General features: G+C 59.9%; 1 protein-coding gene across 1 annotated transcript; it reads right to left on the bottom strand.

Moving 5' to 3' along the window:
- Positions 1 to 12,875: 12,875 nt before the first annotated feature.
- On the bottom strand, positions 12,876 to 40,106 carry CDC42EP4 (CDC42 effector protein 4). Its single transcript, XM_075580081.1, is given in 4 exon segments — positions 12,876 to 14,150; positions 14,152 to 15,122; positions 35,124 to 36,184; positions 39,876 to 40,106. Coding segments are annotated over 2 exon segments (924 nt in total). The 5' UTR covers positions 14,899 to 15,122; positions 35,124 to 36,184; positions 39,876 to 40,106; the 3' UTR covers positions 12,876 to 13,973.
- Between the last annotated feature and the right edge of the window lie 17,834 nt (positions 40,107 to 57,940).

Genomic DNA, 57,940 nt, shown 5'->3' with positions numbered 1-57,940 from the left:
CGGTGAGAGTGCCGCGGGGTGCGGTGAGAGTGCCGCGGAGTGAGGGGTGCGGTGAGAGTGCGGGCCACATGGCGAGTGCGGGGTGTGCTGCGGGCTGTGATGCTGGAGTGGGGTGCGGTGCGAGTGCTGTGCATGTCTAAAAAATCTGATTAAAAAAAAAAACCAAACATTTTGCTGCAGAACCGGCTCGTAATTAATTGCAAAGCCGCTTGTATCATTGAACGGGTCACACACGCACACGCGCACACACGCACACGCGCGCACACGCCATTAAATGGTTCAAGAACAGCTCTCAAAATCATAACCGCAGCGATTTAATCATCTATAGGCGTCGCCTCGGGTGGGACAGGTAAGTCGGCCCCAATAAATCACATCAGTGCATTTTTGATCGGGCGTGTGTGCGGTGCCCGCGACGGTGACGCCGCGATCTCCCGGGCGGCAGCACGCGCTGCGTCTCGCTCTGGGTTATTCATTTCGCTTGCGGAAATAATAAAGGCGGCTTCTGCCGTGGAGATAACGCGCTGAGAGTGCGTCCGGGCTCGGCGCTTGAGCACTCATTTCCCTGGTCTGGCGTTTACATCTCCAGCTTCACGGGACATTTGGGCAACTAATCACCCTCCCCCCCCCAATTCACGCAAGGCTGGGTCCGTGGTCAGGCGCGCGTGACATCACCCACGGTTTAGCTGTAGCGATTTATGGCCTGGGTAGACGCATCGGGGGCGTGGCTGTGACGTCACGAAGCTGGTTAGCCCTCATTGGGCGAACCGCTCAGGAGACCTGGCCGCCGCCGAACCAAACGGATCTGATTCTGCGCGCCCCACCGCACGTCTACGGCCTCAATCATTGCCGTAAGGCATTGTGATCGCGCCATGCGCGCACTCAATCTCGACGACCACGGACGCGGTCCAGGCTGGGAGCGGGCGCACTCTCGCTCGAGCGCCCTGCCGCGAGAGCAGGGGCCATTTGTGTGCAGCCTAGTTGCGCGGGCAGAGGCGGGGGGAACGTGCCTGTGACATCACGTGAACGGTTCGCCCTCATCGGCTGAACCGCACGTGACCAGGGAAAGCGACAAATTCAAAATAATGTGTCTCGCCGAGCGTGGAGCGCTCACGGGGCGCACGCATGCGCGCTCGCTTTCAGCCTGGACGAGGCCTAAGCGATGGGGTGGCCAACTCCAGCCCTCAAGTGCCACCAACGGGTCTGGCGTAGGTGTGTACACACACGTACGTACACGCACGCGCACACACACACACACTTACCTTTCCTGCATATCCCTTTAATGTAGAAGTCACACACAGCTGCACTGGACTCTGCCAGGAGACACAATACACAAGGCAAAACAGTGAGTGTATTATACACAGGACAGACCCGCTCTGTTTATACAGAGAGCAAAGTGGCTCCTCTTATACACACACACACACACTCAACACACGCTGTAAACACCACACACGCAGACCCGGCAGCGCTGGGGTTTCTGGGTTGAACTAATTTTTCTACGTTTTATTAAACAAAACGGGGCGATAATTTTTCCGGGCGGGTTTGTGGGGTTTCCCTCCCCCCCCCCCCCCCACCCCACCCCTCTCCACACAATATTCAAGTTTGCAAATAACACGGCAGTGGTACTCCAACAGGCCAGGTTTTCAGGATATCCCTGCTTCAGCACAGGTGGCTCAATCGAAGACTGCACCACCTGTGCTGAAGCAGGGATATCCTGAAAACCTGACTTGTTGCCCACCCCCTGTCTAACTCGTAATGCCATCACGCCCCCCCCTTTGAGGTTGGGGGGGGGGGGGGGTTAAGCAAATTAAAATGTAAAAAGGTTTTTTTTTTTTAATCTACCTACTGCAAATACATTCATGTGCAGTTCACCCCATCACATGCCTCGTACCCCAAAGAGGGTGGGTGGGAGAATAAAGGGAGAATAAAGGGGGTAACCCCCCCCCCTCCCCCTGGAATACAGCATGCACACGGGAAGTGGCTACGTCGTCATTTAAAAAAGCAGCGAGACTGTCCGTTTTAAGTGATTCTCCCCCCGTGGAACATTATTGGGATAGTACACGTGTTACATGCGTGTACACGCGTTACACGCGCGTTTTAAGTGATTCTCCCCCCGTGGAACATTGGGATAGTACACGCGTTACATGCGTGTACACGCGCGTATTAAGTGATTCTCCCCCCGTGGAACTTTATTGGGATAGTACACGCGTTACACGCGCGTTTTAAGTGATTCTCCCCCCGTGGAACATTATTGGGATAGTACACGTGTTACATGCGTGTACACGCGTTACACGCGCGTTTTAAGTGATTCTCCCCCCGTGGAACATTATTGGGATAGTACACGCGTTACATGCGTGTACGCGTTACACGCGCGTTTTTGCGTACTTACTGTCCATCCCTTGGAAGGGGAGGAGCACGGCGCCCCTCTGAGACGCCACATCTTTCTCAAGGTCAAAGATGAACCTCTCCACGCCGGCGATTAGTTCCTGCATCCCCGCCGCTACCTTTGGGGGCTTTCGGCAGCGAGACTGGAAGGGCAGGGTCACACACCCCCCCCCCCTACTGAAATGGGAAGGGGGGCGAAAGACATTAACCCCTTCACTGCTAGAGAGGGTCGGGAACACGCGGCGAAAAGCGTTAAAACGCAAGCGGCGCGCGCTGGAAGTGTCCGCCGTGTCTCCGCCGGACCCTTTTCTGCTCCTTATTTCCCCCCCCCCCCCCCCCCCCCCCAAAAAAATTTCCAAAACACGTTAGGAATTTCCGTTATTGCGATTGCTCTCGCGCCCTAATCACTGCACGGGAAGGTAACGTCCTGCCATGTGTTGCTGGTTTCAATTCACGCACCACGTAGATCGTTAGCTCTTCGCGTCAGCGTTCCCTTTTGCTAATGTTTCTTCCCATGCTGGTTCGTATTGGCGTGTGTGAAGCGGCCGCCACCGCTACGCACATTTATACGTCCCCTTATTTATTGATCACGCTAGCCTGTTACATACCTGCGACTCCTTCCCGAAACTCCCCTCTCTGGGATGATAACCTAATTATAGGGAGGCAGGTGTGAGCAAAAAAAAGGGGGCTGGAGGAAGTGACATCATACTGAGGAAGTGACATCATCGTGGAAAGAATTATTGGCTAATAAGTAATGTTTTACAACTTAAAAATCCACAAAAGTCTGCGGGGACCACCCATTTCTTGCCGAGAGGAGGGGCTGCTGAATTAGGAGAGGTCTGGCCCAATGATATTACACAGCTGAAATTGGCTTTTTATTTCTGTACAATGGAATGTATGTGTGTATGTATATATATGTATGTGTGTATGTATATATATGTATGTGTGTATGTATATATATGTATGTGTGTATGTATATATATGTGTGTATGTATATATGTATGTGTGTATGTATATATGTATGTGTGTATGTATATATGTATGTGTGTATGTATATATATATATATGTGTATTGTATTGTATGTCTTTATCTATATAGCGCCATTAATGTACATAGCGCTTCACAGCAGTAATACTCGTGACAATCATATACATAACAAATAATACAAATAACAGATCATGGGAATAAGTGCTTCAGACATAGAAGTAACATTAAGGAATAGGAGTCCCTGCTCCGAGGAGCTTACAATCTAATTTATTTGTGTATGTATGTATGCTGTCACTTGCAGTGGATCATGGTTACAGTGGTAATATTATTTTATATAAATGAAAATATTATGGTGAGTGCATCTGTGATTTGTTGGTGATTGTGATAATTATTAACAGACCAACAAGATAATTCTTCATTGGATGTAACAGTGTGTACAGAGCTTTTCAAACCTCAACGGTCTCTTTTTCATGTGTACACAGCTTTCCCAACCTCACGGGTCTCTTCTTAAAGCTGCAGTTCAAGCTGTATTTAAAAAAAAAATCTTAATTCAATATATGCATCAATATATTGCGTTAAGCTAGGTGATTAGCTAAGTTGCTGATCGATCCGTTCTCCTGTAATTGGTCGCTGAATTTCGGATGGGGATTCACGAAATGCATCTTGGGTAATCTTCTGCTGAACTGACAGCCAAAGTTCTGTGGGGAAGATCATGTGACCAGGCAGGCACCAGTTTCAATTGGTTCACTGCTAGAGAGGGCGGGGCTCAAAAAGGTGATGATGTGTCAGAAGGGGAAGGGGATGAGACTTTGTAAGTAGTTGCTATAGGAACAAAAATGCCTGTTACATTAGAATACATTAAACATGTCTTTAAAGTAGTTTATTTTTTTAAATGCTACAAGTATTTTCTCATAGCACAGAACGGATTTATAAGATAACACGCGTGTAGGATATGGCTGGGTCTGCAGCTTCCACGTGTGCAGAGCGTTCCCCACCTCAAGAACTGGAACAGTTCAAACTCTCCCCTCCCGCCTACAACACGTGGCCTGTTTAGTGAACAAAGCAGCAGTGTGAAGCTGCGGGAGAGGGAACGGCCATCGCTGGGAGGAGCTGCATCACCCCCAAGCAGCCGTCCCCTCCCCGTCTCTCACCCCCCCCCCACCCGTCAAGGGCCACTGATTGAGCCACCTGTGCTGAAGCAGGGACTGGTTGAGCCACCCGGCCTGTTGGTGAAGTTGGTCACCCCTGCTTTAACACCATATGCCTTTGTTTTCTGCACATCGGATGTTACATGCCAGGAAACCCCCCCCACCCCCCCGGCAGTGAAAGGGTTAACAAGCCTGCTTTCTACATCCTGCTTTCTGACCACTTTAAAAATCGCTGAAATGATGAATAATAGAAGCAGAGATAATTAGCTGCAGTGTGAGGCCGGTAATTACCTGCGATCCTAATCACCTAATACACAACGGCCCTAACTCACATAGGAATAATACAGTTATACCGCCACGCCATGTAAGGGGGGGGGGGGGGGGGTGTTTGGACACCCAGGAGGCTGCGGCCCCTGCTCTCCCTGGTCTGGGGGGGGGGAGTTGGACACCCAGGAGGCTGCGGCCTCTGCTCTCCCTGGTCTGGGGGGGGGGGGGGGGGGGGGAGTTGGACACCCAGGAGGATGCGGCCTCTGCTCTCCCTGGTCTGGGGGGGGGGGGGGGAGTTGGACACCCAGGAGGCTGCGGCCTCTGCTCTCCCTGGGGGGGGGGGGGGGGGGGGAGTTGGACACCCAGGAGGATGCGGCCTCTGCTCTCCCTGGTCTGGGGGGGGGGGGGGGGGAGTTGGACACCCAGGAGGCTGCGGCCTCTGCTCTCCCTGGTCTGGGGGGGAGAGGGGGGGTTGGATACCCAGGGGGCTGCGGCCTCTGCTCTCCCTGGGGGGGGGGGGGGGGTTGGATACCCAGGAGGCTGCGGCCTCTGCTCTCCCTGGTCTGGGGGGGGGGGGGAGGAGTTGGATACCCAGGAGGCTGCTCTGGGGGGGGGGGGGGGGGTTGGATACCCAGGAGGCTGCAGCCTCTGCTCTCCCTGGTCTGGGGGGGGGGGGGGGGTTGGATACCCAGGAGGCTGCGGCATCTGCTCTCCCTGGTCTGGGGGGGGGGGGGGGAGGAGTTGGACACCCAGGAGGCTGCGGCCTCTGCTCTCCCTGGTCTGGGGGGGGGGGGGGGGGGTTTGGACACCCAGGAGGCTGCGGCCTCTGCTCTCCCTGGTCTGGGGGGGGGGGGGGGGGTTGGACACCCAGGAGGCTGCGGCCTCTGCTCTCCCTGGGGAGAAATAACCACGACTCAAACACAGCGGAAATTGTTTTATTAGGAACACTGTAGGATCTGCAGACTTCGAGGCCTTACAAGGTCCGTCACCAAACTTCGGAATGCAGCATACCCCCCCCCCCCATGAGTGTGCTACAGCATATAATGGTACCGAGCAACTTTACAGTTTCATAAGAATCTTCTGTATTTTGAAGACGCCACATAACCCCCCCAGAGACCCCCCAGAGACCCCGCCAGGACACAGAAGGGCCTCGCTTTGTTGGGCGACGGGTGAAAGATACGCAACGAAACATTCAAAAGCTTTCCTTGTTACTCAATCGCCAGCGGTGGGCAGCTGCAGTCCTCGAGGGCCACCAACAGGTCAGGTTTTCAAGATATCCCTGCTTCAGCACAGGTGGCTCAATAAGTAGCTCAAAGACTGGGCCACCTGTGCTGAAGCAGGGATATCCTGAAAACCTGACCTGTTGGCGACCCTTGCGGACTGGAGCTGCCCACCGCTGCTCTACTCTCTATATATAGGACTAGCTGAGAGACCCGGCGTTGCCCGGGATGTAAATGCGTAATAGGTCGTATTATTTATAAATCGTGGAACAATAGGTGACTGTTTGTTGTAAAGGTTGGATAATAATATTGAAAAGAAAGATGGAAGAAAATGTAATACGATGTTGTATAAAAATGGTTTATTGTAAACACACCACAGTACAATGTATATTTTGGTGCCATAAGTGATGTAAAAATCTGAGTCGTGTGTCCTGCTAGGGTGTGAGGCGGCGGGTGGCGCGTGCTGTCTGCGAGTGGGGGTCCTGCTAGGGTGTGAGGCGGCGGGTGGTGCGTGGGTTGTGAGTGCTGTCTGCGAGTGGGTGTCCTGCTAGGGTGTGAGGCGGCGGGTGGCGCGTGGGTTGTGAGTGCTGTCTGTGAGTGTGGGTCCTGCTAGGGTGTGAGGCGGCGGGTGGCGCGTGGGTTGTGAGTGCTGTCTGTGAATGGGGGTCCTGCAAGGGTGTGAGGCGGCGGCTGGCGCGTGGGTTGTGAGTGCTGTCTGTGAGTGGGTGTCCTGCTAGGGTGTGAGGCGGCGGGTGGCGCGTGCTGTCTGCGAGTGGGGGTCCTGCTAGGGTGTGAGGCGGCGGGTGGTGCGTGGGTTGTGAGTGCTGTCTGCGAGTGGGTGTCCTGCTAGGGTGTGAGGCGGCGGGTGGCGCGTGGGTTGTGAGTGCTGTCTGTGAGTGTGGGTCCTGCTAGGGTGTGAGGCGGCGGGTGGCGCGTGGGTTGTGAGTGCTGTCTGTGAATGGGGGTCCTGCAAGGGTGTGAGGCGGCGGCTGGCGCGTGGGTTGTGAGTGCTGTCTGTGAGTGGGGGTCCTGCTAGGGTGTGAGGCGGCGGGTGGCGCGTGGGTTGTGAGTGCTGTCTGTGAGTGGGGGTCCTGCTAGGGTGTGAGGCGGTGGGTCAGTGATGTCGGGGGGTAGGGGCGGGAGGCAGCAGGTGTGTGTGGCGGCAGGTATGTGTCGAGTGTGGCGGGTGTCTGTTGAGTGCGTGCAGCGGCTGTGAGGCGGTGGGTGAAAGGCAGAGGCGGCCGGAGTAAGGGCGGGTGAAAGGCAGAGGCGGGGGTGGGGAGGCGGTAAGGCGGGCATGAAGGCGAAGGGCGGCGGGAAGGGGAGGAGGGGGTGGAGGAGGGGGGCAAGGGGTGGAGGAGGGGGGAAGGGTTAGAGGAGGGAGGGGGGAAGGGTTAGAGGAGGGGGGGGGGAAGGGTTAGAGGAGGGGGGGAAGGGTTAGAGGAGGGGGGGGAAGGGTTTGAGGAGGGGGTTGAAGTGTGGGAGGGGGTGGGAGGGGAAAGGGTAAAAAGAGGTGGAGGGGGGTGGTGGAAAGGGGAGCGGAGGGGGGGTGAAGGGGAGCGGAGGGGGGGTGAAGGGGAGCGGAGGGGGGGTGAAGGGGAGCGGGGGGGGGTGAAGGGGAGCGGGGGGGGAAGGGGAGCGGGGGGGGAAGGGGAGCGGGGGGGGGAAGGGGAGCGGGGGGGGGAAGGGGAGCGGGGGGGGGGAGGGGAGAAGTGGTGGGAAGGGGGAGGAGGGGGGAGGTGGTGGAAAGGGGGAGGAGGGGGGAGGTGGTGGAAGGGGGAGAAGGGGGGAGGTGGTGGGAAGGGGGAGAAGGGGGGAGGTGGTGGGAAGGAGGAGGAGGGGGAAGGTGGTGGAAAGGGAGAGAAGGGGGGATGTGGTGGGAAGGGGGAGGAGGGGGAAGGTGGTGGGAAGGGGGAGGAGGGGGGAGGTGGTGGGAAGGGGGAGGAGGGGGGAGGTGGTGGGAAGGGGGGGAAGGTGGTGGGAAGGGGGAGGTGGTGGGAAGGGGGGGGAAGGTGGTGGGAAGGGGGAGGTGGTGGGAAGGGGGGGGAGGTGGTGGGAAGGGGGGGGAGGTGGTGGAAAGGGGGGGGGGAGGGGTGAGGTGGTGGGAAGGGGGAGGAGGTGGGAAGGGGGAGGCGGTGGGAAGGCGGGGGGTGGGAGGCGGTGGGAAGGCGGGGGGTGGGAGGCGGTGGGAAGGGGGGGTGGGAGGCGGTGGGAGGGGGGGTGGGAGGCGGTGGGAGGGGGGGTGGGAGGCGGTGGGAAGGGGGTGGGAGGCGGTGGGAAGGGGGGGGTGGGAGGCGGTGGGAAGGGGGGGGTGGGAGGCGGTGGGAAGGGGGGGGTGGGAGGCGGTGGGAAGGGGGGGGTGGGAGGCGGTGGGAAGGGGGGGGTGGGAGGCGGTGTGAAGGGGGGGGTGGGAGGCGGTGTGAAGGGGGGGGTGGGAGGCGGTGGGAAGGGGGGGGTGGGAGGCGGTGGGAAGGGGGGGAGGGAGGCGGTGGGAAGGGGGGGGGGAGGCGGTGGGAAGGGGGGGAGGGAGGCGGTGGGAAGGGGGGGAGGGAGGCGGTGGGAAGGGGGGGAGGGAGGCGGTGGGAAGGGGGGGAGGGAGGCGGTGGGAAGGGGGGGAGGGAGGCGGTGGGAAGGGGGGGAGGGAGGCGGTGGGAAGGGGGGGTGGGAGGCGGTGGGAAGGGGGGGTGGGAGGCGGGGGGGAGGCGGTGGGAAGGGGGGGTGGGAGGCGGTGGGAAGGGGGGGTGGGAGGCGGTGGGAAGGGGGGGTGGGAGGCGGTGGGAAGGGGGGGTGGGAGGCGGTGGGAAGGGGGGGTGGGAGGCGGTGGGAAGGGGGGGTGGGAGGCGGTGGGAAGGGGGGGAGGCGGTGGGAAGGGGGGGAGGCGGTGGGAAGGGGGGGGGCGGTGGGAAGGGGGGGAGGCGGTGGGGAAGGGGGGGGGGCGGTGGGAAGGGGGGGAGGCGGTGGGAAGGGGGAGGGGAGGCGGTGGGAAGGGGGAGGGGAGGCGGTGGGAAGGGGGGGGAGGCGGTGGGAAGGGGGAGGCGGTGGGAAGGGGGGGCGGTGGGAAGGGGGGGGCGGTGGGAAGGGGGGGGGCGGTGGGAAGGGGGGGGGCGGTGGGAAGGGGGGGTGGAGGGGAGGTGAAGGGGTGAAGGGGGGGGGTGGAGGGGAGGTGAAAGGGGGGGAGTGGAAGGGAGGGGGGTGGAAGGGAGGTGATGGGGGGGTGGAAGGGAGGGGGGGTGGAGGGGAGGTGAAGGGGGGGGTGGAGGGGAGGTGAAGGGGGGGTGGAGGGGAGGTGAAGGGGGGGGGAGGTAAATGGGGAGGTGAGGGGGGAGGTAAATGGGGAGGTGAAGGGGGGTGGAAGGGAGAAGTGGAGTGAGGGGAGGTGAAAGGGGGTGAGGGAGGTGATGGGGGGTGAGGGGAGGTGATGGGGGGTGAGGGGAGGTGATGGGGGGTGAGGGGTGGTGAAGGCCGCTCACTCACCCGTCCGGCAGGTCCCACGTGGATCTGAGGCGGGAGGCAGCGTGTTGTGGCCGCTCTCCCGCTGTGTCCCGGGCGCTCGCTCGCTCCCCCGCTGACTGTAGCGGCGCCGGGGGGGGGGGGGGTATCGGGGAGACACTGACACTGGAGGGGAGGGGGGGTGAAGGGGGGTGGAGGGGAGGTGAAGGCCGCTCACTCACCCATCCGGCAGGTCCCACGTGGATCTGAGGCGGGAGGCAGCGTGTTGTGGCCGCTCCCCCGCTGTGTCCCGGGCGCCGCCATCTTGGGCACTCGGCGCCGCGAGGCAGCCTGCCTGGCCACTGGCTGTTCCCCCGCCGGGGAGGGGGTGAGTTGTAGCGCCGGTGAGGGGGGGGCATGTATATGTGTGGGGGGGGAGAGGTGGGAGATATAGAGGGGGGGTCTCGCACGGCCGCTGACACTGGGTGGGGGGGGGGGGCGCTGAAGGGGTAATAATAGTGTGTGTGTCCCGCTGACTGTAGCGGCGCCGGGGGAGGGGGGGGTCGGGGTGAAAGCGCGGGAGACACGGGGAGAGGAGGAGGTGCGCGCGGGTGCTGCTAACTGTGAGCCCCGCTAATGTAGGTAACAGTGTGTGTGTGTGTGTGTGTGTGTGTCACTGTGTGTGTGTCTGTCATTGTGTGTGTGTGTGTGTGTGTGTGTCCCTGTGTGTGTGTGTCCCTGTGTGTGTGTGTCCCTGTGTGTCCTTTGGCCCGTCACTCCGCCTCAGGCCAATTGAGAGGTGTGCGGGGGCGGGCCAAGGGACCAATCAGATTTCCCCTAGGGACACCGGACATCCAGCAGGCAGGCATGCATACAGTGCTTTCACTAATATAGTATAAAGATAAAACTGTGTGGTTATACTCTTCAGAGATCTATGTCGCGTATTCATGTCTGAAATGAGTTAGGGGGGGGTGGGCTTGGGGTTACATAGCCCAACGTTTCAGACCACTCCAGCAATGAAGGCGTTAACACTTGATCACGTGTCACGCGATGCCGCCACGTGTGTCCACCAATAAGGCCTGGTGTGTGAAGCCACAGGTGGTGGTGGTGCAAGGGCAAGCGGTATCGCCCAATCAGACGCAGCGCCTAATCAGACGCCACATACCGTAGCCCTCCAGTTCAAACAGATAAACCCTCCCCCCCCCCCCCTGTCTGCCGGGACCGTTCCTGTGTGGGGAACGCTCCCTTTCCGAAGCTGCCGTCACTCACTACAAAGGCTCAAACTGACCGGAGAAAGGGGAGGGGGATGGAGGCAATTTTGTCATCAAACTAACGGTACAAGAAGCGTCTCTCTCCTGCGTCTGCGTGCGCGGCCCCTCCCTTTCCCTGCGTCTGCGGCCCCTCCCTTTCCCTGCGTCTACGTGCGCGGCCCCTCCCTTTCCCTGCGTCTGCGTGCGCGGCCCCTCCCTTTCCCTGCGTCTGCGTGCGCGGCACCTCCCTTTCCCTGCGTCTACGTGCGCGGCCCCTCCCTTTCCCTGCGTCTGCGTGCGCGGCCCCTCCCTTTCCCTGCGTCTACGTGCGCGGCCCCTCCCTTTCCCTGCGTCTGCGTGCGCGGCCCCTCCCTTTCCCTGCGTCTACGTGCGCGGCCCCTCCCTTTCCCTGCGTCTGCGTGCGCGGCACCTCCCTTTCCCTGCGTCTACGTGCGCGGCCCCTCCCTTTCCCTGCGTCTGCGTGCGCGGCACCCTCCCTTTCCCTGCGTCTACGTGCGCGGCCCCTCCCTTTCCCTGCGTCTACGTGCGCGGCCCCTCCCTTTCCCTGCGTCTGCGTGCGCGGCCCCTCCCTTTCCCTGCGTCTGCGTGCGCGGCCCCTCCCTTTCCCTGCGTCTGCGTGCGCGGCACCTCCCTTTCCCTGCGTCTGCGTGCGCGGCCCCTCCCTTTCCCTGCGTCTGCGTGCGCGGCCCCTCCTTTCCCTGCGTCTGCGTGCGCGGCCCCTCCCTTTCCCTGCGTCTGCGTGCGCGGCACCTCCCTTTCCCTGCGTCTGCGTGCGCGGCCCCTCCCTTTCCCTGCGTCTGCGTGCGCGGCCCCCTCCCTTTCCCTGCGTCTGCGTGCGCGACCCCTCCCTTTCCCTGCGTCTGCGTGCGCGGCCCCTCTCCTTTCCCTGCGTCTGCGTGCGCGGCCCCTCCCTTTCCCTGCGTCTGCGTGCGCGGCCCCTCCCTTTCCCTGCGTCTACGTGCGCGGCCCCTCCCTTTCCCTGCGTCTGCGTGCGCGGCCCCTCCCTTTCCCTGCGTCTGCGTGCGCGGCCCCTCCCTTTCCCTGCGTCTGCGTGCGCGGCCCCTCCCTTTCCCTGCGTCTGCGTGCGCGGTCCCTCCCTTTCCCAGCGTCGTTTGGGGAGTCGATGGGAGGCGAAAGAGAGGAAGAGACGCGGTTATTACAGCAGATCGGCGACGGCTAAAAAAGGTTTCACGGATTACCACGAGCCCGCGCGTCTCCGGGATCCGCTCGGCGCCTGGGATGCGAGCGATATTGATAACGCCGTACTCGCGCGGTCACGGGTGTTATTAAAAAAAAAGAATTCAAAGTCTCGCACTTGGCACAGCAGCAAACAGAAAATAAATTATATCTGCATCCCGCGCGCGGCATTTCCCGAGCGCACGGCATTTCCCCGCGCACTGCATTTCCCGCGCGCGGCATTTCCCGAGCGCACGGCATTTCCCGCGCGCGCGGCATTTCCCGCGCACACGGCATTTCCCGCACGGTCCTAGCTCGGGGGTCTCCGGTTGTAAAAGGGGGTCTCCACATTTTTTATTTAAATAGAACGGGTCCCCCACACTGTCTCCGCATCCGCTTCTTCTCTCTCCTCTACCAACACTTTGATGGGTGTTCATTTAGGGGGGGGGGGGGGGAAAGCAACCAGCAACCATACAAGTGGCACTGACTGCATTGGAGAGAAAAGGCGCAGAGGCGGCCATCTTTAGTGTGTCCCACAGAAATTGCGTAGTGTGATATGTTTATTTGATTCAGAACCTGAAATAATAATCACTTTCTCTTGTACAAAAGTCTGGGGTTTAAAAGCTTTGCGTAAAGAGGAGTATTTTAGCAGGTGATGCATTGTTCCGACATGTACCGGCAGTCTAGGGGTTAATTGCAGACGAGGACAAACTGCCTTTTATTCAGAGACTCGCAGTCCCATGTAACGCTAATCTTGTAGTCCTAGAGGTGTAGTGATGCTAGTGTGCCATTTTGGGTCAACGGTCACCCTCTCCGAGCGCCTGTCACCAGGGGGTGTGGGGGGGGGGAGGGGTAATATCGCAGGGTCGGAAAGCAGAAAGCGAAACGCATCAGACCTGGTCAGCGATCACCCTCTCGCTGTCCTTGCTCTGCCGGTGACAACGTCCCATAGTCACCATTATTTTCTGTGATTTATTAAATATTCCCCCCTCCCCCCCCCCCACCCCCCCCAAATAAATGTATTAAAAAAATAAAATAAAACCATCGTCCTCAGACTCTTCCAATTAAAAAGCAGATGCATTCTGGGAGAAGTCTGGGATGTGCGTGTCTGCTGGAAGCGAACGCAGCCAAATGGGAGTTGGAGGGTTACCATTTTGGGTTAGGCCAGGAGTGGCCAACTCCAGTCTTCAAGGGCCACCAACAGGTCAGGTTTTGAGGATATCCCTGCTTCAGCACAGGTGGCTCAATCAGTGGCTCAGTCGAACATTGAGCCATCTGTACTGAAGCAGACTCACTGAGCCACCTGTGCTGAAGCAGGGACATCCTGAACAAAAAAACTTGACCTGTTGGTGGCCCTGGAGGGCTGGCGTTGGCCACCGCTGGGTTAGGGCTTTAAAATAAGGGCAGGGAGCGGCGCAACGAGACAGAAAACGCCGAAAGGAACACGGACAGGTAGAGAAGACCGCTACATTTCTATGGAACAGAATGCAGGGGTCGGGGGTCAAGGGAGGTGGCATTAGTCACAGAAGGTTGTAGTGATCGGTGCAGGGGGTGCCCGCCTTCTACGTTAGCCTTGTCACGGGGGAGGGAGGGGGCACCGTGCCCTGCGGGGTTAAACCGTTGGCCAGTTTTGCAGCCCAGAGCTGCACATGAACCAAAACTTCCTCCGTTCGCTCCAAAAAAAATGAAATACAAAATAAACCCTCTATAGGATTGCACCCCCTGTTTGTAGTGTTCCGTCAGAGTCTCCCCCAGGAAAGGTCTCCTGTCATGGTCAATGTCGTTTCCAGCTAATGGTATACCATTACGCCAAGATAAAGTGACCCGGTCTGGATGGTGACTATCCATGGCAGGACGTTGGCCGTGAGCGACTCGTCTGCCTGTTCTTGGAGCCTTGCTGCCCTTGAAGTCTTGTACAGAATACAAACCATGACGGGCAAATACGGGGGCTGGTAGGTGAGAGGGTTGTTGCCGGACTGACCCCAACAGCATATCCTGAGCCCCGATCGACAGATGAGCCAGTCCTCTCTATACGTCTCCCAGCAAATGAGGGCAGGATAAAAAGGAAACTCTTGCAGACATCTGGCCCTTCCTATACCCTGATCTCATCCTCCTCCTCATCCACGAAAGAGAAGTCTCTCCTCCTCTTCTGCTTCTCCTCCGGGGCCCCCGACATGGATACAGAATGGTGGTCTTTGGTCGCTTGACTTCTACCGGAGCTGGGGCCGTGAGTGCTCACCCTGCTGCCCTCATCGCCAGCTGGCACTGGCCGCCCCGGTGGATGGAGGCGCCATGTGCCGAGAGGACATGAAGCTTGTGCCATGTTGGGCCCCGTTGTTGTCGGGCTCGTCGAGGCTGCAGTCCAGGCCCTGCTCCCATGGACACTGGTCCATCACGCTCAGGATATCTCCCAGCATGGACGGCCCTAGGTCTATGTGGAATGACATGATGGACTCGGCGTGCTTCATGCCGTAGCTGCTTCTGGGGGCCGTCTCCGGCAGCTCCGTTAACTCCCCAAACTCCCTCTCTGCCAAAATGAGATCGGGATAGGGTGCCGGGCTGCGGGCGGACGCCCCGTTGACGTGTTGCTCTTCGGGCACCTTCTTGACCGGGCTGGACGACAGACTTTTGGGCATCTTCCTGCCGGACATACTCTTGTCCGTCTCCTTCTCGGTCAGCTGGGGTAAGGAGACGGCGTTCTTCACAAAGAGAGCAGAGTCCCGCAGCGACCCCAGCATGTCCCTGCGGTCACTGCGGGTCACCGACTGGGACCGCTTGCTGCTGCGGAAGTGTCTGGACAGCAGCCCTGGTTTGGGGACGGATTCCTCCGGCTCGGGTTGGTCTTCACCTTTGCTTTTGAGGAAGGATGTGTCTCCGAAGGCATCACCGGCTCTCCCGATGTGCATGGTGTGACGGAAGTCCCCCAGGGGAGCGCTGATCATCTCCGCCGTGAGGTCCGCTCGGGACCGACGCTTGGACGCATTGCTTTGGGCGGCCAGCTGCTTCAGTATGGGCATCTTGGCGACCTCAGTGAACCAGGCACCGTTCTCTGGTCTTGTGGAAGGACCTTGGTACAAGAAGCTTTGGACTCCTACAACCCAGGGAAGTCTCGGTGCGCACAAGGACAGAAAACGAATCGGGAGTGGAGTATCCTCAGGGTAAGTCCCTCCCGAGAGCTCATTCACTAGATGTGGCGGAGAAGATCACATCCAACTTCAAATGTGTTCCCATCCACTCGGTCCTGGGAAGACAGAATGAGGAGGAAAGAAACGTTATTCGGGGCTTGTGAAACCGATGGAATAACAATGTGTCGATACGGACAAGCTGCTCCTTAGCTGGGCAATAACCACACTGCTGGGCAATAAGCACACACTGCTGGGCAATAAGCACACACTGCTGGGCAATAAGCACACACTGCTGGGCAATAAGCACACACTGCTGGGCAATAAGCACACACTGCTGGGCACTAAGCACACACTGCTGGGCAATAAGCACACACTGCTGGGCAATAAGCACACACTGCTGGGCACTAAGCACACACTGCTGGGCACTAAGCACACACTGCTGGGCACTAAGCACACACTGCTGGGCACTAAGCACACACTGCTGGGCAATAAGCACACACTGCTGGGCACTAAGCACACACTGCTGGGCAATAAGCACACACTGCTGGGCACTAAGCACACACTGCTGGGCACTAAGCACACACTGCTGGGCACTAAGCACACACTGCTGGGCACTAAGCACACACTGCTGGGCACTAAGCACACACTGCTGGGCACTAAGCACACACTGCTGGGCACTAAGCACACACTGCTGGGCAATAAGCACACACTGCTGGGCAATAAGCACACACTGCTGGGCACTAAGCACACACTGCTGGGCAATAAGCACACACTGCTGGGCAATAAGCACACACTGCTGGGCAATAAGCACACACTGCTGGGCAATAAGCGCACACCACGAAATGAAACATGCTGCACAGATTCTGATTATCGCCGTTCACTTGCAATCTTGACATATTTTTTGCCACAAACACAGCCTCCATTCTCTCGTTACACAAATGTTTGCCTTATATTGCTCTATGTGCCGCTTCAGCGCGGCGTCATTCCCAAGAAATCCTGCTACAGGGGAGAGCAGTGCCAGGCTCCCATTCACAGGCAGGGAACTCGTTCTCAACAGGCAGGTGTGGGCATGGAGGGTGACAGCCGCCACCACGCGTATCCCCTTAATATGATCCCAAAGTGACAGCGCTAACCAGGCGGAAAACAAAGACGCCGCTCTGTGAAACAGCCCGGCAGTTCTGCGCCTCGCTGCGACACCGAGGGCTGTCAGACATCACCAGGGACCCCGTACAGGACTATGGCAGAGCTGGGGTTCATTGGGGAGAGGGGGCATTAACCATGGGGGAGAGGGGGCATTTACCATGCAGCTCGCTCCACTTTCTCTCTACGTTGATTTACAGAGCCTACTGCAGAGGTAACCATTCAATGCCAGAGGACCCTGCCCAATTGCCCCTACTGGGTATTGTTACCCCGCTGTGCTGAACTTTCATGTGTTGTGTTTACCTCCACCTGTGCTGGAAGGCTGTTCCATGCATTGACTACTTTGTCACCGAAGCAGCATTCCCCCCCCACTCATTAAACATATTTCCTTCCGTGTCCCCCCATTACTCCCCAGCCCGTGATAAATATCTGCATGGTATACTCCTAGTTACAAATAGCGCCAGCGATCAATACCAATATCCCAGGTGGATTCAGTGCCGGATACAGATTATTCTGCGTGTCCAGCGGTTCTCGGGCTGAGCGGGGAACGTCCCAGAAATGTTATTCTCTCTGCTGGGGACGGAGCGTTTGGGTTTAGAAAAGAAAGGACTGCATTAGTGTCAAATGTTTAGCAACACAAACACACTCAGTCCTAGTGTCAAATGTTTAGCAGCACAAACACACTCAGTCCTAGTGTCAAATGTTTAGCAACACAAACACACTCAGTCCTAGTGTCAAATGTTTAGCAGCACAAACACACTCAATCCTAGTGTCAAATGTTTAGCAACACAAACACACTCAGTCCTAGTGTCAAATGTTTAGCAGCACAAACACACTCAGTCCTAGTGTCAAATGTTTAGCAGCACAAACACACTCAGTCCTAGTGTCAAATGTTTAGCAACACAAACACACTCAGTCCTAGTGTCAAATGTTTAGCAGCACAAACACACTCAGTCCTAGTGTCAAATGTTTAGCAGCACAAACACACTCAGTCCTAGTGTCAAATGTTTAGTGGTGAAAACATAAAGATAACAATTTGCAAAATCCCCCCCACGGGTGAAGTCTGCGACCGCGTCACTTACTGCGGATACTGTATACAGGGAGCATGACGCTATATACAGGGAGAAGGATGCTATATACACACAGTGAGCAGGATACTATATATACATATATATTGCAGACGCACTTACTAGAACGCCCTCCTACTGTCTCTGTACGTTCTTCCTACCTGACAATTAGATTGTAAGCTCTTCGGGGCAGGGACTCCTGCATGGCTTTTCAACACCTCATATATTGCCCATGTATTGATTTTCTGTGTACACAGATCACGGACGGACACACACACACACACACACACACACACTTTATTACAGCGCCAGCCAGGGCAGGGACTCCTCTTCCTTAATGTCACTTTTAAGTCTGAAGCACTTATTCTATTATCTGTTATTTGTATTATTTGTTATTTATATGATTGTCACGTATATTACTGCTGTGAAGCGCTATATAGATAAAGACACACACACACACACACACACTTATACATATACCTACATATACATACACATAGGGAGCAGGACTCTATATATACACAGGGCGCTATATACAGGGTGCACTGTCTTTCACTGACCGCTCACTAATTTGGGGATATTATTAACCCTTTGAGGCTTCGGAACACATTTCGGAGGGAATCTGATTTGATAGTTTTGCACAAATTTGCTCACGTGAGGGGGAGCAGGGTGCAAAACTGCAGGGTATCAGCCACGTGAGAGGGGAGCAGGGTGCAAAACTGCAGGGTATCAGCCACGTGAGAGGGGAGCAGGGTGTGAGACTGCAGGGTATCAGCCACGTGAGAGGGGAGCAGGGTGCAAAACTGCAGGGTATCAGCCACGTGAGGGGGAGCAGGGTGCGAGACTGCAAGGTAGCAGCCACGTGAGAGGGGAGCAGGGTGCGAGACTGCAGGGTAGCAGCCACGTGAGGGGGAGCAGGGTGCGAGACTGCAGGGTATCAGCCACGTGAGAGGGGAGCAGGGTGCGAGACTGCAGGGTAGCAGCCACGTGAGGGGGAGCAGGGTGCAAAACTGCAGGGTATCAGCCACGTGAGGGGGAGCAGGGTGCGAGACTGCAGGGTAGCAGCCACGTGAGGGGGAGCAGGGTGCGAGACTGCAGGGTAGCAGCCACGTGAGAGGGGAGCAGGGTGCGAGACTGCAGGGTAGCAGCCACGTGAGGGGGAGCAGGGTGCGAGACTGCAGGGTAGCAGCCACGTGAGAGGGGAGCAGGGTGCGAGACTGCAGGGTAGCAGCCACGTGAGAGGGGAGCAGGGTGCGAGACTGCAGGGTAGCAGCCACGTGAGAGGGGAGCAGGGTGCGAGACTGCAGGGTAGCAGCCACGTGAGAGGGGAGCAGGGTGCGAGTCTGCAGGGTAGCAGCCACGTGAGAGGGGAGCAGGGTGCGAGACTGCAGGGTAGCAGCCACGTGAGGGGGAGCAGGGTGCGAGACTGCAGGGTATCAGCCACGTGAGAGGGGAGCAGGGTGCGAGACTGCAGGGTAGCAGCCACGTGAGGGGGAGCAGGGTGCGAGACTGCAGGATAGCAGCCACGTGAGAGGGGAGCAGAGTGCGAGACTGCAGGGTATCAGCCACGTGAGAGGGGAGCAGGGTGCGAGACTGCAGGGTAGCAGCCACGTGAGAGGGGAGCAGGGTGCGAGACTGTAGGATAGCAGCCACGTGAGGGGGAGCAGGGTGCGAGACTGCAGGGTAGCAGCCACGTGAGAGGGGAGCAGGGTGCGAGACTGCAAGGTATCAGCCACGTGAGAGGGGAGCAGGGTGCGAGACTGCAGGGTAGCAGCCACATGAGGGGGAGCAGGGTCAGAGACTGCAGGTTAGCAGCCACGTGAGGGGGAGCAGGGTGCAAGTCTGCAGGGTAGCAGCCACGTGAGAGGGGAGCAGGGTGCGAGACTGCAGGGTAGCAGCCACGTGAGGGGGGAGCAGGGTGCGAGACTGCAGGTTAGCAGCCACGTGAGGGGGAGCAGGGTGCGAGACTGCAGGGTAGCAGCCACGTGAGGGGGAGCAGGGTGCGAGACTGCAGGGTATCAGCCACGTGAGAGGGGAGCAGGGTGCGAGACTGCAGGGTAGCAGCCACGTGAGAGGGGAGCAGGGTGCGAGACTGCAGGGTATCAGCCACGTGAGGGGGAGCAGGGTGCGAGACTGCAGGATAGCAGCCACGTGAGAGGGGAGCAGAGTGCGAGACTGCAGGGTATCAGCCACGTGAGAGGGGAGCAGGGTGCGAGACTGCAGGGTAGCAGCCACGTGAGAGGGGAGCAGGGTGCGAGACTGCAGGGTAGCAGCCACGTGAGGGGGAGCAGGGTGCGAGACTGCAGGGTAGCAGCCACGTGAGGGGGAGCAGGGTGCGAGACTGCAGGGTAGCAGCCACGTGAGGGGGAGCAGGGTGCGAGACTGCAGGGTATCAGCCACGTGAGAGGGGAGCAGGGTGCGAGACTGCAGGGTAGCAGCCACGTGAGGGGGAGCAGGGTGCGAGACTGCAGGGTAGCAGCCACATGAGAGGGGAGCAGGGTGCGAGACTGCAGGGTATCAGCCACGTGAGGGGGAGCAGGGTGCGAGACTGCAGGGTAGCAGCCACATGAGAGGGGAGCAGGGTGCGAGACTGCAGGGTAGCAGCCACGTGAGGTGGAGCAGGGTGCGAGACTGCAGGGTAGCAGCCACGTGAGGGGGAGCAGGGTGCGAGACTGCAGGGTATCAGCCACGTGAGAGGGGAGCAGGGTGCGAGACTGCAGGGTAGCAGCCACGTGAGGTGGAGCAGGGTGCGAGACTGCAGGGTAGCAGCCACGTGAGGTGGAGCAGGGTAGCAGCCACGTGAAAGAAGCTAACCTAACATGACGTTACGCCCGAACATGTACCAATAACGTCACGCCACGTTCTCTCAGCATTGTGTTAAGGACCCAATGATATGCCACAGAGCGTTCCCCCAAACTGCGCACACAGAAATCCGGGTACGTTTAAGTTGGGGACTTCTGGGTGTAAAGTTAGGTACAGTCTGACCTAACTAACGTGACCTTATGTACCAGTTATACATGATTATTTCATTACCCCTAAACCTGGCGTTACTCCCACCCCGACACAGAGGGGGCGTTACAGGGCCTGAGAGGCCGATACCCCGCAGTTACAGGGCCTGAGAGGCCGATACCCCGCAGTTACAGGGCCTGAGAGGCCGATACCCCGCAGTTACAGGGCCTGAGAGGCCGATACCCCGCAGTTACAGGGCCTGAGAGGCCGATACCCCGCAGTTACAGGGCCTGAGAGGCCGATACCCCGCAGTTACAGGGCCTGAGAGGCCGATACCCCGCAGTTACAGGGCCCGAGAGGCCGATACCCCGCAGTTACAGGGTCTGAGAGGCCGATACCCAGCAGTTACAGGGACTGAGAGGCCGATACCCCGCAGTTACAGGGCCTGAGAGGCCGATACCCCGCAGTTACAGGGCCTGAGAGGCCGATACCCCGCAGTTACAGGGCCTGAGAGGCCGATACCCCGCAGTTACAGGGCCCGAGAGGCCGATACCCCGCAGTTACAGGGCCCGAGAGGCCGATACCCCGCAGTTACAGGGCCCGAGAGGCCGATATCCCGCAGTTACAGGGCCCGAGAGGCCGATACCCCGCAGTTACAGGGCCCGAGAGGCCGATACCCCGCAGTTACAGGGTCTGAGAGGCCGATACCCCGCAGTTACAGGGCCTGAGAGGCCGATACCCCGCAGTTACAGGGTCTGAGAGGCCGATACCCGGCAGTTACAGCGTCTGAGAGGCCGATACCCCGCAGTTACAGGGCCTGAGAGGCCGATACCCCGCAGTTACAGGGCCTGAGAGGCCGATACCCCGCAGTTACAGGGCCCGAGAGGCCGATACCCCGCAGTTACAGGGCCCGAGAGGCCGATACCCCGCAGTTACAGGGCCTGAGAGGCCGATACCCCGCAGTTACAGGGCCTGAGAGGCCGATACCCCGCAGTTACAGGGCCCGAGAGGCCGATACCCCGCAGTTACAGGGCCTACGAGGCCGATACCCCGCAGTTACAGGGTCTGAGAGGCCGATACCCCGCAGTTACAGGGCCTGAGAGGCCGATACCCCGCAGTTATAGGGCCTACGAGGCCGATACCCCGCAGTTACAGGACCTGAGAGGCCGATACCCCGCAGTTACAGGGCCCGAGAGGCCGATACCCCGCAGTTACAGGGCCCGAGAGGCCGATACCCCGCAGTTACAGGGCCTGAGAGGCCGATACCCCGCAGTTACAGGACCTGAGAGGCCGATACCCCGCAGTTACAGGGCCTGAGAGGCCGATACCCCGCAGTTACAGGGCCTGAGAGGCCGATACCCCGCAGTTACAGGGCCTGAGAGGCCGATACCCCGCAGTTACAGGGCCTGAGAGGCCGATACCCTGCAGTTACAGGGTCTGAGAGGCCGATACCCCGCAGTTACAGGGCCTGAGAGGCCGATACCCCGCAGTTACAGGGCCCGAGAGGCCGATACCCCGCAGTTATGACTCGGTTAGTAACAGTGCGTTCCCAGCGTTATTTCCCTTCTCCTTTTAACTGGAAAAACATGTTCCAGCTTTGCCCGAAACGAACAGGAAATGAGCGTTGCTGTCACGTGCGCACTTCTGCAGCTGGGCTGGAAAATCCCCTTTACCCGTCCTGCTGCGGGGCCTTTCCAGGGATAACACCCCCCCCCCCCCCTCCAGTTCCCGCTAGCGGTGACTGCAGACTCCTGACCAGTCACAGGGCCGCGCCGTCAGCATTACCGGGCCAGGATCAGAGCTTTCCCGAGGCCCTAATTCCCCCTCCCCTGTGTGACAGCGGCCGCGGGCGCCTTCCAAATCTGCTGTCACCATCCTCCCCCCCCCCCCCCCCGCAGTGAGCAGGGGTGAGCCGGGTGAGCATGCACAATTGGGGGGGGGGGGGGGGGAATGGTGTCCAGGCGTTTCTCACCGCAGTGAATATAACCCAGGGGCGGACAACTCCAGTCCTCGAGGGCCACCATCAGGTCAGGTTTTCAGGATATCCCCGCTTCAGCACAGGTGAATCAGTGGAAGACTGAGCCACCTGTGCTGAAGCAGGGGCTGATTGAGCCACCTGTGCTGAAGCAGGGATATCTTGAAAACCTGAGCAGTTAGTGCCTCTTGAAGACTGGGAGTTGGCCCACCCCCCGATATAAGCGGTCACCAAAACGGCCACATCACCATGGCTGCCCCACTGCACTGTGGGTAAACCTGGGCCACCACTGCAGTGCGGCGGACAGAGCGTCCATCAGCGAAACCTCCGGGTGCCAATATCCCGGTGCCCGGGCAGCGCGCTTGTGAACAGGCGAGCGACGGGTTTGTTCTGCCCGGGCTGCAAAAAATACGCCGTTCTGCTGCGTTCAGTGGCTGGACACACACACACACACACACACACACACACACACACACACACACACACACACACACACACACACACACACACACACACACACAGTGCAGCCCGCGTTGTGAGCCTGACACACACACACACACACAGTGCAGCCCGTGTTGTGAGCCTGACACACACACACACACAGTGCAGCCCTTGTTGTGAGCCTGACACACACACACACACACACACACACACACACAGTGCAGCCCGTGTTGTGAGCCTGACACACACACACACACAGTGCAGCCCTTGTTGTGAGCCTGACACACACACACACACACACAGTGCAGCCCGTGTTGTGAGCCTGACACACACACACACACACAGTGCAGCCCGTGTTGTGAGCCTGACACACACACACTGCAGCCTGTGTTGTGCGCCTGACACACACACACAGTGCAGCCCGCGTTGTGAGCCTGACACACACACACACACACAGTGCAGTCCGTGTTGTGAGCCTGACACACACACACTGCAGCCTATGTTGTGAGCCTGACACACACACACACACTGCAGCCTGTGTTGTGAGCCTGACACACACACACACACAGTGCAGCCCGCGTTGTGAGCCTGACACACACACACACACACACATACACTGCAGCCTGTGTTGTGAGCCTGACACACACACACAGTGCAGCCCGCGTTGTGAGCCTGACACACACACACACACTGCAGCCTGTGTTGTGAGCCTGACACACACACACACACACACACACTGCAGCCTGTGTTGTGAGCCTGACACACACATACACAGTGCAGCCCGCGTTGTGAGCCTGACACACACACACACACACTGCAGCCTGTGTTGTGAGTCTGCGTTTGCCCTGGAATGAGGCCCGGGCTAATGGGAAATGTTATTCTTCTGACTCACGGCCCACAGAAATAAATACGTTCCTATACAGGCACAGAGGCTGGATCCGTTTAAGGATTAAGATGCTGCCGCATACAGCAGTACCGAGTATCAACGCCATCTTCACTACTAACCCACTCCTAATAGCTACATATTTTACATTATCATGCCATTTCTAACCCCTCGTACAGCGAGGGGTTAACATCCCAGGTAGGTCCGTGGCGTGAAGCGGCGTAAACAGAAGGGAGCTTGTGTTCTGACCCACGGGGCCACTTCTCCAGCCACGTGCAAAGCTGCCAGGGGAGCGGCACTGGTTTTCCATCCCATGACAAGACTTCAGACTGGGGCCGCTCCTTATCAAAGGGGCTCTTTATACCAGCAGACCCGCCGCTACCCCCGTATTAGCGCGCACTTCATATTACGCACTTATTAAACTCATTTGCACAGAGGATGTAGGGGGGGGGGGGGAATAAAAGTATTAATACTGAGGACTTGGGTGTTTAATACTGCGGTACATGTACCAGTACCTTCTATGCACACGCCAAAAGTACCAGTACCTTCTATGCACACGCCAAAAGTAGCAATACCTTCTATGCACACGCCAAAAGTACCAGTATCTTCTATGCACACGCCAAAAGTAGCAATACCTTCTATGCACACGCCAAAAGTACCAGTACCTTCTGTGCACACGCCAAAAGTACCAGTACCTTCTATGCACACGCCAAAAGTAGCAATACCTTCTATGCACACGCCAAAAGTACCAGTACCTTCTATGCACACGCCAAAAGTAGCAATACCTTCTATGCACACGCCAAAAGTACCAGTACCTTCTATGCACACGCCAAAAGTAGCAATACCTTCTGTGCACACGCCAAAAGTAGCAATACCTTCTATGCACACGCCAAAAGTACCAGTACCTTCTGTGCACACGCCAAAAGTACCAGTACCTTCTGTGCACACGCCAAAAGTACCAGTACCTTCTGTGCACACGCCAAAAGTAGCAATACCTTCTATGCACACGCCAAAAGTACCAGTACCTTCTGTGCACACGCCAAAAGTACCAGTACCTTCTATGCACACGCCAAAAGTACCAGTACCTTCTGTGCACACGCCAAAAGTACCAGTACCTTCTATGCACACGCCAAAAGTAGCAATACCTTCTGTGCACACGCCAAAAGTACCAGTACCTTCTATGCACACGCCAAAAGTACCAGTACCTTCTGTGCACACGCCAAAAGTAGCAATACCTTCTGTGCACACGCCAAAAGTACCAGTACCTTCTATGCACACGCCAAAAGTAGCAATACCTTCTATGCACACGCCAAAAGTAGCAATACCTTCTGTGCACACGCCAAAAGTACCAGTACCTTCTATGCACACGCCAAAAGAAGTAATACCTTCTATGCATACGCCAAAAGAAGTAATACCTTCTATGCACACGCCAAAAGAAGTAATACCTTCTATGCACACGCCAAAAGTAGCAATACCTTCTGTGCACACGCCAAAAGTACCAGTACCTTCTATGCACACGCCAAAAGTAGCAATACCTTCTATGCACACGCCAAAAGTACCAGTACCTTCTATGCACACGCCAAAAGTACCAGTACCTTCTATGCACACGCCAAAACTACCAGTACCTTCTATACACACGCCAAAATTACCAGTACCTTCTATGCACACGCCAAAAGTACCAGTACCTTCTATGCACACACCAAAAGAAGTAATACCTTCTATGCACACGCCAAAAGTAGCAATACCTTCTATGCACACGCCAAAAGTACCAGTACCTTCTATGCACACGCCAAAATTACCAGTACCTTCTATGCACACGCCAAAAGTACCAGTACCTTCTATGCACACGCCAAAAGTACCAGTACCTTCTATGCACATGCCAAAAGTACCAGTACATTCTAAGCACATGTCAAAAGTACCAATACCTTCTATGCACATGCCAAAAGTACCAATACCTTCTATGAACACGCCAAAAGTACCAATACCTTCTATGCACACGCCAAAAGTACCAGTACCTTCTATGCACATGCCAAAAGTACCAATACCTTCTATGCACACGCCAAAAGTACCAGTACATTCTAAGCACATGTCAAAAGTACCAATACCTTCTATGCACACGCCAAAAGTACCAGTACCTTCTATGCACACGCCAAAAGTACCATAACCTTCTAACCACATGCAAAAGTACCAGTACCTTCTATGCACACGCCAAAAGTACCAGTACCTTCATTGCACACGCCAAAAGTACCATAACCTTCTAACCACATGCAAAAGTACCAGTACCTTCTATGCACACGCCAAAAGTACCAGTACCTTCTATTCACACGCAAAAGTAGCACTGTTGTGTGTGTGTTTTTTACAGTTCCACTTAAAGAAACGTGGGATTCTTGCAGGAAATCGGACTTTGGTTTGTTCGCAGAAACGTGGCACAGATTTTTCTAACATCGCTTCTCCGCAATGTTTTGAAGAGGCAGAGGCCCCAGCATGGGGTCGTAGGCTCCTTAAGGGCTGCGACGTCCTGATTGGCGAGAGCTGGTAGGGGGGGGGTCGGCTAACCCCCCTCCCCCTTCCCACACGGAGTGGGAAGGCTGCTTGTCCCCTCCCATGCAGGGGGAGGGGGAGAGGGTATAAAGAGTGGGGCCCCAGGGGTGAGAGACAGAGCTAACGGAATTCCCACCCACCCATCCCCAATGTTTTGCTATGGTATTGAGCTGTTGGATTGTTATATTAACATGATTTGTATCACACAGGAGCAGTTTGTCTCCTCGTCACAGCGGAGCTGCCGCGCCAGCCAAGCTCACGAGACGGAGAAAGGGCGAGGACTTTAGGGTCTGTCCCTCAGCTGGAGCCCCTAGAACAGCGCGGCAGGCTGGAGGCGCCGGCTGTAGGGCCGGGCCGGCCTATGCCCAATCAACGCTGGTAAAAGGCTGGGCGCCAGCTTTAGGGCTGGGCCTAAGCTGACCCTAGGGGCGGGAGGGGGAGGGAAGCAGCCCAACATCGGCTGAATGAGGATCTCCCCCTCCCATTTTACAGTGCTTTTGGGCGGAGGGAGGGAGCGGGCCAATTGCTGGCTGTCTGGGCAAGGATCTCCCTCCCATGCACATGATGCGGGGGGAGGGAGCGGGCCAATTGCTGGCTGTCTGGGCAAGGATCTCCCCCCCATTCACATGCTACGGGCGGGGGGAGGGAGCGGGCCAATTGCTGGCTGTCTGGGCAAGGATCTCCCCCCATTTTGCATGGAGCATACTTGGCTGGCGGGCAGGCTGGTAGGATTTTATTATTTGGTTTAGCGTCACAAAGGAGGGACGGCGCATAAAGCCTTTAAACACTTTAACCGCTGGGTTCCTAGAATTCCCTCCCGGGGCAGACACAGGGGACACGCTGCCACCGTGCGTGGGGACACGCTGCCACCGTGCGGGGGGGACACGCTGCCACCGTGCGGGGGGGACACGCTGCCACCGTGCGGGGGGGGACGCTGCCACCGTGCGGGGGGGACACGCTGCCACTGTGCGGGCGGGGACGCTGCCACCGTGCGGGGTTGGACACGCTGCCACCGTGCGGGGGGGACACGCTGCCACCGTGCGGGGGGGACACGCTGCCACCGTGCGGGGTTGGACACGCTGCCACCGTGCGGGGGGGACACGCTGCCACCGTGCGGGGGGACACGCTGCCACCGTGCGGGGGGGACACGCTGCCACCGTGCGGGGGGACACGCTGCCACCGTGCGGGGGGGACACGCTGCCACCGTGCGGGGGGGGACACGCTGCCACCGTGCGGGGGGGGGACGCTGCCACCGTGCGGGGGGACAGAAGCCGCCGTGCGGGGGACACGCTGCCACCGTGCGGGGGACACACGCTGCCACCGTGCGGGGGGACACGCTGCCACCGTGCGGGGGGGACACGCCACCATGCGGGGGGACACACGCTGCCACCGTGCGGGGGGACAGAAGCCGCCGTGCGGGGGACACGCTGCCACCGTGCGGGGGACACACGCTGCCACCGTGCGGGGGGACACGCTGCCACCATGCGGGGGGACACACGCTGCCACCGTGCGGGGGGACAGAAGCCGCCGTGCGGGGGACACACGCTGCCACCGTGCGGCGGGGCACGCTGCCACCGTGCGGGGGGGCACGCTGCCACCGTGCGGGGGGGACACGCTGCCACCGTGCGGGGGGGACACGCTGCCACCGTGCGGGGGGGACACGCTGCCACCGTGCGGGGGGGGACGCTGCCACCGTGCGGGGGGGACACGCTGCCACCGTGCGGGGGGGGACGCTGCCACCGTGCAGGGGGGACACGCTGCCACCGTGCGGGGGGGACACGCTGCCACCGTGCGGGGGGGACAGAAGCCGCCTGTCCCGGGGGCGAGAGCCGACGTATGTACCACTAAAGCCACTCATCGGAGATGCGCCGCACGCACAGAAGCCAGCAGAGCGGCGCCAGGGGAGATGTGCCCTCGGCTGGGGCGATCCTCCCGGGGATATTTAAAAATGGCGGAAGGTGGCGGTGATTGGGTTGCGGCCAAACGTCCCGTTCAGCCCACGAAGGGCCTCGATGTGGCCTCCTGGGGTCAGTGACGAGATTTCCGCACAAACTCTTGTAAGTGAGGGATAATAATAATAATAATAATATATATATCAAAAAGAAATATACCAGCGCTCAAGTGAAATAAATGCATTAACTAAAGGATTAATGCTGCTCTAGTAAGGGACCGATTGACCCACCTGTGCTGAAGCAGGGATATCCTGAAAACCTGACCTCTTGGGGGTGGGGGGGGGGGGGGGCTTGAGAACTGGAGTTGATCCCCCCCACCCCTGGGTATAGAAGGAATCCCTTTTGCACCCAGCAGGTGGGGGACATGCATTGATACATAGCAGAGTAATGGTGTCCACGTGGCAGACCCGGCAATGATCTTACAAAAACGAGGTGCACGCCCCTGCCAGAGAGGGCCTGCAAAAACATAACACAAGAGGTGGAGGGGGGTGGGGGGCGCGCGAATGCCCCCGTGCCTCTAGGTCAGGGGCGGCCAACTCCTGTCCTCAAGGGCCCCCAACGGGTCAGGTTTCCAGGATATCCCTGCTTCAGCATAGGTAGATTAATCAGTCCCTGCTTCAGCACAGGTGTCTCAATCAGCGGCTCAGTCTAACCTAAGCTGAAGCAGGCATATCCTGAAAACCTGACCTGTTGATGGCCCTTGAGGACTGAAGTTGGCCACCCGTGGTCTAGTGCTAACCACGTGCCACCAATAAATCCGGCAAAACAGGTCGCTCCATTGCTGAGAATAACTCTCGTCAAACAAACCCGTGCGCGCTCCGCAGGTCAGTAACCCGTTCACTGCCGGTGGGGTAAAGGCACAAAGGGTGTTTAAAAAAATAAATCGCAAGTAGATTAAATTAACCCACTCACTGCTTGGGGGGAGGGGAGGGAAGAGTTGTCTGCATATAAAGAATCAATGCTGTGCTTAAAAGCTGTGTTAACAGCGAGCATTAGTTTATAAGGGTTCCATGTAAAAATGGATTTCAGGCAAAAGGTGACACGGTGTGCTCATTTGCATGTTATTTCCCACCGCTCTCCAAGCATAGCGCGGTCGGCGCTAGCGGGGGCGCAGCCTTAGGCCTCGGCCATGCTCCCTGCTGGCGTGCTGAGGTGCAGGGAAAGCGGGTGCTTTCCCTGGCCTTGCGGTTGCTTACCGCACGCGCTGTCAGCAAGCCATCAGGGGGCGGGCCGGGGGCGGGCGCGTCACTGGCCGGGGGCGGGCCAGTGACGTCACGGAGCTGGTTCGCCCTCATTGGGCGAACCGCTCACGTGACCGGCCTGTCACGCCGGCAAGCGGGGGAATTTTAAATTCCCCTAAGACCTGCGCTTCCGCAAGCGCGCGGAAGCGCAGGTGAGCCCCTACTAGAGCCGCTCTAATTGCGGCTGTAGGGGCTCAGTGCTGAGCGGGAGCGCGCCTCCGCCAGCAAGCGCTAAACATGGCCAAGGCCGAAGGCTGTGAATGTGCTCGCAAGTGATCTTTGTATTGGCTATAAAGGATCAATAATGCAAACACACGAGGGATGTGAGCGGTCCCCAAACAGACGCTCCCTCTCAGGGTAAGGGCCGGGTCCCAGCTGGGACATTAACCAATTCACTGCCGGCAAGAAACCGGCATTAAATTCCCCGCCACGCCGGCCGTCACCGGATCTGAGCCAGGGTGCAATGCCGCGGTCACACCTTCAGCGCCAGAAAATACCCCACAGCGCAGAATGGGTTAAAACGAGAGCGTGGTTCGGGGGGTGACGTGCAACGGCAGAAATGGGGGGTTCTTTCCCGTTGCCACGGGATCCCCCGATTTAGACCAGGCCTGTGGGCTTTTTATTTACACCCTTTGGATAAAGGGATTTCAACCCAGGGGCGGCCAACGCCAGTACTCAGGGGCCACCAACAGGACAGGTGTTTGCAGTGGAAGACTGAGCCACCTGGGCTGAAGCAGGGATATCCTGAAAACCTGACCTGTTGGGGCCCTTGAGGACTGGAGTTGCACACACGCACACGCACACACACGCACGCACGCACGCACGCACGCACACACACACACTCTGCATTAACCCTTAGAATGCTGGTGGCCCGTCAGCATAGAAAGAGTTAAAGAGGCCGTGAGGGAATAAACACTATATAATGCATATGACCCTGATAAATAGAAGTGTAAGAAGGGGGCAGTGGCCGGGGCTGGGGCTGGGGCCGTGGTCGGGCTTTGGGCAGAAATAAGAATCCGGGCAGCGAGGTCTTTGTTCCAGGCAAAATGGGAACACAAAGCATCCCCTACAGCAGCTCCCACTACAAAGATCTCTCCTCACGTATAAATCCGCCTTTTATTGGGACACTGCAATAGACCAGCCCCTCTGCCCCAGACAATGCAGTGTCCAGCGGGGGGGGGGGGGGGGGGGGGAAGAGTGTGGGGGGGGGGGGGGGGAGAGTGTGGGGGGGGGGGAAGAGTGTGGGGGGGGGGAAGAGTGTGGGGGGGGGAAGAGTGTGGGGGGGGGGGGGGGAAGAGTGTGGGGGGGGGGGGGGAAAGAGTGTGTGGGGGGAAAGAGTGTGGGGGGGGGGAAAGAGTGTGGGGGGGGGGAAAGAGTGTGGGGGGGGGGGAAAGAGTGTGGGGGGGGGAAAGAGTGTGGGGGGGGAAGAGTGTGGGGGGGGGAAAGAGTGTGTGGGGGGGGAAAGAGTGTGTGTGTGGGGGGGGGAGAAAGAGCGTGGGAGGGGGAGAGTGTTGGGGGGGGAGAGTGTGGGGGGGGGAAAGAGTGTGGGGGGGGAAAGAGTGTGGGGGGGGGGAAAGAGTGTGGGGGGGGGGGAAAGAGTGTGGGGGGGGGAAAGAGTGTGGGGGGGGGGAAAGAGTGTGGGGGGGGGGAAAGAGTGTGTGGGGGGGAAAGAGTGTGGGGGGGGGAAAGAGTGTGGGGGGGGGAAAGAGTGTGGGGGGGGAAAGAGTGTGGGGGGGGGAAGTGTGGGGGGGGGAAAGAGTGTGGGGGGGAAAGAGTGTGGGGGGGGAAAGAGCGTGTGTGTGGGGGGGGAAGAGTGCGGGGGGGGAAAGAGTGCGGGGGGGGAAAGAGTGCGGGGGGGGAAAGAGTGCGGGGGGGGAAAGAGTGCAGGGGGGGAAAGAGCGCGGGGGGGGGGAAAGAGCGTGGGGGGGGAAAGAGCGTGGGGGGGGGAAAGAGCGTGGGGGGGAAAGAGCGTGGGGGGGGGGGAAAGAGCGTGGGGGGGGAAAGAGCGTGGGGGGGAAAGAGCGTGGGGGGGGAAAGAGCGTGGGGGGGGGAAAGAGCGTGGGGGGGGGGAAAGAGCGTGGGGGGGGAAAGAGCGTGGGGGGGGGAAAGAGCGTGGGGGGGGGAAAGAGCGTGGGGGGGGAAAGAGCGTGGGGGGGGAAAAGAGCGTGGGGGGGGAAAAGAGCGGGGGGGGGGAAAGAGCGGGGGGGGAGAGCGTGGGGGGGGGGAAAGAGCGTGGGGGGGGAAAGAGCGTGGGGGGGAAAGAGCGTGGAGGGGGGGTAAAGAGCGTGGGGGGGGTAAAGAGCGTGGGGGGGGAAAGAGCGTGGGGGGGAAAAGAGCGTGGGGGGGGAAAGAGCGTGGGGGGGAAAGAGCGTGGGGGGAAAGAGCGTGGGGGGAAAGAGCGTGGGGGGGGAAAGAGCGTGGGGGGGGGAAAGAGCGTGGGGGGGGGGAAAGAGCGTGGGGGGGGGAAAGAGCGTGGGGGGGGGAAAGAGCGTGGGGGGGGAAAGAGCGTGGGGGGGGAAAGAGCGTGGGGGGGAAAGAGCGTGGGGGGGAAAAGAGCGTGGGGGGGGGGAAAGAGCGTGGGGGGGGGGAAAGAGCGTGGGGGGGGGAAAGAGCGTGGGGGGGGGAAAGAGCGTGGGGGGGGGGAAAGAGCGTGGGGGGGGAAAGAGCGTGGGGGGGGGGAAAAGAGCGTGGGAGGGGAAAGAGCGTGGGGGGGGGGAAAGAGCGTGGGGGGGGAAAAGTGTGGGGGGGGGAAAGAGCGTGGGGGGGGGAAAGAGCGTGGGGGGGGGAAAGAGCGTGGGGGGGGGAAAGAGTGTGGGGGGGGGGGAAGAGTGTGGGGGGGAAAGAGTGTGGGGGGGGGGAAGAGTGTGGGGGGGGAAGAGTGTGGGGGGGAAAGAGTGTGGGGGGGAAAGAGTGTGGGGGGGAAAGAGTGTGGGGGGGAAAGAGTGTGGGGGGGGGAAAGAGTGTGGGGGGGAAAGAGTGTGGGGGGGAAAGAGTGTGGGGGGGGAAAGAGTGTGTGGGGGGGGAAAGAGTGTGTGGGGGGGGGGAAAGAGTGTGTGGGGGGGGGAAGAGTGCGGGGGGGGAAAGAGCGCGGGGGGGGAAAGAGCGTGGGGGGGGGAAAGAGCGTGGGGGGGGGAAAGAGCGTGGGGGGGGAAAGAGCGTGGGGGGGAAAAGAGCGTGGGGGGGGAAAGAGCGTGGGGGGGGAAAGAGCGTGGGGGGGAAAGAGCGTGGGGGGGGGAAAGAGCGTGGGGGGGGGGGAAAGCGTGGGGGGGAAAAGAGCGTGGGGGGGGAAAGAGCGTGGGGGGGGGGAAAGAGCGTGGGGGGGGGGAAAGAGCGTGGGGGGGGGGAAAGAGCGTGGGGGGGGGGGAAGAGCGTGGGGGGGGGGGAAGAGCGTGGGGGGGGGAAAGAGCGTGGGGGGGGGAAAGAGCGTGGGGGGGGGAAAGAGCGTGGGGGGGGGGGGAAAGAGCGTGGGGGGGGGGAAAGAGCGTGGGGGGGGGGAAAGAGCGTGGGGGGGAAAAGAGCGTGGGGGGGGGAAAGAGCGTGGGGGGGGGGAAAGAGCATGGGGGGGGAAAGAGCGTGGGGGGGGGGAAAGAGCGTGGGGGGGGGAAGAGCGTGGGGGGGGGGAAAAGAGCGTGGGAGGGGAAAGAGCGTGGGGGGGGGGAAAGAGCGTGGGGGGGGAAAAGTGTGGGGGGGGGGAAAGAGTGTGGGGGGGGAAAGAGCGTGGGGGGGGGAAAGAGCGTGGGGGGGGAAAGAGCGTGGGGGGGGGGAAGAGTGTGGGGGGGAAAGAGTGTGGGGGGAAAGAGTGTGGGGGGGAAAGAGTGTGGGGGGGAAAGAGTGTGGGGGGGAAAGAGTGTGGGGGGGGGAAAGAGTGTGGGGGGGAAAGAGTGTGGGGGGGAAAGAGTGTGGGGGGGGGAAGAGTGTGGGGGGGAAAGAGTGTGGGGGGGGAAAGAGTGTGGGGGGGGAAAGAGTGTGTGGGGGGGGAAAGAGTGTGTGGGGGGGGGAAAGAGTGTGTGGGGGGGGGAAAAGATGTGGGGGGGAAAGAGTGTGGAGGGGGAAAGAGTGTGGAGGGGGAAAGAGTGTGGAGGGGGAAGAGTGTGGGGGGGAAAGAGTGTGGGGGGGGAAAGAGTGTGGGGGGGGAAAGAGTGTGGGGGGGGAAAGAGTGTGGGGGGGGAAAGAGTGTGGGGGGGAAGAGTGTGGGTGGGGGGAAGAGTGTGGGGGGGGGAAGAGTGTGGGGGGGGAAGAGTGTGGGGGGGGGAAGAGTGTGGGTGGGGGGAAGAGTGTGGGGGAAGAGCGTGGGGGGGGAAGAGCGTGGGGGGGGAAGAGCGTGGGGGGGGAAGAGCGTGGGGGGGGAGGGAAGAGCGTGGGGGGGGGGGAAGAGCGTGGGGGGGGAAAGAGCATGGGGGGGGGAAAGAGCGTGGGGGGGGGAAAGAGTGTGGGGGGGAAAGAGAGTGGGGGGGGAGAAAGAGTGGGGGGGAAAGAGCGGGGGGGGAAAGAGCGGGGGGGGGAAAGAGCGGGGGTGGGAAAGAGCGGGGGGGGGAAAGAGTGGGGGGGGAAGAGTGGGGGGGGAAAGAGTGGGGGGGAAAGAGTGGGGGGGGGAAGAGTGGGGGGGGGGAAAGAATGGGGGGGGAAAGAGTGGGGGGGGGGAAGAGTGGGGGGGGAAGAGTGGGGGGGGAAGAGTGGGGGGGAAAGAGTGGGGGGGGGAGAGTGGGGGGGAAAGAGTGTGGGGCGGGGGGAAAGAGTGTGAGGCGGGGGGAAAGAGTGTGGGGCGGGGGGAAAGAGTGTGGGGCGGGGGGAAAGAGTGTGGGGCGGGGGGGAAAGAGTGTGGGGCGGGGGGGAAAGAGTGTGGGGCGGGGGGGAAAGAGTGTGGGGGGGGGGAAAGAGTGTGGGGGGGGGAAAGAGTGTGGGGGGGAAAGCGTGTGGGGTGTGGGGGGGGGGGGAAAGCGTGGGGGGGGGAAGCGTTGTGGGGGGGGAAAGCGTGTGGGGGGGAAAGCGTGTGGGGGGGAAAGCGTGGGGGGGGGAAAGCGTGGGGGGGGGAAAGCGTGGGGGGGGGGAAAGCGTGGTGGGGGGGGGAAAGCGTTGTGGGGGGGGAAGTCGGGGGGGAGAAAGTGGGGGGGGAGAAAGTGGGGGGGGGAGAAAGTGGGGGGAAAAAGTGGGGGGAAAAAGTGGGGGGAAAGAAAGTGGGGGGGAAAAAGTGGGGGGAAAAAGTGGGGGGGGAAGAAAGTGGGGGGGGAAGAAAGTGGAGGGAGAAAGTGGGGGGGGCGAAGAAAGTGGGGGGACGGAAGAAAGTGGGGACGGAAGAAAGTGGGGACGGAAGAAAGGGGGGGGAAGAAAGTGGGGGGGGAGAGTGAGGGGGGGAAGAAAGTGGGGGGGGACGAAGAAAGTGGGGGGGTAGAAAGTGGGGGGGGGAGAAAGTGGGGGGGGAAAGAAAGTGGGGGGGAAAGAAAGTGGGGGGGGGAAGAAAGTGGGGAGGTGTGGGAAGGGGGGTCTCCTACTTGGGGTCCTTTGTGTTCCTTTACACACATGGGAACTTCATTTAGGGATACCATCTTGCACCAATGGGATGGGAGACCTCACACATCTCCCGGGTCAGCAACCAGTAACCCCTGCAGTGCTGGGGAGGTTTTGCGTTGATGCTTTTAAGGGCCTGTGTGGATATAGGACAATGCAGGGTTTGGGGCACCTACCACTGGCACTATTGGCTTAACCCTTTCACTGCCATGGGGCTTGGCAGCGAAGGGGTTAAAGGCCGGCCCCCTGATAAACCAGACGTGGCGTTACCATTTAGAAGTGCAAAGTTTTAAACGTCTAGCGCGTTAACCCCTTCAGTCTTCAATGTACAGCCCACCCTGCGCTGAAGGATTCATTCCGCTCACCAAGGGGCAAGTCACTGCACTCTACAGAGAGAACCCCCCTATAAAACAGGTCACTGACCTTTTATCAGACCCCCTGCAGCCTTTTACTCCAAGGGGTCAAACTGCATCCACAGGCAGGGTGTCCAGAGCCTAGGGGTCAAACTGCATCCACAGGCAGGGTGTCCAGAGCACTGGGGTCAAACTGCATCCACAGGGAAGGGTGTCCAGAGCCTAACACCGAATCCACAGGGCAGGGTGTCCAGAGCCCAGGGGTCAAACTGCATCCACAGGCAGGGTGTCCAGAGCCTAGGGGTCAAACTGCATCCACAGGCAGGGTGTACAGAGCCTAGGGGTCAAACTGCATCCACAGGCAGGGTGTCCAGAGCACTGGGGTCAAACTGCATCCACAGGGCAGGGTGTCCAGAGCCTAACACCGAATCCACAGGGCAGGGTGTCCAGAGCCTAACACTGAATCCACAGGGCAGGGTGTCCAGAGCCCAGGGGTCAAACTGCATCCACAGGCAGGGTGTCCAGAGCCTAGGGGTCAAACTGCATCCACAGGCAGGGTGTACAGAGCCTAGGGGTCAAACTGCATCCACAGGCAGGGTGTCCAGAGCCTAACACTGAATCCACAGGCAGGGTGTCCAGGTCCCAGGGGTCAGCCCTGAATCCACAGGGCAGGGTGTCCAGGTCCCAGGGGTCAGCACTGCATCCACAGGGCAGGGTGTCCAGGTCCCAGGGGTCAGCACTGCATCCACAGGGCAGGGTGTCCAGGTCCCAGGGGTCAGCACTGCATCCACAGGGCAGGGTGTCCAGGTCCCAGGGTTCAGCACTGCATCCACAGGGCAGGGTGTCCAGGTCCCAGGGGTCAGCACTGCATCCACAGGGCAGGGTGTCCAGGTCCCAGGGGTCAGCACTGCATCCACAGGGCAGGGTGTCCAGGTCCCAGGGGTCAGCACTGCATTCACAGGGCAGGGTGTCCAGGTCCCAGGGGTCAGCACTGCATCCACAGGGCAGGGTGTCCAGGTCCCAGGGGTCAGCACTGCATCCACAGGGCAGGGTGTCCAGGTCCCAGGGGTCAGCACTGCATCCACAGGGCAGGGTGTCCAGAGCCCATTCTATTATAATCCAGCTCAGCTCCTGGGATAACACAGAGAGGTTTGTTACTCTCACTATTTCCTACTGTCAGTGGGCAGCGCTCTCTCACACAGCTCTCAGTGGGCAGCTCTCTCACACAGCTGTCAGTGGGCAGCGCTCTCTCACACAGCTCTCAGTGGGCAGCGCTCTCTCACACAGCTCTCAGTGGGCAGCGCTCTCTCACACAGCTCTCAGTGGGCAGCTCTCTCACACAGCTCTCAGTGGGCAGCGCTCTCTCACACAGCTCTCAGTGGGCAGCGCTCTCTCACACAGCTCTCAGTGGGCAGCGCTCTCTCACACAGCTCTCAGTGGGCAGCGCTCTCTCACACGCAGCTCTCAGTGGGCAGCGCTCTCTCACACAGCTCTCAGTGGGCAGCGCTCTCTCACACAGCTCTCAGTGGGCAGCGCTCTCTCACACAGCTCTCAGTGGGCAGCGCTCTCTCACACAGCTCTCAGTGGGCAGCGCTCTCTCACACAGCTCTCAGTGGGCAGCGCTCTCTCTCACAGCTCTCAGTGGGCAGCGCTCTCTCACACAGCTCTCAGTGGGCAGCACTCTCTCACACAGCTCTCAGTGGGCAGCGCTCTCTCACACAGCTCTCAGTGGGCAGCGCTCTCTCACACAGCTCTCAGTGGGCAGCGCTCTCTCACACAGCTCTCAGTGGGCAGCGCTCTCTCTCACAGCTCTCAGTGGGCAGCGCTCTCTCACAGCTCTACGTGGGCAGCTCTCTCTCTCACAGCTCTCAGTGGGCAGCGCTCTCACAGCTCTCAGTGGGCAGCGCTCTCTCACACAGCTCTCAGTGGGCAGCGCTCTCTCACAGCTCTCAGTGGGCAGCGCTCTCTCACACAGCTCTCAGTGGGCAGCGCTCTCTCACACAGCTCTCAGTGGGCAGCGCTCTCTCACACAGCTCTCAGTGGGCAGCGCTCTCTCACACAGCTCTCAGTGGGCAGCGCTCTCTCACACAGCTCTCAGTGGGCAGCTCTCTCTCTCACAGCTCTCAGTGGGCAGCTCTCTCACACAGCTCTCAGTGGGCAGCGCTCTCTCACACAGCTCTCAGTGGGCAGCGCTCTCTCACACAGCTCTCAGTGGGCAGCGCTCTCACACAGCTCTCAGTGGGCAGCTCTCTCTCTCACAGCTCTCAGTGGGCAGCGCTCTCTCACAGCTCTCAGTGGGCAGCGCTCTCTCACAGCTCTCAGTGGGCAGCGCTCTCTCACAGCTCTCAGTGGGCAGCGCTCTCTCACAGCTCTCAGTGGGCAGCGCTCTCTCACAGCTCTCAGTGGGCAGCGCTCTCTCACAGCTCTCAGTGGGCAGCGCTCTCTCACACAGCTCTCAGTGGGCAGCGCTCTCTCACACAGCTCTCAGTGGGCAGCTCTCTCTCACACAGCTCTGTGAGCAGCGCTCTCTCTCACACAGCTCTCAGTGGGCAGCGCTCTCTCACACACAGCTCTCAGTGGGCAGCGCTCTCTCTCACAGCTCTCAGTGGGCAGCGCTCTCTCTCACAGCTCTCAGTGGGCAGCTCTCTCTCTCACAGCTCTCAGTGGGCAGCGCGCTCTCTCACACAGCTCTCAGTGGGCAGCGCTCTCTCACACAGCTCTCAGTGGGCAGCGCTCTCTCACAGCTCTCAGTGGGCAGCGCTCTCTCACACAGCTCTCAGTGGGCAGCTTTCTCTCACACAGCTCTCAGTGGGCAGCGCTCTCTCACACAGCTCTCAGTGGGCAGCGCTCTCTCACACAGCTCTCATTGGGCAGCTCTCTCACACAGCTCTCAGTGGGCAGCTCTCTCTCTCACAGCTCTCAGTGGGCAGCGCTCTCTCACACAGCTCTCAGTGGGCAGCTCTCTCTCTCACAGCTCTCAGTGGGCAGCGCTCTCTCACAGCTCTCAGTGGGCAGCGCTCTCTCACACAGCTCTCAGTGGGCAGCGCTCTCTCTCTCACAGTTCTCAGTGGGCAGCTCTCTCTCTCACAGCTCTCAGTGGGCAGCGCGCTCTCTCACACAGCTCTCAGTGGGCAGCGCTCTCTCACACAGCTCTCAGTGGGCAGCGCTCTCTCACACAGCTCTCAGTGGGCAGCTCTCTCTCACACAGCTCTCAGTGGGCAGCGCTCTCTCACACAGCTCTCAGTGGGCAGCTCTCTCTCACACAGCTCTCAGTGGGCAGCTCTCTCTCACACAGCTCTCAGTGGGCAGCGCTCTCTCTCACAGCTCTCAGTGGGCAGCGCTCTCACACACAGCTCTCAGTGGGCAGCTCTCTCACACAGCTCTCAGTGGGCAGCTCTCTCACACAGCTCTCAGTGGGCAGCTCTCTCTCTCACAGCTCTCAGTGGGCAGCGCTCTCTCACACAGCTCTCAGTGGGCAGCTCTCTCTCTCACAGCTCTCAGTGGGCAGCTCTCTCACACAGCTCTCAGTGGGCAGCTCTCTCTCTCACAGCTCTCAGTGGGCAGCGCTCTCTCACAGCTCTCAGTGGGCAGCGCTCTTTCACACAGCTCTCAGTGGGCAGCGCTCTCTCTCTCACAGCTCTCAGTGGGCAGCTCTCTCTCTCACAGCTCTCAGTGGGCAGCGCGCTCTCTCACACAGCTCTCAGTGGGCAGCGCTCTCTCACACAGCTCTCAGTGGGCAGCGCTCTCTCACACAGCTCTCAGTGGGCAGCGCTCTCTCACACAGCTCTCAGTGGGCAGCTCTCTCTCACACAGCTCTCAGTGGGCAGCGCTCTCTCTCTCACAGCTCTCAGTGGGCAGCTCTCTCTCTCACAGCTCTCAGTGGGCAGCGCGCTCTCTCACACAGCTCTCAGTGGGCAGCGCTCTCTCACACAGCTCTCAGTGGGCAGCGCTCTCTCACAGCTCTCAGTGGGCAGCGCTCTCTCACACAGCTCTCAGTGGGCAGCGCCCTCTCTCTCACAGCTCTCAGTGGGCAGCGCTCTCTCTCACAGCTCTCAGTGGGCAGCTCTCTCTCTCACAGCTCTCAGTGGGCAGCTCTCTCTCACAGCTCTCAGTGGGCAGCTCTCTCTCTCACAGCTCTCAGTGGGCAGCTCTCTCTCTCACAGCTCTCAGTGGGCAGCGCTCTCTCACACAGCTCTCAGTGGGCAGCGCTCTCTCTCACAGCTCTCAGTGGGCAGCGCTCTCACACAGCTCTCAGTGGGCAGCGCGCTCTCTCACACAGCTCTCAGTGGGCAGCGCTCTCTCACAGCTCTCAGTGGGCAGCGCTCTCTCACAGCTCTCAGTGGGCAGCGCTCTCTCACAGCTCTCAGTGGGCAGCGCTCTCTCACACAACTCAGCGGGCAGCGCTCTCTCACACAGCTCTCAGTGGGCAGCGCTCTCTCACAGCTCTCAGTGGGCAGCTCTCTCTCTCACACAGCTCTCAGTGGGCAGCGCTCTCTCTCACACAGCTCTCAGTGGGCAGCTCTCTCTCACACAGCTCTCAGTGGGCAGCGCTCTCACACAGCTCTCAGTGGGCAGCGCTCTCTCACACAGCTCTCAGTGGGCAGCACTCTCTCACACAGCTCTCAGTGGGCAGCACTCTCTCACACAGCTCTCAGTGGGCAGCGCTCTCTCTCTCTCACAGCTCTAAGTGGGCAGCGCTCTCACACAGCTCTCAGTGGGCAGCGCTCTCACACAGCTCTCAGTGGGCAGCGCTCTCTCTCTCTCTCACAGCTCTCAGTGGGCAGCACTCTCTCTCACACAACTCAGTGGGCAGCTCTCTCACAGCTCTCAGTGGGTAGGTCCCTCACGCAGATCTCAGTGGGTAGGTCCCTCACGCAGATCTCAGTGGGTAGGTCCCTCACGCAGATCTCAGTGGGTAGATCTCAGTGGGTAGATCTCAGTGGGTAGATCTCAGTGGGTAGGTCCCTCACGCAGATCTCAGTGGGTAGGTCCCCCACGCAGCTCTCCCAGCCTGTGACTAGCAGCAGGACAGCCACAGCACACACAAGAACTGCAGTACAATGCTAACCCCTCCCACAGGCCACTCCCACCCCCCACAAGCTCCTCCCCCTCCTAGATTTAAATCCCCTTAAAGAGACAGGGCAGGCTGCCTGGCTGCCACTAAAAGCGCTGATGAAATTACCTGGGACAATAGCCCCTAACTACTGGGGATCAGACAACAAAGCATGTGATCGCTGGGAAGCTCTTCCTGTGTCTGATAATCCATATCAATGGTGGAACGTATATGTATGTACAGTATATCTTTATCTATATGGCGCCCTTAATGTACATAGTGCGTCACAGCAGTAATATACGTGACAATCATATAAATAACAAATAATACAAATAACACATAATGGGGAGCAGCGCTTCAGACATAAAAGGGACATTTAGGCTTTGCCTATGGTAGGACGCGCTAGCTTCCACGCTCCTCCTCCTCCTCCGCGGTGTCGCGCTTGCAAAACAAACTTGTTTGTGTTGCGAAGCGCCGCTCTCCCTGTAGCGTGCGTGCATTATGCACTACTACATTGCCGTCCTAGTGTTTGTTTCGGCGCGAGTTACGTAGCCTGTACCATGGACGAAGCCTTAGGAAGAGGAGTCCCTGCCCCGAAGAGCTTACAATCAAATTGGTAAATTGGAAGAACGAACAGAGACAGTAGGAGGGCGTTCTGGTAAGTGCGTCTGCAGGGGGCCAAGCTTTATGTATGAGGTGTATAGTATCAGCCACGGAGCTATTCATATGCTTCCTTAAGCAGGTGTGTCTTAAGGTGGGTCTTAAAGGTGGATAGAGAGGGTGCTAGTCAGGTACTGAGGGGAAGGGCATTCCAGAGGTGCGGGGCAGTCAGTGAGAGAGGTTTTAGGCGGGAGAGGGCTTTAGATACAAAGGGGGTAAAGAGAAGACATCCTTGAGCAGAACGCAAGAGTCGGGATGTAGTATAGCATGTACCTGTATGTGTGTGGCTATATAGGTTTGAAAAGGGAAGGGGACTGAGGGAAAGAAGGAACACTTTTGCTACTGTCTAGATTAAGTTGGGGTGCTGGGACTGGTAATATGTGGTTTAGAGAACCCTATGAAAGAACATAGGAGTAGAAAAAGAAGGCCCCTAGTGTAGCACTCCCAACTGTTGGCCTTCTTTTTCTACTCCTGTGTGGCTATATATATACATATTAGATTGTAAGCTCTTCCGGGCAGGGACTCCCAATGTTACATTTACCACTTATCCCAATCTGTATTATTATTCAATGGATTGTAATGATGTAACAACTAATAAAGCGCTTCATACCTGGCTGGCGCTGTAATAAAGTGTGTCCGTCCGTCCGTCCGTCCGTCCGTGTACACAGCAAATCAATACATGGGCAATATATGAGGTGTTGAAAAGCCATGCAGAACTAATGTTAATAATCGTTCTAATTAAATGTTGCATGTAAAAGAAATGTCATCAACCCCAAGCACACAATCATTTCATTAGGCACGGCTCCTAAATCCCGCCTAATGTCTCAATGCAGTGTGTAATACACAGTGTAATTAGTCTAGCAATAGGCCCCTATTTACAGGAGGTAAGATAAGTACAGCCTGCCAGCCGCCATTTATCTCCGCGCAGAACACGGGGTGTAGCAGAAGAAAATAGTACTATACCAGGACAGCCTGAAGAACGTGGGATTGGGATTCCTAAATCTAGGGGGTTATCTGAATATAAGAGGATCTGCCCCTAAAGCAGGGGTTCTCAACTCCAGTCCTCAAGGGCCATCAACAGGTCAGGTTTACAAGATACCCCCGCTTCAGCACAGGTGACTCAATCAGTGGCTCAGTCTTTGACTGAGCCACCAGTGCTGAAGCAGGGATATCTTGTAAACCTGACATGTTGGGGGGGGGGGGGGTGGTCTTGATGACTGGAGTTGAGAACCCCTGCACTAAAAGTGTATTGGGGTAACCAAAATCTGTAATATGATGATGCTACCTACTAAAAGGGTGATACCTGCAAGCTTAAATAGGTTACCCTATTAAAGTATATGGGTGTATCCCGTAAGTATAAAAGGATGATCCTATTAAATTGTATGGGGATAGCCAATGTATGTTAAACAAGTCATCCTGTCATCCTATTATAGCTTATAGAGTAGCAAATATGTGGAAGGCTGATCCTGACTTTTAGGGGAGTAATTCTATTGAAGTCTGCAGGGCCATATATATATATATATATATATATATATAGACACACACACACGATGACTGTAATTACAATTAATGCAAAGTCACCACGCTCCCGCACCCCCCACCAACCCGCACTTCGCACCCCCCACCAACCCGCACTCCGCACCCCCCACCAACCCGCACTCCGCACCCCCCAGTGAGCCGCCACCGCCTAGCTGTCAAGGGGGGGGGAAGCCCCAACCCTGTCGCCCGCCCCCCCAAAATTACATCCCGGGCAACGCCGGGTATATCAGCTAGTATTCTATATAGTATAATATATATCTAGAGTTATAATAGTATTCTATATAGTGTTTGATATAAATAGACTAATACTAGTAATCTATATAGTGTAATATATAACTAGAGTAATACTAGTAATCTATATGGTGTAATATAACTGGGCCAATACTAAAATTCTATATAGTGTGACATAAGGTTACATTAAACATGCTGTCTCACCCCTCCCCAGCTGGGGCAGTCCACTGTGTGACATCACCTTCCATAGGAGCCAATGGGATTGTGTAATATCATAGGGGGCGGGACCTGCATCATGCTGGAAATATCATTATTTCCTCATCATAAATGAAGCAGTGCTGGGGATTCCCAGTTCTAATACACAGGGAGACGTACCTCTCCCCCAATACACAGGGAGACGTACCTCTCACCCTCCCCCAATACACAGGGAGACGTACCTCTCACCCTCCCCCAATACACAGGGAGACGTACCTCTCACCCTCTCCCAATACACAGGGGCACGTACCTCTCACCCTCTCCCAATACACAGGGACATGTACCTATCACCCTCTCCCAATACACAGGGACATGTACCTCTCACCCTCTCCCAATACACAGGGGCACGTACCTCTCACCCTCTCCCAATACACAGGGACATGTACCTATCACCCTCTCCCAATACACAGGGACATGTACCTCTCAACCTCTCCCAATACACAGAGAGACGTACCTCTCACCCTCTCCCAATACACAGGGAGGTGTACCTCTCACCCCCTTCCAATACACAGGGAGGCGTACCTCTCACCCTCTCCCAATACACAGGGACAGGTACCTCTCGCCCCGTCCCAATACACAGGGACACGTACCTCTCACCCTCTCCCAATACACAGGGAGACGTACCTCTCAGCCTCTCCCAATACATAGGGACACGTACCTCTCACCCCCTCCTAATACAAAGGGACACGTACCTCTCACCGTCTCCCAAAACACAGGGACACGTACCTCTCACAATACACAGGGAGACGTACCTCTCGCCCTCTCCCAATACACAGGGAGACGTACCTCTCACCCCCTCGTAATACACAGGGAGACGTACCTCTCACCCCCTCGTAATACACAGGGAGACGTACCTCTCACCCCCTCGTAATACACAGGGACACGTACCTCTCACCCTCTCCCAATACACAGGGACGCGTACCTCTCACCCTCCCAATACACAGGGACATGTACCTCTCACCCCTCCCAATACACAGGGAGACGTACCTCTCTCTCCCTCCCAATACACAGGGACACGTAGATCTCACCCTCTCCCAATACACAGGGACATGTACCTCTCACCCTCTCCCAATACACAGGGAGACGTACCTCTCACCCTCTCCCAATACACAGGGACATGTACCTCTCACCCTCTCCCAATACACAGGGACATGTATATCTCACCCTCTCCCAATACACAGGGACACGTACCTCTCACCCTCTCCCAATACACAGAGAGACGTACCACTCACCCTCTCCCAATACACAGGGAGGTGTACCTCTCACCCCCTCCCAATACACAGGGAGGCGTACCTCTCACCCTCTCCCAATACACAGGGACAGGTACCTCTCGCCCCGTCCCAATACACAGGGAGACGTACCTCTCACCCCCTCGTAATACACAGGGACACGTACCGCTCACCCCTCCCAATACACAGGGACACGTACCTTTCACCCTCTCCCAATACACAGGGACACGTACCTCTCACCCTCTCCCAATACACAGGGACATGTACCTATCAGCCTCTCCCAATACACAGGGACATGTACCTCTCACCCCCTCCCAATACACAGGGACACGTACCTCTCACCCCCTCCCAATACACAGGGACACGTACCTCTCACCCCCTCCTAATACACAGGGACACGTACCTCTCACCCTCTCCCAATACACAGGGAGACGTACCTCTCAGCCTCTCCCAATACATAGGGACACGTACCACTCACCCCCTCCTAATACACAGGGACATGTATCTCTCACCCTCTCCCAATACACAGGGAGACGTACCTCTCAGCCTCTCCCAATACATAGGGACACGTACCACTCACCCCCTCCTAATACAAAGGGACACGTACCTCTCACCGTCTCCCAAAACACAGGGACATGTACCTCTCACCCCTCCCAATACACAGGGAGACGTACCTCTCTCTCCCTCCCAATACACAGGGACACGTAGATCTCATCCTCTCCCAATACACAGGGAGACGTACCTCTCACCCCCTCATAATACACAGGGACACGTACCGCTCACCCCTCCCAATACACAGGGATATGTACCTCTCACCCCTCCCAATACACAGGGAGACGTACCTCTCTCGCCCTCCCAATACACAGGGACACGTAGATCTCATCCTCTCCCAATACACAGGGACACGTACCTCTCGCCCCGTCCCAATACACAGGGAGACGTACCTCTCACCCCCTCGTAATACACAGGGACACGTACCTTTCACGCTCTCCCAATACACAGGGACACATACCTTTCACCCTCTCCCAATACACAGGGACACCTACCACTCACCCCATCTAATACACATTGACACATACATCTCACCCCTTCCTAATATACACATCAAGGACCCATACAGGGGCGAGAAAACGTTTGTGATCCCCTTAGGATTTTCGCATATTAAACATTTCAAACCTAAAATACCTTTATCACTGTAAGTCCTCATAACAGGTGCAGATAACAAACAAATAACACAAAAACCTGATACCTTTTCAACATTTATTTATCCACAAATGATTCCACATTCACTATCCACGTGTGAGAAAATCTGTGACCCTTTAGATTCAGTACCTGGTGGCGCCCCCTTTAGACTCAGTACCTGGTGGTGCCCCCTTTAGACTCAGTACCTGGTGGCGCCCCCTTTAGACTCAGTACCTGGTGGCGCCCCCTTTAGACTCAGTACCTGGGGGCGCCCCCTTTAGATTCAGTACCTGGTGGCGCCCCCTTTAGACTCAGTACCTGGTGGCGCCCCCTTTAGATTCAGCACCTGGTGGCGCCCCCTTTAGACTCAGTACCTGGTGACGCCCCCTTTAGATTCAGTACCTGGTGGCGCCCCCTTTAGATTCAGTACCTGGTGGCGCCCCCGTTAGATTCAGTACCTGGTGGCGCCCCCGTTAGATTCAGTACCTGGTGGCGCCCCCGTTAGACTCAGTACCTGGTGGCGCCCCCTTTAGATTCAGTACCTGGTGGCGCCCCCGTTAGACTCAGTACCTGGTGGCGCCCCCTTTAGATTCAGCACCTGGTGGCGCCCCCGTTAGATTCAGTACCTGGTGGCGCCCCCTTAAGACTCAGTACCTGGTGGCGCCCCCTTTAGACTCAGTACCTGGGGGCGCCCCCTTTAGATTCAGTACCTGGTGGAGCCCCCTTTAGACTCAGTACCTGGGGGCGCCCCCTTTAGACTCAGTACCTGGGGGCGCCCCCTTTAGACTCAGTACCTGGTGGCGCCCCCTTGAGCAGCAATAACTTCAATTGCGCGTTTCCTGTAATGCCGGTCAGTCTCTCACATCGGGTTTGGGGAATTTTGGCCCATTCCTCCTTACAGAATTGCTTCAGCTCCGTGACATTTGAGGGCGTCCTTGCATGGACAGCTCGCTTCAGGTCCTGCCCTAACATTTCGATGGGGTTTAGGTCCGGACTATGACTAGGCCATTCTAAAACGCGCAATTTCTTCTTCTGCAGCCATTCTTCTGTAGATCTGCTTGTATGTTTAGGATCATTGTCTTGCTGCATGACCCAGTTTCGCTTCAGCTCACGGACGGATGACCTGACATTCTCCTTTAGAATCTTCTGATACAATGCAGAATTCACGGTTGTGTCAATGATGGTAAGCCATCCAGGTCCTGAGGCAGAAAAGCCGCCCCAAACCATCACCCTCCCACCACCATGCTTGACGGTTGGGATAAGGTTCTTCTGTTCGAAACAGTGTTTGGTTTTCGCCAAAAAACGTTTCTCATTGCGGCCAAAAAGTTCTACCTTTGCCTCGTCTGTCCAGATAACATTGTTCCAGAACGCTTGTGGATCATCTATGTGCTCTTTGGCGAGCTTCAGACGGCAGCAATGTTCTTTTTAGATAGCAGTGGTTTCCTCCTCGCTATCCTTCCATGAACACCATTCTTGTTTAGTCTTTTTCTGATAGTTGAGTCATGAACACTCACATTAGCCGAGACGAGAGTGCCCTGCAGATCCTTGGATGTTACTCTGGGGTTCTGTGTGACTTCTTGGATGATTTGCCGGTTTGTTCTTGGAGAGATTTGGTAGGACGACCGCTCGTGGGTAGAGTGACTGTGGTCTGGAACTTTCTCCATTTATCTGACAATGGCTTGGTGGAACCCCAAATCCTTTCTAGACTGATGAGCATCAATAACTGCTTTTTCTGAGGTCCTCAGCGATTTATTTTCATTGTGGTCGTGTTCAGCCCGTAGCGACCGCCCATAGTGGGTGTGACGTCACAGCGACCAAAATCGCTGTAGTCAAAAGTTTTTGAGATTTACCGAGACCGCCGCACCATGTGACTGGCAGCAGCCAATCACATCGCCCCTTGTCGCCAGCGACATCGCACACCGGAGTGCAACTTTCGCGACGGCGATGTCACGGGTTGCGTCGCTGTAGCCATTACTATAAGCGCAGCCTAAGGCTGTGTCCATAGAGGGGGGAGCCCGATCGTCCTCGCGGACGCTGAGGCTCGTCTGCGCAATCAGGAGCGATTGCATGAACTAGCAGACGAGCCAGCGTGCGCGATCGGGAGGCGGGGCACTGACGTCACTGGGCCAATAGCCCGCGAAGCGCAGAGGTCAACGACATCACGGCGCCGACATCGTGACGCTGCTTCGCTCTGATTGGAGGTTTTCAGCCGACAGCGCGCTCAGAAACAGGTTCTGCTGTCGGCTGAAAATCCCTGCGCCTCAGCACGCCTGCGGACGCTCGCGGGAGCCCCCTCTCAAGACATCCTCATTGAGGATGACGGGGCTCATCGCGGAGCGTCCGCACGGCTCAGCGCCGACTGACCTTCTATGGATTCAGCCTAATACAGACCAGGTACTCTGTAAATAAGACTCATGTTTCAACGTCTTGGCCTGTCTCATGAGGTCTCGTGTATTATGTTGCAACGTAAGTTACTCTTCTCATTATGAGAGGCCAGCAGCACTCGTTTCCACCAGCACTGTGTCCACAGCCCTCTGACTCTGCAGCATTGTAGCAATGTGTAGCAGAGTGGAAGAGCTCAGGCAGCATGGTTCTGCGGGTAGGATAAGGTTGCTGTGAGGGGCAGGATAAGGTTGCTGTGAGGGGCAGGATAAGGTTGCTGTGAGGGGCAGGATAAGGTTGCTTCTGTGTTCTTGTCCTGGATCACATGCTGCTTGCTTGTTTTGTCTGCCCCACAAGACAAGGATACAGCCCCAAGGAGAGGCGTCTCTGGCAGCGTGTCCACATGCACAGGGTAAATATGAAGCCTGCACATTATGTAGGGGCTACGTTAAACACAAGCAACTGCTGGGCGTGGAATCTGATATTCTAGTGACCCTGAGGCAGGCGCAGGGAGCGAGTGTGATGGGTAATGGTAAAAGTTACCTAACAATAAACACTGGGTTCACAAGTAAGGGAAATAGTGTATATATAATACTATACAGCAGGGGCGAGCAAACTTTTTATGCCGAGCCCCCTTTTCATCAATGAAATTTCTCGGGCCCCCCCTGCCTGACGTAATCAATCACATGAAAAAAAAAAAAACTTTATTAAACAGTATACAATGTAAATACAAACATGTCTAAATACTTATTTCAACAGCTCGCGCTTGCAAAATTAGGCTGCGTCCAGCGTGCCGCTGAGAGCGGTGACATCACCAACTCTCCAAGCATGAGCACAGGGTGTACTGCATCATTTTGCAAGCACGAGCGGGGAAGCATGGATCGGGGCTATTTTTGTATGTGTGTGTGTGCGCGTGTGTGCGCATTGACTGCTGCTGAGCGCGCTTCAAAGTCAATTTTGTTTGTCTCCCGAAGCGCCAAGCTTTGGATACTGTAAGCCCCCCAGTTTGCGCACCGCTGCATTTAATCACAACACACATACAACCAATCACAACACAGACAAGGCACACATACTAAATCACAACACACACACTAATATCACAACAAACACACACTCAATCACAACCAACACAGACACAACACACACATACTCACAACACACACATACTCAATCACCACACACACACAGACCCAACACACTCACTCAAGCACAACACACTCACTCAATCACAACACACACCACTCAATCACAACACACAACACAGACAGACAGAAACAACACACAATCATAAGTCACAGACTTTCACCTGGGGGAGGAAGTACTACTGTAAGCCTGCTCCTCCTGTCCCCCATGCTGCTGAAAACTGGGACGGGTAACACAGGAGGAGGAGGGGATGTCTGTGTGCAGGGAAGGCCGTGCCCCCGCAGCAAGGCCCCGCCCCCACAGCAAGGCCCCGCAGCAAGGCCCCGCCCCCGCAGCAGGCTGACGGAGCAGCCTCAGCGCGGAACTTCTGGCCGCCCCCGCACAGCTCTGCCCGCCCCCAGGTTTCCCCGCCCCCGCACAGCTCTGCCCGCCCCCAGGTTTCCCCGCCCCCGCACAGCTCTGCCCGCCACCAGGTTTCCCCGCCCCCGCACAGCTCTGCCCGCCCCCAGGTTTCCCCGCCCGCACACAGCTCTGCACGCCCCCAGGTTTCCCCGCCCCACAGCTCTGCCCGCCCCCAGGTTTCCCCGCCCCCGCACAGCTTTGCCCGCCCCCAGGTTTCCCCGCCCCCGCACAGCTCTGCCCGCCCCCAGGTTTCCCCGCCCCACAGCTCTGCCCGCCCCCAGGTTTCCCCGCCCGCTCACAGCTCTGCGCGCCCCCAGGTTTCCCCGCCCCCGCACATCTCTGCCCGCCCCCAGGTTTCCCCGCCCCACACCTCTGCCCGCCCCCAGGTTTCCCCGCCCCCGCACAGCTCTGCCCGCCCCCAGGTTTCCCCGCCCCCGCACAGCTCTGCCCGCCCCCAGGTTTCCCCGCCCCACACCTCTGCCCGCCCCCAGGTTTCCCCGCCCCCGCACAGCTCAGCCCGCCCCCAGGTTTCCCCGCCCGCGCACAGCTCTGCCCGCCCCCAGGTTCCCCGCCCCCGCACAGCTCTGCCCGCCCCCAGGTTTCCCCGCCCCCGCACATCTCTGCCCGCCCCCAGGTTTCCCCGCCCCACACCTCTGCCCGCCCCCAGGTTTCCCCGCCCCTGCACATCTCTGCCCGCCCCCAGGTTTCCTTGCCCCTGCACATCTCTGCCCGCCCCCAGGTTTCCCCGCCCCCGCACAGCTCTGCCCACCCCCGCACAGCTCTGCCCGCCCCCAGGTTTCCCCGCCCACGCACAGCTCTGCCGGCCCCCAGGTTTCCCCGCCCGCGCACAGCTCTGCCCGCCCCCAGGTTTCCCCGCCCCCGCATAGCTCTGCCCGCCCCCAGGTTTCCCCGCCCGCGCACATCTCTGCCGCCCCCAGGTTTCCCCGCCCCCGCACAGCTCTGCCCGCCCCCAGGTTTCCCCGCCCCCGCACAGCTCTGCCCGCCCCCAGATTTCCCCGCCCCCGCACAGCTCTGCCCGCCCCCAGGTTTCCCCGCCCCCGCACATCTCTGCCCGCCCCCAGGTTTCCCCGCCCCCGCACAGCTCTGCCCGCCCCCAGGTTTCCCCGCCCCCGCACATCTCTGCCCGCCCCCAGGTTTCCCCGCCCCCGCACAGCTCTGCCCGCCCCCAGGTTTCCCCGCCCCCGCACATCTCTGCCCGCCCCCAGGTTTCCCCGCCCCCGCACAGCTCTGCCCGCCCCCAGGTTTCCCCGCCCCCGCACAGCTCTGCCCGCCCCCAGGTTTCCCCGCCCCCGCGCATCTCTGCCCGCCCCCAGGTTTCCCCGCCCCCGCACAGCTCTGCCCGCCCCCAGGTTTCCCCGCCCCACACCTCTGCCCGCCCCCAGGTTTCCCCGCCCGCGCACAGCTCTGCCCGCCCCCAGATTTCCCCGCCCCCGCACAGCTCTGCCGGCCCCCAGGTTTCCTTGCCCCTGCACATCTCTGCCCTCCCCCAGGTTTCCCCGCCCCCGCACAGCTCTGCCCGCCCCCGCACAGCTCTGCCCGCCCCCGCACAGCTCTGCCCGCCCCCAGGTTTCCCCGCCCCCGCACAGCTCTGGCCGCCCCCAAGTTTCCCCGCCCCCGCACATTTATGCCCGCCCCCAGGTTTCCCCGCCCCCAGCTCTGCCGCCCCCAGGTTTCCCCGCCCGCGCACATTTATGCCCGCCCCCAGGTTTCCCCGCCCCCAGCTCTGCCCGCCCCCAGGTTTCCCCGCCCGCGCACAGCTCTGCCCGCCCCCAGGTTTCCCCGCCCGCGCACAGCTCTGCCGCCCCCAGGTTTCCCAGCCCTTGCACAGCTCTGCCCGCCCCCAGGTTTCCCCGCCCCCGCATAGCTCTGCCCGCCCCCAGGTTTCCCCGCCCGCGCACAGCTCTGCCCGCCCCCAGGTTTCCCTGCCCCCGCATAGCTCTGCCGCCCCCAGGTTTCCCCGCCCCCACATAGCTCTGCCCGCCCCCAGGTTTCCCCGCCTGCGGACATCTCTGCCGCCCCCAGGTTTCCCCGCCCCCACATAGCTCTGCCCGCCCCCAGGTTTCCCCGCCCCCACACATCTCTGCCCACCCCCAGGTTTCCCCGCCCCCAGCTCTGCCCGCCCCCAGGTTTCCCCGCCCGCGCACATCTCTGCCGCCCCCAGGTTTCCCCGCCCCCAGCTCTGCCCGCCCCCAGGTTTCCCCGCCCGCGCACATCTCTGCCGCCCCCAGGTTTCCCCGCCCGCGCACATCTCTGCCCGCCCCCAGGTTTCCCCGCCCGTGCACAGCTCTGCCCGCCCCCAGGTTTCCCAGCCCCCGCACAGCTCTGCCCGCCCCCAGGTTTCCCCGCCCGCGCACAGCTCTGCCCACCCCCAGGTTTCCCCGCCCCCGCACATCTCTGCCCGCCCCCAGGTTTCCCCGCCCCCGCACATCTCTGCCCACCCCCAGGTTTCCCGGCCCCACAGCTCTGCCCGCCCCCAGGTTTCCCCGCCCCCGCACAGCTCTGCCGCCCCCAGGATTCCCCGCCCCCGCACAGCTCTGCCTGCCCCCAGATTTCCCCGCCCCCGCACAGCTCTGCCCGCCCCCAGGTTTCCCCGCCCCCGCACAGCTCTGCCCGCCCCCAGGTTTCCCCGCCCCACAGCTCTGCCCGCCCCCAGGTTTCCCCGCCCGCGCACAGCTCTGCCCGCCCCCAGGTTTCCCCGCCCGCTCACAGCTCTGCCCGCCCCCAGTTTTCCCCGCCCCCGCACATCTCTGCCCGCCCCCAGGTTTCCCCGCCCCACACCTCTGCCCGCCCCCAGGTTTCCCCGCCCGCGCACAGCTCTGCCCACCCCCAGGTTTCCCCGCCCCCGCACAGCTCTGTCCGCCCCCAGGTTTCCTTGCCCCCGCACAGCTCTGCCCACCCCCAGGTTTCCCCGCCCCACACCTCTGCCCGGCCCCAGGTTTCCCCGCCCGCGCACAGCTCTGCCCGCCCCCAGATTTCCCCGCCCCCGCACAGCTCTGCCCGCCCCCAGGTTTCCCCGCCCGCTCACAGCTCTGCGCGCCCCCAGGTTTCCCCGCCCCCGCACATCTCTGCCCGCCCCCAGGTTTCCCCGCCCCACACCTCTGCCCGCCCCCAGGTTTCCCCGCCCCCGCACAGCTCTGCCCGCCCCCAGGTTTCCCCGCCCCCGCACAGCTCTGCCCGCCCCCAGGTTTCCCCGCCCCACACCTCTGTCCGCCCCCAGGTTTCCCCGCCCCTGCACATCTCTGCCCGCCCCCAGGTTTCCTTGCCCCTGCACATCTCTGCCCGCCCCCAGGTTTCCCCGCCCCCGCACAGCTCTGCCCACCCCCGCACAGCTCTGCCCGCCCCCAGGTTTCCCCGCCCACGCACAGCTCTGCCGGCCCCCAGGTTTCCCCGCCCGCGCACAGCTCTGCCCGCCCCCAGGTTTCCCCGCCCGCGCACAGCTCTGCCTACCCCCAGGTTTCCCCGCCCCCGCACAGCTCTGCCCGCCCCCAGGTTTCCCCGCCCGCGCACAGCTCTGCCCGCCCCCAGGTTCCCCGCCCCCGCACAGCTCTGCCCGCCCCCAGGTTTCCCCGCCCCCGCACATCTCTGCCCGCCCCCAGGTTTCCCCGCCCCTGCACATCTCTGCCCGCCCCCAGGTTTCCTTGCCCCTGCACATCTCTGCCCGCCCCCAGGTTTCCCCGCCCCCGCAAAGCTCTGCCCACCCCCGCACAGCTCTGCCCGCCCCCAGGTTTCCCCGCCCACGCACAGCTCTGCCGGCCCCCAGGTTTCCCCGCCCGCGCACAGCTCTGCCCGCCCCCAGTTTTCCCCGCCCCCGCATAGCTCTGCCCGCCCCCATGTTTCCCCGCCCCCACACAGCTCTGCCCGCCCCCAGGTTTCCCCGCCCCCGCACAGCTCTGCCCGCCCCCAGATTTCCCCGCCCCCGCACAGCTCTGCCCGCCCCCAGGTTTCCCCGCCCCCGCACATCTCTGCCCGCCCCCAGGTTTCCCCGCCCCCGCACAGCTCTGCCCGCCCCCAGGTTTCCCCGCCCCCGCACATCTCTGCCCGCCCCCAGGTTTCCCCGCCCCCGCACAGCTCTGCCCGCCCCCAGGTTTCCCCGCCCCCGCACATCTCTGCCCGCCCCCAGGTTTCCCCGCCCCCGCACAGCTCTGCCCGCCCCCAGGTTTCCCCGCCCCCGCACAGCTCTGCCCGCCCCCAGGTTTCCCCGCCCCCGCGCATCTCTGCCCGCCCCCAGGTTTCCCCGCCCCCGCACAGCTCTGCCCGCCCCCAGGTTTCCCCGCCCCACACCTCTGCCCGCCCCCAGGTTTCCCCGCCCGCGCACAGCTCTGCCCGCCCCCAGATTTCCCCGCCCCCGCACAGCTCTGCCGGCCCCCAGGTTTCCTTGCCCCTGCACATCTCTGCCCTCCCCCAGGTTTCCCCGCCCCCGCACAGCTCTGCCCGCCCCCAGGTTTCCCCGCCCCCGCACAGCTCTGCCCGCCCCCAAGTTTCCCCGCCCCCGCACATTTATGCCCGCCCCCAGGTTTCCCCGCCCCCAGCTCTGCCGCCCCCAGGTTTCCCCGCCCGCGCACATTTATGCCCGCCCCCAGGTTTCCCCGCCCCCAGCTCTGCCCGCCCCCAGGTTTCCCCGCCCGCGCACAGCTCTGCCCGCCCCCAGGTTTCCCCGCCCGCGCACAGCTCTGCCGCCCCCAGGTTTCCCAGCCCTTGCACAGCTCTGCCCGCCCCCAGGTTTCCCCGCCCCCGCATAGCTCTGCCCGCCCCCAGGTTTCCCCGCCCGCGCACAGCTCTGCCCGCCCCCAGGTTTCCCTGCCACCGCATAGCTCTGCCGCCCCCAGGTTTCCCCGCCCCCACATAGCTCTGCCCGCCCCCAGGTTTCCCCGCCTGCGGACATCTCTGCCGCCCCCAGGTTTCCCCGCCCCCACATAGCTCTGCCCGCCCCCAGGTTTCCCCGCCCCCACACATCTCTGCCCACCCCCAGGTTTCCCCGCCCCCAGCTCTGCCCGCCCCCAGGTTTCCCCGCCCGCGCACATCTCTGCCGCCCCCAGGTTTCCCGCCCCCAGCTCTGCCCGCCCCCAGGTTTCCCCGCCCGCGCACATCTCTGCCGCCCCCAGGTTTCCCCGCCCGCGCACATCTCTGCCCGCCCCCAGGTTTCCCCGCCCGTGCACAGCTCTGCCCGCCCACAGGTTTCCCAGCCCCCGCACAGCTCTGCCCGCCCCCAGGTTTCCCCGCCCACGCACAGCTCTGCCCACCCCCAGGTTTCCCCGCCCCCGCACATCTCTGCCCGCCCCCAGGTTTCCCCGCCCCCGCACATCTCTGCCCACCCCCAGGTTTCCCGGCCCCACAGCTCTGCCCGCCCCCAGGTTTCCCCGCCCCCGCACAGCTCTGCCGCCCCCAGGATTCCCCGCCCCCGCACAGCTCTGCCTGCCCCCAGATTTCCCCGCCCCCGCACAGCTCTGCCCGCCCCCAGGTTTCCCCGCCCCCGCACAGCTCTGCCCGACCCCAGGTTTCCCCGCCCCCGCACAGCTCTGCCCGCCCCCAGGTTTCCCCGCCCCTGCACAGCTCTGCCTGCCCCCAGGTTTCCCCGTCCCCGCACAGCTCTGCCCGCCCCCAGGTTTCCCCGCCCCCGCACAGCTCTGCCCGCCCCCAGGTTTCCCCGCCCCCGCACAGCTCTGCCCGCCCCCAGGTTTCCCCGCCCCCGCACAGCTCTGCCCGCCACCAGGTTTCCCCGCCCCCTCACAGCTCTGCCCGCCCCCAGGTTTCCCCGCCCCCGCACAGCTCTGCCCGCCACCAGGTTTCCCCGCCCCCGCACAGCTCTGCCCGCCCCCAGATTTCCCCGCCCCCGCACAGCTCTGCCCGCCCCCAGATTTCCCCGCCCCCGCACAGCTTTGCCCGTCCCCAGGTTTCCCCGCCCCCGCACAGCTCTGCCCGCCCCCAGGTTTCCCCGCCCGCGCACAGCTCTGCCCGCCCCCAGGTTTCCCCGCCCCCGCACAGCTCTGCACGCCCCCAGGTTTCCCCGCCCGTGCACAGCTCTGCCCGCCCCCAGGTTTCCCCGCCCGTGCACAGCTCTGCCCGCCCCCAGGTTTCCCCGCCCCCGCACAGCTCTGCCCGCCCCCAGGTTTCCCAGCCCCCGCACAGCTCTGCCCGCCCCCAGGTTTCCCCGCCCCCGCACAGCTCTGCCCGCCCCCAGGTTTCCCCGCCCCCGCACAGCTCTGCCCTCCCCCAGGTTTCCCCGCCCGTGCACAGCTCTGCCGCCCCCAGGTTTCCCCGCCCCCGCACAGCACTGCCCGCCCCCAGGTTTCCCCGCCCGCGCACAGCTCTGCCCGCCCCCAGTTTTCCCCGCCCGCGCACAGCTCTGCCCGCCCCCAGGTTTCCCCGCCCCCGCACAGCTCTGCCCGCCCCCAGGTTTCCCCGCCCCCGCACAGCTCTGCCCGCCCCCAGGTTTCCCCGCCCGTGCACAGCTCTGCCCGCCCCCAGGTTTCCCCGCCCCCGCACAGCTCTGCCCGCCCCCAGGTTTCCCCGCCCCCGCACAGCTGTGCCCGCCCCCAGGTTTCCCCGCACAGCTCTGCCCAGCTCCAGGTTTCCCCACCCCCGCACAGCTGTGCCCGCCCCCAGGTTTCCCCGCACAGCTCTGCCCAGCTCCAGGTTTCCCCACCCCCACACAGCTCTGCCCGCCCCCAGGTTTCCCCGCCCCCACACAGCTCTGCCCGCCCCCAGGTTTCCCCGCCCCCGCACAGCTCTGCCCGCCCCCAGGTTTCCCCGCCCGTGCACAGCTCTGCCCGCCCCCAGGTTTCCCCGCCCCGCACAGCTGTGCCCGCCCCCAGGTTTCCCCGCCCCCGCACAGCTCTGCCCAGCTCCAGGTTTCCCCACCCCCGCACAGCTCTGCCCGCCCCCAGGTTTCCCCGCCCCCGCACATCTCTGCCCGCCCCCAGGTTTCCCCGCCCCCGCACAGCTCTGCCCGCCCCCAGGTTTCCCCGCCCCACAGCTCTGCCCGCCCCCAGGTTTCCCCGCCCGTGCACAGCTCTGCCCGCCCCCAGGTTTCCCCGCCTGTGCACATCTCTGCCCGCCCCCAGGCTTCCCCGCCGTGCACAGCTCTGCCCGCCCCCAGGTTTCCCCGCCCCCGCACAGCTCTGCCCGCCCCCAGGTTTCCCCGCCCCCGCACAGCTCTGCCCGCCCCCAGGTTTCCCCGCCCGCGCACATCTCTGCCCGCCCCCAGGTTTCCCCGCACGCAGCCTGCGCCCCCCCTAAATAATCTGGCGCCCCCAGTTTGCGCACCTCTGCAGTATATAGTATACAGATTTATCCATTTTACAGCTATGTTTAAGTAGGTACTATATTATACAGTATATATATATATTTTTTAAAGAAGCAATCCAAGCAATATTCTGTAGTGTTAGATAAGATTAGATACTTACTGCATTATTATTTTTTTCATTCAGCTCAATGCCATTTTTAATGAGTTTTAAAGGAGCAATACAAGCAATATCCTACATCAGCGGTGCGCAAATTGGGGGGCACGGCCAACAGGGGGGGCGGGAGAATTTCTAGGGGGGGGCGCAAAGGTTACAGAGCCCCCGCACTCTTCCCCACGACATTCAAATTAAATGCCGGGAGAGGCGAGGCCTCTGTAACTCCCTTACCTGCTGCGAGCCGGGTCTTCGGAGACGCGTCGCCATGGCAATGTGGCGTCAAAAGACGCAGCAGGGTCATGTGACGTCAACAGTCGCCACGGCTGTTCCTGTTTGTGATCATTTGTTGCCAATGTTCCCAGCCGTTTGAGCTGCAAACTGTAACAATAGATAATGTTACCTTAGTCATATAAGGATACATTGTAGCTGCTGAGTTACACTAACGGATTTGAAACTGAAAGGCGGCCATTTAGTGAACCCGGGGAAGCAGGATCTTTGCGGATCGATGACGGGAAAACGCATCGATCAGCAGCGTAGGTAATCCATCGTCAATAAAGGGAATCAAAGGCTGCACATCTATTAAAACAAATATATATAAATAGCTCTTTTTAAAGTGCCTCTTTCAGGGCCGCAGACAGATTTCCCAGGCCCAGGATTAGAGTTACGTCCGGGGCCCCCGCCCCCAGCGGTATTGCGAGCCCCCCCCCCCCATTTCACACATCACAACTCCCCTCTATTTCCCACCCTCTTCCTATGTATTTCTCTCCCCTCCGTGTCTCACTCCCTCTTCCTCAATCACCCCCCCTCCCACCTCGCATGTATTTCTCTCCCCTGTGTCTCATTGTAACACCTTCTTTTCCTCACTCACCCACTCCCTCCCTCTCCCCCCTCTCCTCTCACTCAATCCCCCCCACAAAATACATATAACCCCACTCCCCCAATACATATAAAAAAAAAACACTCCCCCCAATACATATTAAAAAGCCCCCCACTGCCCCAATACATATAAACAAGCCCCCCACTGCCCCAATACATATAAACAAGACCCCCACTGCCCCAATACATTCTTACCTTGTGTATGGTCTGCGGGGGGCCTGGCGGCCGGCACTGCAAGTTGGGCCCGACCTCTGTCCAGGCCCGGCTGCCGGTCCTCTCGCGGCCCTGGCTCTCCCTCACTGCAGGCCTCTATCCCTCTGTCCCACGCTGAGCTGGCGCGCGCTGGGCCTCTCTCCATGCCGCCGCATGCCGGATGCTGGGTCAGGCCTATTGCCGGCGCTGACGTCACAGAGGCCCGGCGGCGTGGGGCAGTGATAGAGGCCTGCAGGCACCTGAGAGAGAGCTGAGGCCCGGTCACGAGAGGACCGGCAGCCTGGCCAGAGGTCGGGCCAACTTG

This window comes from Ascaphus truei, chromosome 22, assembly GCF_040206685.1.
Source record: "Ascaphus truei isolate aAscTru1 chromosome 22, aAscTru1.hap1, whole genome shotgun sequence".
Lineage (NCBI taxonomy): Eukaryota > Metazoa > Chordata > Amphibia > Anura > Ascaphidae > Ascaphus > Ascaphus truei.
This window is presented reverse-complemented; position numbering and strand designations above follow the sequence as displayed.